The sequence below is a fragment of the Photinus pyralis genome, unplaced genomic scaffold, assembly GCF_008802855.1.
Source record: "Photinus pyralis isolate 1611_PpyrPB1 unplaced genomic scaffold, Ppyr1.3 Ppyr1.4_LG1, whole genome shotgun sequence".
NCBI classification, from domain to species: Eukaryota; Metazoa; Arthropoda; class Insecta; order Coleoptera; family Lampyridae; genus Photinus; species Photinus pyralis.
Window position 1 is genome coordinate 49346264 of NW_022170249.1, and position 62540 is coordinate 49408803.

The following is a 62540-nucleotide window of genomic DNA, read 5'->3' on the forward strand; positions in this document are numbered from 1 at the left end:
ATTTTATGAGGGTAGTGCTTTGCACAATCTACGTTTGCTGAACACCTTAATGAGTGCCTTGTACAAATAATAATTTCCCTTAGAGATATGGCGGCATTATTGTATAACAAAACGGAAAGGAATTAAACAAGAGAGTTTAAAGTGGGGTGCATTTGCCAGTAAGAAAATTGCTGTGTGAACCGAAAAAGTTTATTGAATTAAATCGCAGTTTCTACGCAAATTTCTGAATGTTAAAAAATAAAAAAAGGGGGAAAAAATTCTAAATAGGATATGTAAAGTAAGAACAAGCGACCTATTGATCAGAGAGTTACGACCTAGTTACAAACGGGGAAACGGCATTTGGGTCTCTTCCACGAAAAGGATCAAGGCAGAAGCCGGCTAGGTCCTAATTTAGGGCGTCACCTTACATGGTCCAATATATCACCCTATGGATATTCATTACTGTCATTTCCTCACTCTCAAGTTAACTTACCGAGATTTACATGCATGGATTTTGTGCGATCAATCACTTTCGTGCGTTCTACTTCTGGATGTCTCATATTTAAAATGATGGAGAGTAAACATAAATTTTCTTGATTGCCAGGACACACCATTAAGAAAGTATATTATCGCCTTTAACACTGTTAGAGTTTTTTAGGTAACTGAAGTAACATTCGCTGCAGTTTAGATTGCTGTTGCATAAGGCTGAGACGTTATCTGGCAGTGTTAGTTCGTGTTAATTGATTTTCAGTTCTTTATTAATAATTATTAATAATTTTTATTTGAGGAGATTTCTTTTTTATCATTTTACTACATTATATATTACCTTAGCGTATTATGGTTCATATTTTTATTTGTTACTCAGTTGTAAACGTTGATTAACAAGACAAAACGCAAACGGGTAAACGTCATGTTTAAACGCTACTGACTTGTAAAACTGACAGCAGACCTGTAAAACTGACAGCAGACCTGTAAAAATTTTACAAGTTAGTAATCTAGTCATTTCATTGGCCAGAATTAATGCGAAGTCTCTGTTACATGGATCACATGATATTTTAGACATTTCTTCGAGATCAATTTAAGGACTAATTATTTACGTTTACTATTGTTTACAAATGAGTAACAAATAAAATATTGTACATTATACGCCAGGTAATAGTTAATCTTTTCTGTTTCCAATTTTGCATTGAAAAGCGTAAAACGAACCGGGTTGATTATTGATTTGTAAATCTGTATTGCCTTTCAAGCTTATTTGCTCAAAAATGGGGGTTTGCTTTATGGAATATTAAAAAAAAACCAAAAACATCAACTGAGAGTTCTCATTTTCCAGTCCTCTTACCGACTTTGGATAGGCAATGGATTGTGCGTCAAATGTGAAAAATTATAACAGTAACAGTAGGTATACAGATTGAAATTGCTCTGATGCGTATTAATATATGCCGCTGATAATCTCACCACGTCAGGATCTGAAAGTTGCCGATACATTTCCAAAGCTTTTCTTACTGTTATACGAAGTTCATTTATAACGATAGAAACTTGAACCTACTTTCACACGAAACTTTAGACGGGAGATTGTTTTTGATGACTTATGAAAAACCGAACCGTTCCCATTATTTCGTACGTATTCCACTGAGAGTTAGTTTCTATTGGCTCTTGAGTTTTCATTTTGCTTTTATCTCTGTTATAGATTGTAGAGTATCTTTCAACGATTTCTGTTTCTAAATTTGTTATGGATTAATGTGGTTGGTTTTATGTCTTAGTAAAAAGATGCATATTACATTTCGTACATAGTCGCTCATTTATAGCAACGTCAACTCGGTTTTTTATGGATTTAGTTATCTCGTATTCACTCACTATTTGTCACATATTGCATAAGACTGATGGTTACGGAGATATGCACTAAAAAAACTCATTTTCTATATAACTATCACAAAGGGCCCTATATGTATAAGTTCTGAGTTCATCAATATGAATTCGAAAAATCAAAAAAATCTGTCTTTCTCTATTCCCTTAATTTGAGTATAGAAGAATTCGGGATGAAGGATCAAGAATAAAAGTAATAATTGAAATTCTCTGTTACTATTTAGGTTTCAAGTTGCCCTTTCGGTGGTATGTAGGGATTCCAATGAAATACTAGTTGTGCCGATATGCGATCCCCTAATTGCTTTAATTACGTTAAAATGTATGGAAAATCAAGGCAAATGGACATTATATTAACTATCGTTAAAGTTTCAGGGTGTGTAACATTGAAATCGATAATACTATTAGTGCAATGAACGAGTCAATAATAATGCAATGAAAACGTGCCGAACATTGTTGATTACGACATTTGCAAGAAACGAAAGGCACCTTCGAGCGCAAACGAGCAAAGTGAGTTGAATTTTGATGTGAGGCAGTGGTTGTGACAGACGAGATTGATTAGAGCAGTCAATCACGAAGGGATCCGAAACATGTTCTGAGGTAGCATTTCAGAATATTTCATGCAAGGAATTGATGGGAATGTGTTCAACGACTATTGTCAGTAACACTGATTCAGATCGTTTTGGTCACAATTTCATTCATAATTAATCAAAGCATGTGACTAAGATGTAGAATAGCAACGTTTCTACAATGTAGTATTTTACTGCTACTGACAAGAGGTAGCTCTCTTCGCCCGTAAATGAATTTAAAACCAGTAATCAATTACCAGAATAACCGTTCATATTCTTTTTCTAGATTGATTGTTTGATTAATGCGCGCGTGTGATGCAAGGGTGTGTGGAGAGATTTCAGAGGTATTACAAGGAAATGTATACCTACACGATTTATGGCTGGTTTAAAGAGTGACGTAAAAAAAATAGAAAAGTTTACGGGAGAAAAGAAAATGCGTTTTCTTAAAGAATTTGGAAACATTAATTAAAAATAACAGGCGTGTTTACGGAGTACGAGAAATTTGATTAGGGGTTTAATGAAAGGGGATGCACACGGTAGATGACAAAAAGATTCGAAACGTTTGAAGAAAATTTTAGGACACAATAATCGAAAGAAATGGTACAAAATAAAATCAGGAATCAACAGGAATCTCGGTAATAGGAAATTACTATAATATTTAATACGAAGACGTTACACCTGAAAACGGCAGTTAGAACTCATTAAAACAAACAACTTTTCTTAGTTCCAATTTTTGATTTTGTGCCCTGGTTCGAAGTCATTTGCGTTCTTTTTTTTTAGAAAAATCATCATAGCTCCCTTATTTTTTTAAATAATATATCCATCGATCGAAGATTTCGAAAAAACATTGTTTGATAACCTCCCCATCGATTTTTGAACGCAAAACATTTATAACAACCCTACAGCATCTATTATAACATTTGTCCTAAACATTTGTTTTTTTTCAATTTCCATTTCCAAAATGGACCCCCTTCGCAGGATAGATTGAAAAAAATATGTAGAACAAATATTGTAGTGATTTTATAAATGTTTTATTTTCAACAATCGGTTATAAAAAATTGTTTTTTTGAAATTTTTGGTCAATTATAGACATGTTTTAGAGAGGCGAAAGATATAGTTTTGAAAATCTTTGTCTTCTTTTCAATAGTCCTTAAAATAAGTTATAAAGATTTTTCGAAAAACATGAAAACGCCAATAACTTCGAACCGGGGCACCAAATCAAAAATCGGAACTAAGAGAAGTTGTTTGTTTTAATGAGTTCTAACTGCCGTTTTCGAGTGTAACGACTTAGTATTAACACCCTCTAGAAAGAAATTACGACAAAAATTACTCTTGAAAGCGATTCCACGTCCACATTGGAACATTAGAATAAATAGGTACCGATCATAATAATAATAGTTGACTGAAAACCTGAAAACGATTTCTCATGCAAAAACGATGTAATAAATGGGCTACATAATCAAAATTGTACTTGTAGTTTACAAACATATCTAGATCGAACCGTTAAATAATAATCCGAATTAAGTCATAATCTTCACTTCACTTTCCTTTAGCTTGTTAGCTTCCCTTAAAATACTCGAGCCTTATCATCAGAGTGCTGTCCAATTTGCGAAAAAAATATGTCTTGCCTCCGGACGTTACCAGGGAAATTTCATTTCGAACTAATTGCAGGTATTTACATTAATTATGTAGACTTTTGTATTTTAGCTTTACAAAAAAAACGGTCTCTTAATTGGAAAAGGGAGCTTTAATTTCTTTTAAAACTGGAGATAATAGTAACTATGATAAATACGCTCAAACGAAGTACCCCGAAATATCTTTCTCTGCGAGATAACGTTGAACTGCACGCATACCGGGAAATAGAACCGAGTTTAGCCGGAAGCTTTAAAATTTTATCGTTTACCAACCCTTTAAGCGTACACATAAATATTTAACCAGAAGATTTGATATGAGATTAAGCAGTTTATCGGTAAGTATCTAGGTGATGTCCACCCTACTTTGGTGACTTCATTAAAAATTAATTGCCAAAAATGAAATTTGAGAAAAGAAGTGAGTTATTTAACCCCAGGCGCAGCTTTAATTCTGCCAGAAAATTAAAAACAGGAGGACGCACTTATTTTTAAAATGTAGAAAAACCGGAGGTGTAATTTTCAATTTTAACGCGAACATTGAGCTAAAATATTTCAAGGCAATTTGTTGTTATTACTGTATACCAAAGAGAGGAAAGCTATGAGTTTAATTTAAATATAATTTGAAGATGCCAATAATAAAATGAGCGTTCTGTGTTATAATTATCAACGAGTCATATACACTCTTAGATATACAGATAAGGATAAGATCTAAGCCACATCTCCACGTTCAATAGTAATTCCAAGTCGCTGAAAACGATAGGTAGTTGATTTTTTCTCCCCCGTCACCAGTGATATGCGTTCTCAAATCGCTCTGATTAAATGCAATGCTTCCTTACCCCAAACTCCACTAATTTCATCAGCGATTACATTGAAAATTTTCCCTTCAGAAACTCGAACTTGGCACGTTTTTTCGACTCCGCAATAGACCCGACGATTTTCCACGAGACCAAGCTAGAGACCAAGTCTTTCCAAGTAGTAACTCTCAAAAGTTAAAAACGTGGTCACTCGCATTTTCACCGCACAGGATCAGTAACAACTTGGAAAGGAAGTGACCAATCCAAATAAACTGTTCTCTGTGCTGTACTACATCGCATAAGAAAGAAACCACAACTGGAGGACTAGTAGTGGTACAGACGGACAGACAGACAAAGTGCGGACAATAGCGTTCCATTTTCTTTTTGACCATGATATTTGCAAATATGAGAAGAGCCTTAAATTTTTCCCCTGTGATAGAAGAAATAAGGTCCTTGGATTTGTGGACGTAAGCTGTCCAAGCCACCTACAGATCCAGGAGGAAATGAGTCCACGGCTCCGATTAATTCTTTGATCTCAAAATAAATCACAGCTTGTGGGGTTAGCGTTAGGTCATCAGATTTACCTTTACCCTCGTCTTCAGCTGCGACTTCAGCTTTAAAATAGTCGAGGATAATTTAATTTGTCGAATTTGTCGTGAGTTATCATTGTGCTTAGGTCACAATAATGCATAAGATGCATTTTTATATTTTAAAAATTAGCCCAGTCAAACTTGAATCTGCTGCAAAAAAAATTAATAGTATTGACATTTGGCAAAAATGATCTTTGGACCTTCCTCTTGAACATATTCAAAAACACCATATGTGATGGGTTCACAACTTATCGCCATTTTGAATTTTAGGTGCCTTTTTCAGTTTTTCTTCCACATCTCGAAAACTATCAACTTGATCGTAATTACTTCGATTTACGGAATGAAAGCTCATGAAACTTCTTACAAGAAACAAAAAAACATTAACGATTTAGGAGATATAGATGGATCTCGGGATGGATGTACTTATGTACTGGTTCAATTCCATGAAATTTGTTGTGCACATACGTGATGAGTTAGGGAACAAAATTGTCGTGCAGTTTTTTAAAAAGATTGGTCCTTCGGGTCAAAAAGTGTCCCCGCCTACTAGTGAATCATCTAATGTCACATGTAGTACGTAGTTGAAAATGTCACATTTGAAACTGTAAAAAATAAAGCAGGTTTATTTTGAGAAAATCGACTTTTTACGGTTTGAAGATATTAAAATTTACCATTAGTTTTAAAACACCCTGTAGAAGAACAATATTGCTGATTTTCGAAGACTTTTTGGAATTCAAGTCAACGGTAGTCATAGCTACAGAGCTCAAAAGAAATACAGTCAAACGTCAAAAATTTTGAAAACTTAAATAATTTGAAGTCCTTTGATGCTGGGTATAGAGAAATGCGGTAACACACGATGTAGATTTTCATGTAGAGTCCAAAAATGCTATAAAATATAGGGTGTTCTATTTAAAATATGGAAGTTGCTATCCACATCCGGTAAACCGAAAGTGAAACGATCGTGATAATATTTTCTTTCGATAGATCATGAATCAATGAATGTATCAATGAGGACTGAAAACTTTTAGGTACCCGTTTGCGCGGAGTAGCCTGTATAGTGTAGTACATTCTCCATCCAAACTAATCTTATTTTCACCATCATTTTATTTTAACGTTTCCAAATCCTTTTGCTTAATGAGATTGGACCTAAAACGTACTCAGGCGTACCTACTCTTGTATATTCGACCACCTACAAGTTTTCGTTTGGTGTGGTTTATCATTAGTACCTTAGTGTAAAGAATCTTTACACTATGTTAGTACTTAAGAGAAAGTACAAAAGAGCATCAACTACTGATTTCGTTAGACATCCACTATTTAATGTACTGTGTACAATGTCAACAACATAAATCAAAACGTAATCCTTAAATGATCACATTATTGTTCGTATCTAATCGAATCAAATTCTCGAATGGATTCCACCAATGTGATATTTCAAAATTGGCAAGATAACGTGTCAAAACCCGTACGCAAATGTATTTTGCAGAATATTGGCTACACTGAACTTAATGTAATTCATGACGGTTTGAAGGTATAATAAACATACGCATTGTTGAATATCCAACTGAAAGATAGGCCCTTATCTCTATACGTACTTCAAATTGCATTTATAAACCACAATCGGTTACTGCGGCTTTGAATGTTAATTGCCATTGTATTTCACTCTCCTCACTCAAGTTTCTCGTTCAGAGGATGATATTTTTTAAATGCTCAATTACGCATTCTATTTAAACGATTTATTTTTATGTTTACCTCTCTCTGTAACTCTTTCTTTGGAATGCGATTCTGCCTCAATTCCTACCGAAAGCAAGTTTGCGAAATTGGGTAAAGCAAACGGAGGCGAAGGTTTTATTTACATTACTAGATTGATTTTTGGTGTGACAAAAGTCTGAAAATCCTTTCGCCATTGTTGAAGTGTCTCAAAATATCGTGTGTATCTTTGCAAATATATCCATTTTATGACGTGCAGAATCTAATTAATTTCAAATAATTTTTAAAGTAGAAGAAGAGAATCGCAGGCCAGGTTATGTTGGTGGAGCTCTCCATTTTCTTTTCAAGAGTGTAAACTACTAACATTCTTACACAACACAAATTTTGAAATAATATACGTTAATAACTTTAAGATTTTGTACAAAAAGGTTGCGCAGAAATAGTTGAAAAATACTTCTGATGAGTATATGGGATTATTACTGCTCAAACAGACATTAAATTATAAAATTGGGATTGACATTGTCACCTTTCGTCCTTCACTTACTTTTAATTCCTCCGGAGAGAAAAGTGACCCTTTAGAGTCCCCCAAATGACAAAACACATAAATTTAGGGCAAAAAATACTGCTGTTCTGCTTTACAAAGAGTGTACATACCGACTTTCATTTAATTCTGGGGCCCCATTGTTGTTCGCGCACAAACCTTCGAAGGAGTACACTGAGAACATGAGAAATTTCACGGTTTTGCGAGTGCTGCATAGTCTTTCGAAGCTGCAAAATTGGATATCCTAACAGCATATTAATCAATCAGAACTAGCCGTTAGTTTGCGATTTTAGCGGTTTCTAGTGGCCTTAGAGCTACATTCATTTTATTCTGCTAATCCAATTCCAAAAATTTCAAAAATGTATTATGGTCTGCAGGCAGGAGAGCGTTGTACTCGATTCTAGAAATATTTCAAAAATTATATTTTTCGTGAGAGAAAGACCACCCCCAATAACCCCCTGCCGGAATACTCTCTCGCCAAAAACGTACTCAAAGAAAAATTAACGAACACCAGAGGATTGATTTTAAGAAACGCGTGCGTAGTCTGTGTTAAACTGTTGAGTTACAGTTAGTTTGACTATATCCCACTATCACAATTCGTAGTTTATAGGAAAAAGAAAAGGCATTTTCCGCACCTTTTATATTTGATCATGCGGTAAATTCTCCACGGGATACTCGGGTTAGTAATTGACGTTGAAAAACTCGACCCCGTTAACAATACAGTCGCCGTCCGTCGTCCGTAGGAATAAAGTACGTTATTAAAGATACCCGCATTTAAACCATCATCAAGAATGGCAATAAGAGATTTACACTTACTTGAAACTGACGAAAATGCTATTTTTCTTCAACAAACGGATCTCCCTAATACAAATATTGCACTGTAAAGAGTTCGTATTCAATCGGCGCACTCACAACACTCGCCTGGATCATCGCTCAAACACAACAGATTTATATAATAATAAAATTGTAATTTTGGACTTGGGAATTTGGTGACGCGATACAATCTTTCGCTTTCTCTTTCTACTAGTAAAAGGAGGCACATGTTAATACAAGAAAGAATAAATAATGCGCAAGCTAACAATGCAATAGTAAAATCAGTCATTTTCGTTATACTGAAAGATTTTTCATGGCACATTAGATACTTAAAGGTGTCAACAAGTGGTAGATACCCTAACACATTTATAAAATATTGAATAATATCTCTGTTTATGGTTTCCAAAATACCCAAAACAATAACAAGGTATTTAGAAAGAATCTAAGCACCGTTACCAATTTATTGGATGTGTTCAAGTCCCTTTTCTGTTCGTTTTAGGGAAACGGATTTATCAAGGGGTTCAAATTTTGTGCACCACAAACGTTAAGTTATGGTTATTAAATATTCCCAAATAATAGAGAGGTTGAACAATAAACTACCGGATACATCCCCTGCGAGGGGTGTATTTTTAAATTCCGCAATCGAAATGTTAGATCTAGTAATAACCTGCTCTTAAACGGGTCTCGCAACCTGGTGCTTTTAGTACGATTAAGTACCATGGATCATAGTTTCCTGAAAGTCCCACCAACAAGAAACTTATTTTCAATCTGAGAATTAATACCTGATCAGAGCGTGAAACCACAGATTAAAATACTCCAGATATATCACGCCATGTAAAAATATGCTGCGCGAAATTTGGATTTCACCGCCAAGTGTGTTAAATCCAAATTAACTTTCTAGTACAGTTTCAAACCCAAACATTAAAATTAAAAGTTCATTCTTAGTTAGAAAGATTTCTGCAACGTTCCTATAGCAGAAGAGAGAAAAAAAATCTTTTATTTATATAACATAGGTAATACCATTAAATTCAATGGTAATACCTAAAGGTATAGTGTTACACCGTCTGCGATAAAATGTTTATCATTTATTCTTTGTAGTGAATGAACTCCACTTTATAGTACGACAATCTCACAAACAAGTTGTAGCTTTGTTTATTCATTTGCAAAGGTTGTAACTAGTAGAAAATTGTTAAACATAGCGGCTGGTTATTCCTAATGTCAGTTAATATCTGATATCTATATAGGATGAAATAATACCTATTATTTACTATAGGTACCTAATTGTTATTTAATATGGGTTTAATGTTTGAAAAATAAGTACGGTAAATGCTTGTTATTTCAAAAAATCCATACTGGCGTACGATCGTTTTAATATACTTTCAGACAGCTGGCTATCGCGCGATGGGCGATGAAATGCTGTGCGATGCGATAAATTCAAACCTCCGTTTATTTTATGCGATGCGATGCTACTTTGGGCGATGGTTTGAAATTCAAGCAAGTTTGATTGATCACCAGTCATCGCAAGCGAAGTATGGCTTTATTAACGAGCCCTAGCGAGTTTATAATTTTGCGGTGTCTGTCCGTCCTAGGGAATGCAATCCCGCAGCAAAATCTCCATCCCGGTATTTGCGGGATTGTTAGAAGTTAATCCCGCGGGATCCCGGTATTTGCGGGATTCCGCAAAATTTTAAATAAATTGGCAAATAAGCAATTCTGTGCGGTCTGTATTAAAACAAATCGCTAATTATCACAATATTTAACAAAAAATTACCTTCTGCCTAACTTAGAGCTCACCTGTAAAGCACAAAAGGTGAACTAAAGTGCCTCAAAAATCATAGTAGGTACATTTTTAACGAAAAAAGTTTAACAATTATTTAAAAAATAACTTCTCCGTTATGAGTTTCATTAACAAAGTAAACAAGAGTCGTCCCTTGGTCGACAAATTCCTCAGTCTCGCAAATCCCGCGGGATCCCGGTATTGCATTCCCTAGTTCGTCCGTTAGCACGATATCTCGATAACGAATGGACCGATGACAGTAAAATTTAGTACAGGGATTCTTTTATCAAATTTGTAGATCGGAGTTCGTGAATTGGCAATGTAGCCCAAAAAATAAGGAAGCCCCTTTTGACATCTCTGTGAGTTATGAACCGAATTGCATGAAATTCAATATGCATATAGATTTAGCTATATAAAACGCAATTCCAAAAATTGAGCCTAATCGATCAATATTCACAATGCCCTTTTCGCATCTCGACCATTTATAAACTGAATTGCAAACTTTTTATTTATGAAGGTATTTAAATGAAATTTGATACATGGGCACTTGGAATAAAAGCAAATTTAACGCCAGTTTCAAAATTTGGCTTTGCGCATGCGCAGTGCCAACTTTCATATTTATGGAAGCAATTAAATGAAATGTCATACAATTACACTTTAAATAAAAGCAAAACTAACATCAGGATTAAAATTTGGTTTTGCACATGCTACAGCCATACCCAGGAGCTCGTTTTCTATATTTGTTTATTTGATTCTCAATATAATTAAATGTGTCCAAAGTCATTTGAAAATACTTATTTTACAACAACCGATATCAATTTCACAAAAAGGTGATAAAATTCACAAAATACCGTTCCTTTCATATTGATGTATTTACCAATTTACGATTTTATCCGGTTAATTTGGATTCTACCACTGCGCCTTTAATGAGCCTTTCTTTGGAAGATTTTGTGAAGTCTTCCAATCGGAAATGTTTTTCACAGATTTTTTATTTTTTAATGAATTCGGTGACAGTGGAATCAGATGTGTAGCCCCTGTAAAGACGTGCTTTTTTATCTATAAGGAAGATTTATTTGATGATTGTATATAATTGGGCCACCGTGAAGTTGGTCACCAAAAATGGGCGATTCGAAAATGTATAAGGTACCTACCTGTTCAACTTGATGAGAGCTGAGAGCCCCAAACAAATTCTGCATAAATCCCCAAAGATAAATGAATTACCTTCTTCAGAATTCAGTGTAGCAAAACTTGTTTGGATGATTCAAGGTATCTCTCCCGTTTCTGGAAAATCCGGTTCCAGAAAATCACAGCCGGTCAACTTCATCATAGTATACCGAAATGATTTCGGAAAACCTCCGGCGATTAATATACCCTTCTTCTAAATTGAATGTAGGTATCACAAACCAGCAAAGCTCAAAATTAGATTGTTTGCATCGAAATCGATGACATTTAAGAACAATGTCGGCAAGCTTTTATATGTGCAACATTTAAAAGTAGGAAATAAGTCACGCAGTAATAAGAAAGTGAAACCTGAAAACCTCAACCTCAACAAACATTAACAAATGACAAAGTTATCTTCGGTTCTGCAAACGAAATTGATACACACATTACACATAGCGAATTTTTGATGCCGTTTACTTAAACTGCGTATAGTATTTTCGATAATATAACATTCGATTCTCGTATATCTCACCACGTAGAGTAGTTGCGACACAACAATTCGTTTGAATTAAGGATTAGATACCATTCGTTCATTTTCGAACCACAAATTTTTCACGGCGAACTTCATAGCAGCATTAATTGGTAATACATAGTTCATACTATCAATGAAACAAGAAGGACTAACCAGCATTATTAACCCAAACGCGGCACAGGTTTTCATCCTTAAAAGGAAATCCATACATTTTTAGATTGGGTTCCACTCGTTTTGAAACACCACATTGAAAGTATTGACAAACATTTCCTGCTTTGGCCATTTTTATAGTTAACAAGTATCTAGGTATTTAAAACAATAATTGTAATAATAGACTATTTAAAACACAAAAATACGTCTTTATGAAAAGAAAAGGTGTATATGAACTGTTCAAGTGTTAAGCTTAAACACCGTGTCTTTTTTTATATCCCTTAACGGTTAAGTAATGCGATTCCCTTTAAACCTTTATTCAAAGTTCATATTCGGCATCCCACAATAAATGGTTACACAATGCAAAAACGGAGGAGCTCCGTCTCAGCGAAAATGGCCCACCTCATGAAAATGTATTTTTGAATAAATGGTGACAATGGTGTCATTCCGTTGTAATCCGTATCCGTAAAAAAATAACGAGAAAATTTATTTGCAAATGTCCTAACTTTCGTAATTATAATATGCACCTGAGATGGGATATCCTGACCTACAGATAAAGTGTTTTGACTTAAGGAAATATGATATTCTTTTCTTTAAATCATTTAAATTACGCATGCCTTCTCATATTTATTTAACAGTATTACAGTACAGTTTCCAACCATTCGTTTACGATGAAAAAAGTGCATTTACGAGCTAAGCATTTGAACATTTTACGGCAGTAGCGCTAGCAGACTGATGTTTTTTCAGCGCAAACATTTCGTATATCTCATGAGCCTTCTGGAGTATTTTAATCTGTGGTGAAACTTTTGAAATTATAGCCAATATTGAAGTCATAAATGTTTAACAGCGTGGGAGTTTATTATTGTATATCTGAACAATTTGCAGATAAAAGAGCATTATTACATGCGGGGTGTCAATTTTAAAACTTGCAGTCGTCCATATTTTCCAAACTAAAGAAGATATTGAAAATCGCGCAAAACCGTTGGAACCCGAATGAACAAAGCATAGCATAGCATAGTATAGTTTTTATAGAGAAAATATACAGGATGTGTCAAAAAGTAGAGTTTGATACCAAAGTTTTTTTAAATGGAACAGTATTTTTCATAATCCATTTTCAAATTCTCTGTCAAATTCTATGCATAATAAAATAAACAACAAAAATAAAAACACCTTATTTTTAAATGAATTTGTTCCATATTTTAGCCGCTCACTCAGCTCACTGTATATGACATCGAGGGTTCCAGGAATATATGGGAGAATAAGAAACGTCAGAAATGGTTTACTGATACTCCTTCCAATCGTTAAATAGTACAGTTGGTCTTAATCAACGACATTCATTATTCTCTATAGAACAATTTTAACTTTCAAACGTAGGTACATTTCAGTTCATTTGCATTTTCACATATATTTGTGTAACGTGTTGAAATTTATTTCAAGGTGTATGAGCCAAAACGTCAACTTGTTAAAGTTATTATAAAAACTGTCTAAAAATAATTCAGTCTTTCAGTTTACAGTAAATATGGAATACTTGAAAGCATATAGCTTATACATATTGCATTGCCCTATGTTGTCTGTACTATAAAGTCAACAGGAGACGAACTATAGTAGAAGTTGGAGTACAATGCGCGTCCAATCGAAAGTTGATGTATCTAGCAGTCGCCGAAAGTTCATTCGTAACAAACCGAAAACAACATCAATACAGTCCCAAGTAACTGTGAGATATCTTAATTTATTTTCAACTATAGTTTAATTCTTATAATATAGGTATCTGAATTTTTATGCGGCTTCAATTGACTCACAAATTATGTACTGACATGAACCTTATGAATGAAACAGTGAACGCCGAAGACTTCTTCATTTTGAGCTTTATGTTCGATGTCTCTTCTACGGGTAAATTAAAATCCAATACACACTGACCCCGGATCGTCTACAAATTTCAGGAGTTCTTTGTAAATGCCAACCTAACTGTTTGATTAGGGGACACATCAAATATATCGCAGCTACGTAAGCAAGTTTTGATGCAATGTAGTTCTGGGAACGAAAAGATCAAATTAAGCATTTCTATTTCGTTATGAGCTTCAACTATACGAAAGACGAGTTGTAATTACTGTAAGACTTCATAATTACTGGAAGATGTGCTTTACAACTCCACTCGCTGCGACGTTGATTGCCCGTTGTGTGTTGTGCCGGTTATTTCGCAGATGCTATCGATTATACTCCCACTATTCAAACTAAGAGAGTGTAGGTTTCGAAGAACCTCTAGCTACCACATGCCTCTAGCGTATTCTCAATGAGTTGCAAATCAACATGACTGTGGTATTCAATTTAAAATAATCTACTCTCCTATTGAAACTTAATATGGGGTAGGTGGACGAAAAGAAGTTTCCATCTAAGCTTCCCATTCAGATCTAATTATAGCGTCATGCAGTTTTCAAACCTAGCAGAGAAAAATTTCTTGCCATTACTCAGTAGGAATATAGTGCAACCCTTTTACCGACGTTTATTATGCAGAAAAATTATACTCTGTGCACTGTATACTTTCTAAAGCACATACGTCGCCAATTGTCAGCATTATCCACAGAAGCATCCTCGTTATATTTGGCAGATTGGATCAATACTATCGTCGAGCACCTTTTCTCGTTGAGTTGAATAAGCATACGTGACTTTTGAAGTTATATTTTATGTAATGACTAATATTATGTCTGTCGTCGGAAAGATTAGCTTCCTAACTTATGAAGTGTGTAGCGTTAGTGATTTTCGAGAAAGGAAAACAACGATCAAACGTTGAAAAACCCCTATTTTTCGTTTTATATTCAGTTTTACACACTCTTTAATCACCAATTCTGTAATGCATGTCAAACTAAAAAGATCGTGAGATAAAGGTATCACAGGTTTTATCTATCAGAAATTCAATTCACCTAGTTAGGAAAATAAGGGCCATTTATCAAGGGTAAAAATCAAAATGAAATGCTGAGTGAAAACCACATTGGTCTGAAACTATGATCGGCTGACTTATTTTCAATCTCCAACTACCAAACAATAAACAATTTTGTAGCAGTAAGCTAATTTTTGGAACTTTTGGGGACGTGGCTCCAACGGCAAGGAATATAAAATAAGTACTCCTATAAATACAGAACAAATACTCTGACAACAATCCTGTAGGAATATTTAAATGGTTAAAATTCTGTAGGCAATCTAGGCTAATTTTTCACAATTTTGTACAACGTGATTTAAGAATTTCAATCTTGACTAAAAAATAATTGTTGCATTATATTGACGCAATTTTGAACCTCTGATACAGTTTCACCTGCCCTGTTGAGCAAATGATTGGTATAATTATATCGTCTGCATACAATGAGAATATATATTATTGGGATTAGAGAAACAAATTAAAAAAATTGGGTCAGACCTATTGTAGAGAGCAACTACGAGATAACCTCGATAATCGATATAATATCACGATCTTGTCGTTATGACCAAGAATTACATTTAATTTTATGTGTTTTCAAATTTTTAAAGACTTGGATGCGTTCTTTTCCTGTTCAAATTTTCAGATACAAGAATTCTTGGAGCTCCGAATGGACGGTGCGCTCGGACTGTTTATACTATTTTTTGTACAATCGGATCGATAACTATTGTTGGAATATTTTTCTGTAAACAACGTCACTTCGACATGAAATAACAAAAAAAAATGGCGGAGCATCCTGTACATCAGAATATTTCAATTCATTAAGTAAATCTGGGGGATTATTTACGAAATGAACACAAAGTTGGTTGGTTTTATTTGAAGTTGTGTTTCAATCTTCGTTTTTTCTTTTAGAATTGTTTGTAGTTGCGTAGTTTTCGTTTTAATTTGTTTCCCTTTTACATTGTTCAATTTACATAAGGTGTTAGAAGTAAGACACATCTGGTTAACATTGCGTTATTTAAAAAAAGGTTACATCTGGTAGTTTGCGATAGAGTGTTTATCAGATATACTTTAATTAATTTTAAAGAATTGCATATCTGGCGTTGTTTAACGCAAACAGCAGGTGTTTCGAAGAATTGCGCCTTTCATTGTGGGGAAGTGGAAATGTTAGGCGTGTCCCCGTTCGTAGCTAGCGTTTACTTATATCTAATTGTGCAATGGCGGTTGATTTGAACATTCACGAGACTTGTCGCTTGTTTAATGGTGGATAGTGGTGATCCTTTAATTACTGGTATGCGTAAAACGAGGGCTGCTCGTTTATCGACGGTTGAAGCGCTATAAGTAGGCTATACTATAATTACAGATTAAGTTAATAATCTTTTCGACTTTTCGGTTCGGGCGTGAAATATTTCCACATTTCTAAATATTGGACATTTAAAATTAATTTTATGTTTCGCTAAAATATAACCGCGCACTAACTGCTTAAGATTAGTTTTCTAACTTTTGACATTTCTTCTCCTGGCTTTTTTAAAAATAAAACGTTGCCCACACGAAGAAAGAAAGTCTTTCTAATAATGAATACAAATATTGCCTTGTTATTTGAAAAAAAGTTGTATAACGTCACGGCACTAACGTCTTAGATATTAAAAAAAGTTTTTGACTGTTTTACCATCCTTATAATCTCTAATGTACATTTCGCAAAATGGTAACGAAATCAATAGTATGTACCGTTTTGGCGACACAATTTTTTTATTTTTTAACTTTGATTAATTTTTTTCTCAGTTTTTTTTGTTCATAAAACCTGGCGCAATTTTTATAGGTGTACACAGCAAAATAAAGGTCTTTCGAATACTGAATAAACATTTTCGGTTTCAACAATTTGAAAAAAAAAAGGTTCGATGCCTTGTGTTGTGGGCAAAATTTTTTTCATAATCCGACTCGTTATTTTTCGTTCAGGGTGCCTAATATAGGTATCCAAAGTTTGAACAAAATCCGTCGAGCGGGTTACGTCGGAAAATTGCCACCGTACGCACAACGCACCACGCACATACATACAGAGGGAAACAAATTGTTATTCTTTACGAGAATGCTTAAAATTGAACTAAAACGTCGGCGTTTGATGAAATTTTAACATGTCCAAAAAACGGTGATCGCAATAGCCACCTAGCTCGCGTTAGGAAGCTAACAAAGGTCCGGAACTACTAGACTACATCGCAGAGACAAGATCGGTAACGTCAAAAACGAAACAACTTACTATTCGACACCAAATACAACATATAGTTTCGAATTGGAAACCAACGTGGTCAGCGATCAATATTGCCAATATTGGTATAGTGTCTGACTAGGAGATAAAACACATAAATACATAACTCATTAAATAAAAACTATTTTATTTTTTGTCCAACCACAAATGTGCAGGAACATCCCCACTGAAATTACAAAACTAACTAAAGAGACTGCAAGTGCAAATGCTTTTCGAATATTTAACTGCAAGGCTTTTAGATATCGCAAATGAAATTAGTTTCATTGTATAACGTCAACGATGATAGGTATTTATTCGAGCACTCCACAGAGACTGAATAGATCTAGGCCAGAGATGTGCCAAGTTACCACTTTTGCATTTATACTTCAAATCCTATATTCTCTACATTGAGTGTGTACTCTCCTTTTCATTGCTGTCAATTGCACTTTTGATCTTTGAATATAGAGTAGGTACGTTACTATGTTTGTTTTAAGATCAACACTTCTTACACTCCGACTACTACAAGCAATTCTGATGTGCAGTGCAGCTTAAATTTGTGTGCTTATGTTCTGATTTATTTGACTAAAATAATGTATGGAAACGTGCCGTATACGATTGTATTACAGTTTGCTTTTTAAACAGTGGAGTATATGTCGCCTATATTATAAAATAAATGATAATACGCTGTATCCGTATAATCTGCCGGTAGCTATAGATGTAACCACTTTATTAATATTACGATAAATACTCTTTGGTAAGCTACACGTGAGCTTTCGCTTTATTGAGCTTTATTGACCACATGAATCAATATTAAAAATAATAATAATAAAATTGTGGAGGAAATCATAAATATGCGCATTCAGTTTTAAGTGTGTTTATGATGCTCCAGCTCCCCTCACTCGATTTGTCGAAAAAGGTTCAAATCTGGTAGGAAGAAGTTAATGGAATAAAAATAGATTCGCGAAAGATGTTGAGGAAATATTTAACGAGATCTATAGTCCAGTCAAAATAGGAAAATCAGAGGAACTAAAAATACTAGTTCCAATTTTTTCAGAAATGTGTAGGGAGAGGTTCCCTGAACAAGAAAAAATAAAGTCCCACCAAATTCCGGTGCCGCTAGGGGAAGGAGGGGGCTTTAAACGACCCATTTTTCAGTTTTTCACTTTTAACTCGAAAATGGGGCAATACAGTGAAAAAGTTCTTCTTAAAACGGTTCAGTTTTTCGTAAAGATGTATATAACCAAACTTGTAGCAATTTTAATAAGCTTTCATTTTGTACTGAAGAACTTTTTTACTGTAACGCACCATTTTCGAGTTAAAAGCGAAAAACTGAAAAATGGGTCGTTTAAAGCCCCCTCCTGATCGAAAAAGTACGAATTGTTAATAAGAAAAAGTGTTCTCCAGAGAAATTTTGGTGCAGTCGATTTTTGGTAAAAAAGGAAGGTTATACACTGCCTTTCTTTGAGCCCCGAAAAAAAAATTGTCTCAGATCGACCCGGAAAAAAATTTTCTTATAGAATGTGGCCTGTAGAATCCATAATTTCAAACAGTTCCTAGATTGGGCTACTAGTTGTAAAGTTACAGCCCTTGGAATTTTCTTTCGAAATTGGTTTCTAGTCTATAACTTTTGATTGAGAAGTCTGATCGAAAAAGTACGAATTGTTTTGGATTCTACGCACCAAAATTAATAAGAAAAAGTATTTTCCCGAGAAATTTTGGTGTAGTCGATTTTTGGTAAAAAAGGAAGGTTATACACTGCCTTTTTTTGAGCCCCGAAAAAAAAATTGTCTCAGATCGACCCGGAAAAAAATTTGCTTATAGAATGTGGCCTGTAGAATCCATAATTTCAAACAGTTCCAAGATTGGGCTACTAGTTCAAAAGTTACAGCCCTTTGAATTTTTCTTCGAAATTGGTTTCTAGTCTATAACTTTTGATTGAGAAGTCTGATCGAAAAAGTACGAATTGTTTTGGATTCTACGCACCAAAATTAATAAGAAAAGTGTTTTCCCGAGAAATTTTGGTGCAGTCGATTTTTGGTAAAAAAGGAAGGTTATACACTGCCTTTTTTTGAGCCCGAAAAAAAAATTGTCTCAGATCGACCCGGAAAAAAATTTTCTTATAGAATGTGGCCTGTAGAATCCATAATTTCAAACAGTTCCAAGATTGGGCTACTAGTTCGAAAGTTACAGCCCTTTGAATTTTCTTTCGAAATTGGTTTCTAGTCTATAACTTTTGATTGAGAAGTCTGATCGAAAAAGTACGAATTGTTTTGGATTCTACGAACCAAAATTAATAAGAAAAAGTGTTTTCCCGAGAAATTTTGGTGCAGTCGATTTTTGGTAAAAAAGGAAGGTTATACACTGCCTTTTTTTGAGGCCCGAAAAAAAAATTGTCTCAGATCGACCCGGAAAAAAAATGTTCTTATAGAATGTGGCCTGTAGAATCCATAATTTCAAACAGTTCCAAGATTGGGCTACTAGTCCAGTCAAAATAGGAAAATCAGGGGAACTAAAAATAGTAGTTCCAATGTTTTCAGAAATGTGTAGGGAGAAGTTTCCTGAACAAGAAAAAATAAAGTAGCAATTTTAATAAGCTTTCATTTTGTACTGAATAACTTCTTCACTGTAACGCACCATTTTCGAGTTAAAAGCGAAAAACTGAAAAATGGGTCGTTTAAAGCCCCCTCCTTCCCCTAGCGGCACCGGAATTTGGAGGGACTTTATTTTTTCTTGTTCAGGGAACCTCTCCCACACATTTCTGAAAAGATTGGAACTAGTATTTTTAGTTCCTCTGATTGCCCATTTTTGGTCTAAATTGACTGGGCTACTACGTAGGTCCAACCAAACCTGCATAGATGCATACGGTGCTCATGACTTACTTTATTCCACCACTTGTGGCAGCAAAAACGATAAATCCTCTTAGAATATACACAAACCCCTAGAAATTCACTCAGCAACCGTCCAAAGGGATGAAACCCGCCCTTAAAATGTAAAAAAAAATCATTTACCACCACACAAGGAAAGAAAATTAATTTATAAGCTTACTAGTAATATAGAATAGTTTTTAATAAAATGGCATTCAATTAGAGCCCGTTTAAGGCGATAAATCTGCCTTTATCAATCAAGTCAGTGTAACTTTATGTTGCAATTCTTTTATGACTTGTTTATTGAACTATACTGTGAAATGCACTGTAATTTAATTCATGCAATATTTTTTAAACAATCTTATTTCTCTAAGAAAAAAACAACAAATCAAAAAAGTAGACATAAGACTGACTGTTATTTAAAATCTAAACATTGTAAAGTTTTGGAATAAAAACTAAAACGGTGTTCCATACGTGCCAATCATTTACGTCGATTCAATAATTCCATTAGAATAAATAAGTCAAGTATATAATTCTGTTTATTACTGTCCATTATTACCCACTATTGACGTGACCATACAATAATATTGTAACGTTTCTGCAGTTGAAAACAAGTCTGTAATAAAAGCTGAAGCTATAGATAAAGCTCTTGAGATAGAAAGTTTATATTTTAGGATTGCACTAATAACGTTTTATTGATTTTACCAATATTACTTGAGGCAGAATGATACGCTTCCGTACTCTATTTTAAAATAAACCTTTCACTTCGAGTTGTACAAATGTACATCTTGAAAATGAGTTGAAATGTTTCTGTATCATGTGCCATTTGCTCATTGTGTAATTGAAATTCGTGGGACCGCTGTTGAATGAATGGGCGAATAGGGAATTGTAGAATTGATTTTGTTACATTCACGTTTCCCATATATAATAGATATTCAGAAAGTGTTAATTAACCGTACATAGTATATGTACCTATAGCCATAGCAAATTATTATTTTAGTAGTAGTAGGTAGTTGGCAATTTTTTTTGCATTGTATCAAATATAAAATAAGCGACTTGATTACTTACTAATAATGAATTTTTAGTATTTTACCTGCAATCGCTTTTTAAATATTATTATTGAATCATATTTCCAGTAATGAATAGCTAGAATGTATGTAAAATATTAATTAATTTTTACCGCGAATAATTTGAATTTAAAAGTTAGGTGACTGGACTCGTGGGTTACTGTAATTTTTATAATAACCAACGAAGACGGAAGTTCAAAAGTTTGCGATTATTTACCTGTTTTTCCACAAAAAAAGAGTGATTCAGAAGAAGTCGTCTCAAATTTAATCCCCCAAAAATCCCGCGAGACAACATTCAGCTGTTTCGAAGAATGGAGGTCTAAACAAAAAGTAAATCGCATTAATGAGAAAGTGCTGTTGGCGTACTTCCTTGAAACATCAAAAATTGTGAAGTCCTCAACGTTGTGGAGTGTAGGTATAATTAATGTTAGGAGCCATGATTTCAATTAACAAAAACCTTGATTTGAGTAAATACACAAATCTGATCGCATTTTTGAAACGACGAAGTGAAGGAAAGACATCCAAAACCTTCAGTAAGTAAAATATTGAAAAATTCCTTGCAACAGCAAATGACGATGATTACTTAATGCAAAAAGTAAGAGTTTTTTTGTCACATAAGTCTGGTTACTATTTATTCTTGTTTTCGGGAAATTTTAAGAATAGGAATACAGCTTTTCGGAGGCAAGAATTACTCAACTTAAAGGTAAATGATTTAGAATATTAACTATTATACGACAAAATGATTCAGAATTTTATAGGGAATAATTGATGTTCGACTAATTTTCCTCGTTAGGGTTTCAGTTTTTGAGAAAAATTGAAACCACTAGTGCGAGGTCGCATTAGGAGGTGGTTTTTTGAAGCAAAAAGAGGTGAAGCACCACCTGTGAAGATATAAAGCCTAGAATCAAAATGTAAGTAATAATCTTGACAATAAATTGACGCTTGCAAATGCCAAATTTTTCTTACAAATCGAATTATCTCTAACACCACTACTATTCGGATATTAACCATATAATAATAAAAGTCCTACAATTACACGTAATTTTTTACGTAAAAAAGGCATTCAAATACAAGGGGTTCCATTTAAAAAATTCATTGACGTAACAGACACAAACGTATTTTTTTTATCGAAGTTGAGAGCTTAGCGGAATTTTTCTAACCTAAGCATTTCTTTTGTTTAAGTTCTCCTTTGGTGCTTTGATAAGTTCAAATCTCGAAGCACTTCTAATAATTCGACAGTTCTTGAATCGACGAATCCTTACGAGAAGCTTAAAGCAGATTGTAAACTGTAACACGTACTACTATGCTCATATATCATACTTGAACGTAGCTTACCTAGAATTTTAATCTCGCTCAATCTTTGTAAGTGAATTTAAATCACCGCCAATAGATACAACTTTCAATCATGCATGTAAAGCTCTCTAGGAGGAGATTTATTGTAATATGTTATGAAACTGTCTAATGCTGGAAGAAGCTTATTTGAATTATTAAAAATCGATGAAACTAAAACTAAGTACCTTCTTTTAAGCCTTAGTAGCGTCATTAACTGAAGATTACACTGTTTGCTTCTTTGGCAGTGCACCACATTTTAAATGTAATCGAAAGTTTATATTTGTGTAACAGTGTTTGAACAGTATAAAACGGACTCGCACTTTTATCGCTATTAAATTAATTTTAGTCGTTTTGAAGTTTATTACAAAAAAGTTCAGAGGCGCACGTAAATTTCCGCCGTAAATGGGAAATATGTAAAACGCGATTGCACTGAAAACAAACTGCGTATATAAATCATAGCAGTACGAGTGATGAATTAAAAATAGTCCAGAGATTATGTGTCAAATGTGAAAATTATTAACAAGATGACAGATGGTCAATTTATATTTACATTTTGCTTCAATTTAAATTCCAGCAATTTGGATCTCTTTTTTAAGCTATAAAATTTCATTTCAAATCCGATATGGTCTAGGTAACTTTTCTAACTTATATTCAAGTCGTTAAAGATAAGCCCATTTTTTGTGTGTTGTGAATGACAAGGAGATTAATTAAGAAAAAGTAAATTTTAAGCAGATAGTCAAAAATAAGATTTGTTCTTTTTAGCATACTTTTCTGTGGTTATTTTCTTATTTGTTTCTATGCCAGTCCCGAACTTTTCGCAAACCTTCTTCACAAAGCTTAAAAACACTTTTCGTCAACACATCACGGAACCTACACTAAAAAGTCAAAAATAAAATTCGTGTTGAAAAGTGATCTTAATAATTTTAATTTTTTATTTAACTAAACTTGAAGTACATCCAAATCCACTTGCCCTAAATTTGTTAGATACTAGTGAGGACACGCACAGGTTAAAAAGACAAAAAACTCTCGACTTGCTCTCGAGATTTAAGTAAACTAAATAAATAATTAGTAATAACCATAGCCTTAGTATATGTAGAGTAATTAACCAAGTTCTTGTCATTGGACAGAACTTTCGTGTCCACTGCAACGCATACACATTGCAACATATTTGCTTATAGTAATGTAAATTATACTGATTGCAAATAGAAATATAAAATCAAAAAGAAAAAAAAAATATTTTAAGCACACGATGGCAACCATACACGATATTCACTTTGTGCGGTCGTTCACAAAGATGTGTATGTACAAGGTAGACTACTGTTATTGTTACTAAATGTTTGCTTCATTTATGGTGATATTATGATTACATAGTCTTGAAGTTAAATTGATAAATTTTGATCATTCGTTTAAATTTGTGGAAGTTATTGAATTGTTTACTGTGTGTATGTGACTAGTTGTCTTAAAGAGGCGGTCACAGGGGTGGTACAACAATAACAATAAATAAATAAATAAATAAATCAATCAATCAATCAATCAATCAATCAATCAATCAATCAATAAATAAATAAATAACTAAATAAATAAATAAATCAATCAATCAATCAAGGTGGAAATTAGTACGTGTTTCAAACTGATGTAAAGGACAAGATGGTTGCGGTCGAGCATGTGAAATTGTAACTAATGACGGTGCCGTGTTGCGCCGACCAGTCCAACTGGAATTTACTCCTCTGGAGTCTAAAAATTGAATTTTCCGGGCCGGAGGAAGTTATGAATAAAAATTATAAGGAAAGTTAAGTATGTAGTAAGCTTTATTCAAGGTTGACACTTTGACAGTTTGCATAAACTGTTGGAGCATCTGGCTAATGAGCCTTCACTTACAGTATGTTGAATTTTTGTAATGTCAGCCTGTCAAAACCTGGCTTCCGGTGACGTTCTAGTACCTTAAATGGCACTCCCCTACCTCAGAAATCTACGCCATAAATCGGAAAAGTAGAAATACTTTCGGCCTATAACAATGAAAAATCATACTTTTGCACTTCCGGTCACATTTTGACTTTGGCATTGTGTTCCTTGACCACAAAAATCTACCCCAAGATATAATAAACTTGAATTTAAGTGCATTCTAAAAAAGTTCGGACAATTCAAATATTTGGCGCTATTTTGGCCGACTTTAGACGGAGAATACACTAGGGTGGTCCAAAAACCGCCATATTAGACGCCATCTTGAATGGCTCCCTTCCGATCCATTTTCAGACATGGCAACAGGCAGAATCGGATTCAGCGAAGTCGAAATAAGGCAAGACCACTACTCAATTGTTACACGAAATGGTTCTAGCATTTGAATTTTCTCAAATGTGGCCTTGACTATGCTCGAAAACCTGAACTGTAGTAGTTTGGCCCCTTTTACCGAAAAACACATGCAATTCTCTCCTACATTCACAGGATTAAAGTCAATTGGAAAGATCCATTAAGCAGATTGGCGTTTCGATTCAGGTTCAGAGGTATTTTTTCACTAAGACACAAACTTTAAAAGAGATTTTATTACAACATTCTGTTTTAAGCTTTCATGGTAGTGGAGATCACATTGAAGTGTAAAAAAAACAGGCATCTTTGGGGTATGTTTATACAACGTAATCGATTTTCTGTAATTGCAGTTTCCGAAATTATTTGTTAAATAATACATACAATCGATACCGAGGTATATCCTTCTGCTTAAAACACGCACACATTATACATATTGTATTTAGCTGTGTATTGATTAACAATTGTAATTTAGAATAGAAGAAAAATAAAACGAGCTAGGTGGATCTGTTGGAAACAAACTTAGTGCAGTAATCAGATTTTGATGCGGATCAAAACTTACTTCGATATTAATATGCTCTAGTAGAAGCTCTCACTAGGTTGTGTACAAAAAAACCGCCATTGCAACTTTTTTTGTAATTAGACGCATTTGTTGACTGTGGATTTTAAAAGTCTATATAGATTAACTGAAAATCCTATAATCAGTTTAAAGCTTACATTGCTTTTAGTACCAAAGTTCGATCGCGTAGGGGATAAAAAGATCAAAATATAAGCGCACAATATATTGCCCTCGCAACTGTGGCCGACACGGAACTGAGATCTTATCGTCGCTGTATATGTGCACAAAAATGTTAAGTTCATTGCTAACAAAATATGCCCGAACGAGCATAAGATAAAGAATACGTAGCCATGAGGATAATATGTCGATTACTATACAATTTCGCATGACCACAAAATCCATCGATATGCAAATTGCAGTGATCAGGAATTGAGTTGACAACGTGCCGAATAGGATTTCTGTAATTATGGAAATAATTAAGAGCGTATATCAAAATGTAAATGGAATAATTGGAACCGGCGTTATCCAGTTTTTCGTGATTAACGCGCTTTTGTATGACTTGCGGTCTTGCAAGCACTTCATAAATCATGGCGACAAATTTCAATACAGTCGGGAATTATTTCACATAAGGGTGAGTTCCCAAGTCCCAAAAAGATGAATCGATGTTCAATTTATAAGTTCTTAGTTGACGCAATGCACCCTTTTGACGTTTGAGAGGTATTAAGTAACAGGACTGGAGGTTGGTAGGCCACAAATTGAAAATAATAATTCTGGAAACTCAACACTCCAACGCCCTTAATACTTGCAAAAACTGCCTTGACCCTCCTATAACCTCCAACACTTACTACTACACATCCTAATATCTTCAGTGCGAAATGGGTAATAAAACAGAGATACCTTGTGAAAAAGATGAAGACCATTGTCAGTTTGATAATATTCAGTTTTCATTGCAATACGTTCTAATTTTTTTTATAATTTTATGTTTAGCGGCAGCTTTCTTTTAATACAAAACAAATGTCAAAAAGTACAAAAATCCGCTTGTGTAGGCACGACATCTTTGAAACATTTTGTCTAATCAAGTAAACGTAACTAAAAGGCATTAGCAAATACAAAATTATCTTAGCATTGAGTCGCACAGAATTGTAAAACGCGAACAATATGAATTCTGAACTTGGTATTATGATGTGTTTCATTCGAATCAATGAAATTATAAATAATGCATGAGATCGTCTTTCCATCGTGAATTATATTTCATTCCATACAACAAAGGAAAATGAACTCTTTGTAAACAAGTTTCTCAAATAGTATTGTCATTCAACTAAAGCACATAACCCTCGCATTAATGAAAGAAAAAGCTTCAAAAGCATTCGTTTATTCTTTTCAAAGCTTCCACATAAACTTAACATTATTTAAGCGAAATATAGAGGAAACTATCCTCTTTTTTTAACAAAATATGAGTAGCATCGACTCTGATAATAATCATCCCTATCAGTAACCACACTATTTGGGGTGATTAATGTCTTATGAAATTGATGGAAATCCTACTTGCCACTCTTTTGGATTTTAGGCACAGACGTCGAAAAATCACGCAAAGACAACGTTTCAAAGAACCCCAGACCATTCCCAACATATACATAATAATATAATTATGATATAACATAAAGCCCTAATTGAGAAATAAACAAAATTCTATTCCTATACAAATTTGAAACCGAAAGAAGTTTTAGGGGTAGGTTTCAATAACATGCAACACTCAGTCTATATGGACGACATCAAAACCGTCATCGAAGAACTGATTTTGCAAATAAATGCAAATTAAGCAAAATTTTGCAACGAAATTTTGCAACGAACTCAGCGTTGGCGGGCAAAACACGGCTAAAAAAGCGACTCGAGAAAACTACTTATAATAAGGATAATAAACTGCGTAACTACCTTAAGAATCTGCTCTCCTCAGCCAACCCCACGAATTTTAAATTATGTTTGGCCATCGTTTAGGATCTTTATTGTTTGCCATTGAAAGCACTACAGATTTTCGCCAACATTCAACATATCCAAAGTTACATTGTTTAGTATAGTTCGATGTGCTTAGGGAGTTAGGTGGTGTAAACAGTTCATTGATTGTAGTTAAATTTAGAAAAAAGTTTTGTGGTTTAAAAAATACGTAAGCGAACTTTACATGTAAAAATAGACACACGCTGAAATTGGACCATGTAAGGTTATGATCTTGTACGCGCCCCTAAATGATTTAAGTAAAACTCATTATTGGCAAATACCTATTGATGTCGTGTTATGTTCAGTAGGCACCCGGTATAAATATTTACGTGCAGTCTATAACGTACCTCTAAATTCTTTAATTTATCGGTGAATGCCACAAAAGGTTTACAACAATGCAAATAACAATACGCGTGCTTGAAAGCTGTATCACGCTTATAAGCGGCATATTGATTGCATGTAAAATTATCCGTTCGACTAGACTGTTTTATGTTCACGATATTCCTTTCCTGCTCCTCGAACGTTGTTTGCTTTCAATAAAAATGTCAGGAAGGGGCTTGTGATATCATTTAAGACGTCCTGAAAAACCATTCATCGTAGCACACAAAAAAGACATGCTCCAATTTATTAGTATGCCATAATAGCGCCGATTGCCTGCCTGCCTACCTTTGGCAACCAAGGCAACTTAAACGATTGTAGGAAGATTCGCCCCCGTAAATTCGCCACCCAAAAAAAACTCGCGTGCACTCCCCCGGAATATTTGTCCCGGAAGGATCGCTTATGTAGAATTCGCTCCCGCCCCAATTCCCCTTCCCCAAAAACTCGCTCTAAGGAAAGTGCACCCTTAACGAATTGATCTTAAGAAATCGCTCGTCTTTGTAATAACTGCTATATCAAATGGTTCCGATCAGTCTCATAATTCCCATAATGATATATATGCGCACATCAAAAAGCAATCAGTAATGAATAAAGTTTCACCTAAGGTCATTTAACATATATGGTAGATATAGTGGGTTGATAGTATACAGAATTTCTGCATAAAGGTCTCCCTACTTTGAAATTTATGGGGATGAGTGGACTATATGTTGGTTGAACGATATTGAATTTTAGGTGCAATAACAAAATTTTCTCCTTTAAAGTCGCCCTCAGAATATTAGCTCCTAAGAAAAAGAATCGCTAATAAAAACGTATACGCAAGTTAAATAACGGTGCAATGCAATACAGGCCATACAAGAGCTGGCGTGGGTGGCATCGATGGTAGTGATATTATTTTTCGAAAGTGTAAGACGATATAGTGAAATTCCTGGAAGCGAAGATACTCCCAGCAGATTCCCCGTGGGCCAAAAATTCCGAACGTGAGTTTTCTTGGAACCAAATTCCGCGAACAAATGTTCTGGAGGTGAATTTTTTGGCGGCGAATATTCCGGTGGCGACTCTTTCGACAGAGAACCTTTTTGAGGCAGGATTTAACACGCACGCCCTAAATCTGATTGTTGTTTTGAGTATCTAATCTATTAGGGGTACTTCAATAAAGTACGCAGCAAAAAAAAATACTACCAACAAATATAGAGCTTAAAAATGTTAAGTATATCACATGTCACATGGATGTAATAGTCTTTTTTAATGTCTACATCTGTATTGTCCTATTCACGTTCTGTTTATCCACAACATGGTCTCTACCTCTCATCCCTTTATCACTCTGCTTACTCCAACATTTTCACCTCCCTTTCCGGTTTTCTTGTCTTTCGTACAAAACATCAAATTCTTTTTGAAAATCTTCCTAGCACTTCTTAACAAACCGAGTTTTTAACTTATGGAACTCACTTCCCAACCGAGTCGTAGTAGCACAAAGTGTCAATCAATTTAAGAAATTACTTGATTCCAATTAAATACGATGATTTTATAATATAGCAAAATTTGCATAAAAGGAATCTAATTCCTCTGCAAATTGTCTAGATTTAATAATAATAATAATAATAATAATAATAAATTTGGTGGAAATGGACTGAAAGCCACTTAGGAAAGCAGAAGTTGAATGAGACAGAAACAAAAAAAAGTAGCAAATTTGTATCAACAAAAATAGCACAGAATTTTCACAAAATCGAGGTGAAATGCGTGAAATGGAGTCCAATTATAAAAAGGCGAATAGCAAACCGTAATGTAAACATATTTGCTCTATCAATGCATTTATGCAACCCAAACTGGGTTCGCTGGATTGTAGGTGGAAGTACAATTTCAGTAATTAAGTCATATATAGAGTGCGTTTGAGATAAGAGGGTCGCCTCAGTCTTTTATTTGGCGAGATACGAAAAATTTATTAAATATAATTTTATATGTGACATTACGATCTATCTGATCGCGTATTCCAACTTCCGATATGACTTCCGGTTTAGCCGAAAACTTTTGTTTTTCAAATACAATCCCTACAATGAATCACGAAGTTCTAATTTTTTTGTATACCGATTTTTCAAATATCGTAAAAAACATAGGCATCGCATTTGAAAAGCAAAAATTGCTCGATTTCCGGTCACACCGGAAGTGATACCGAAAGTTCGAATATGCGATCAGATAGATCGTAATGACACATAAAAGTTATATAATAAAAGAGATATTGAGGTGGCCCTCTTATCTTGAACGCACTGTATACTGCAGTTATCATAGGTTGAAGGTACTAGTAAAAAATAAATTTTGTTTTGCCCTAAAGTGCTTTTCCTTCATATCTTGGTAGATTACATAAAACTGCTCCCTCGTAATGTCAACTAAAGTTCAAATCGTCAACAACACAGATCCTTAGAGGATTACTCGCAGAGAACGAAGTAGGTAATGTTTGTGTTTCAATATTTGGATTACTTGTTTTTGTGCAACACAATTAATTTTAATGTCGTTCCTAATGCAAAAATACATTTTCCCTTCAAATTAGAACAGAAATAAGGAGAATAATGCAAGAATTAAAACTGACCTGCATTTTTATTGGTTTGTATAGTGTCGCAAAAATCGCAAAAAGTATGCTAATTTCACCCACTCTAAGTTTTCCATTGACAAGCGTGTAGTACCTAATAGTGAACAGATTGCGTCCGGAAATTTGCGATGATTAGCATCAGTGGACAAATAAATTATTAACTTTAATCGATAGTAAACTGTTAATGCTCTATTTATGATGCTATTTCAATTATGAGCTCATCTAAAATCATGCGGGTTATGAATATGTGGCTGTTAATCAGATCCGCCAATTAGGCTTTAATACAAATTTGTAGATACCAGTTAATCCAATTTCTACATATTTTTACCCCTAATATTAATCCCCGAACGGGCGAATTAAGTTTAATTCACGAGGCAACGTACTGTATATTTAGTTATACAGTACGTTGTCTCGTAAAAAGTAATTATCGAATCCTGGTAATAGCAATAGTAGCTTAGGGGTCTTGTCTATAATTTACTTATTTATTTGCCCAACAGATAATAATCCAATTACAGGACAAAATGCACAAATGTGCCTAAGCATAACAATAACAACCCCAATACATAAAAATAAAAAACAAAATACATTAATAAAGGTAAACATCTATGCAGGATTTATAGCAGGTTTAAAAGGCGATGTTGAAAAAATAGAAAGCTTTACCAGGAGGTGAATTTTAATAGGGATTTAAGCAAGGGGATGCTCACTTTTGCTACATGAAAAGCGGCCTAAACCTTGGCAAATTTCAAAACAGGGTTAAGGCATTCTTGTTGGATAGAGTCATCTACTGTGAGCGTGAATTTGTTACGGCTATGTATTCGTTTTCTTTGTAATTACTTGTGTGTCTGTGTGTGTTATATTATTCTTATTATTGACGTGTAAATAATTGTTATTGCAATTTTTCTTACCAATAAACTTATGATTGTGAACTTTTAAACCATATACACCCTGCAATTTTCGTGGAGCAGTATGGTCTTATCGGCAAAATTTTAAAGTCTTTTCTATCGAATGGCAACTTTAAGAATTTTAATAGTTTCCTTGCGAAAATCCGATAAAGTAAGTGCTTTCACTGTTTATATTGGTGGGTATGTATCCTTTATACTTACACTCACTGCATCGATTCTTGTTTCATTTTGGAGGATACCAGTAATACACCCAGGTTTCATCACCAGTGAGAATTTTTGAAAAAATACTTAAATAATTGTTTGAAATTATCCAAATTTCTGTTTACTGTTATGCTATAAGGAACCTGGCACTGGATACTTTTTTTCACTCCTAAATCTTCGTGAAATTATTGCATCTGTTATCTGCACTTCTGTTGCATTAACTGAAATTTTAATTGTTCCATCTTTGAACGCCTTCTTTTCAATTCTTTTTCTTATTTAGATTTTGGATTATCTTGGTTGGATTTTTTATCACAACGGAATTGTTTTTACTAGAATTTTACTTGATAATATGATGGGACATTCTCGCCATATAAGACAATCATTCTTTCGCAGAATTTTGTGCATGTAATTTAGTCAAGATCCTTTTATATTCAAGTTTCACATCTCCCCTTTTTCAATATTTAAGCTGCAATCAATATTACAACATTATATAAAATGCCCCCTCGTATCTACGAATCGGATTAATGGACGCACAAATGTGAAATAGCAAATTCGAACTGCAATAGGGCGGATCTTAAAAATAATCTATTAATATCAAAGAACTAAGAATTTTGAAAGTACCAGATGTTCTCAAGGTACTGTAAAAAGTAATCATAGAGACATTTTCAGTTTTTCGGTGATTTTTTGATCAAAATAAAACAGAAAAAGAAAGTTCATTATAAATGATTCTTTTAATGGCTTAAAAATTAAATGGCGTTCTTGTCTTTTACATGAAATGAAATAAAACCACCTTTCCATACCACCACTAAAACGTGAGTAGTAAGAGAAGTACGTATTGTTCTACACTTCACGTATCGCCCACGGTAATTAGAAATTATAGGGTAGAGGTTTTTGGTCATGTGGAAAAAAATCACTACAATTTTGTGAAACTACATGGAAATAAAAGAACGTAATTGTACCTTTGATTTAATTAATTTATATCCGCTCGCAATTCGTTTTTTAATTAGTATTCATTTGAGTAATGTATATCCTTTAATTCTGCACATTCCTAATATTTACTGTACCATGTTGTATTTTGAAAGGGCATAGGAACTGTCGGGATACTGTATAATTTTGAATTTGATTACACATATTGGTTCCCTTTTACCTTTATTTAAAAAATTAGACAAAGATGCTTCAGAGTGAAATGATTCTACAACAGTAAACACTGTGTTGAAGCATACCTATAACATCAATTGTTCTAATCCACGGCATTGTCATAATTTGTTTTCTACGTTCAACAAACTCTAGTTTTTGACAGGATAATTCGAAAATTTAATGAAGTCAATAACCTGAATTGTAGAAGAGAGTAAATTGTCTATAATCTAAAATAAGGATCAATCATTATTGACTCTATTCGTATAGCCGCAAGACCTACATTTATAATCCACAATCAATAGTGAATTGTTTTGAAATTGTGTTCTATTCCTATTTTTGGTAACTTTGTGCGTAATTCGCATATGTATTTGAGTTTCCAAATCAGGATATTCTTATTGACGAAGGAGTTTCCTGAACTTACCGAAAAAAACAGCGTTCTTACCCTTTGTGTCCACCCACTAAGTAATCGATAGTTAACCAAGAATTGTGGTTATGAAATCTTAATGTAGGATTGTAAATAGTGTTACGTTTATACTCAAAAGGCACATATTATTTCAATTTTGAGACGTATTTAAATCATTCTAAATCATCAAGTTTCGTGCGTGCATCCGATCAATGCCTTCAGATTCAGGGGCATGTAATTATTTTGAAGTGCAAAATCTAAATTTCTAGCACTTAGGCATGAGCTTATACATTTTCAAAGGTGGTAGCTGTTACATAACCAATAATCACAACCCCGACTTCATTAAAATATTCGGTCAGCTAAAATTGTATATTAAATCCCCGCAGACTATAGAAATCTCAATTGGTATAATTTGTATTGCACGTCGATGTGCACGCAATGCTATAAATCACTGGAAACATTTTAGGTATTACATAACGTGTAACCGGGAGATGTTGTAGGGATGATCCCAAGGGTATCTGAGAGGCGAATATCTTGCCGAAACTTACTGATTGTGGAAGTGTTGCACATATCCACCGGGTCCTGATACCCGGCGATGGAGACTCTTGACAGACATAGGTCCGGGCTGACTAGCATCGCCCCGCGGTCACCGCTGGCTCACACCCGAACATTACGCGGGGGTTCCTCCTGCGACCCCGGTGCGCCGCTAACTGCCACCCGTTGGGTATCCATCTATGACCCTGCGCATGCCCACCTACGCAATCATGTGTTAACAATTTTATATTAATTATTACCTATATTTGAGATAAGTTCTTTAATAAACTTCCCCACATTTCCGATTCCATTCAATATAATTACCCCAAAAAAATCACTCTTAGACGTCTTTTTGTGTACTCTCCATCCCTTATTAAAGATATCCGATATTATCGCTATAAAGATAAGGTTGGTCACGTGCTTCAATGTGATATTGATACCGCAATTATAGGAGCCTAAATTTTACGGTATCAATTGCGTTCTACGACGTATTTTGAATTCGTGACCGACGCCGACAAAGGGAAGTAGGCGACACAATCGCGTAAGGGAGAATTAGTTACATTGCCGAATAGACATAATGGGATAGTATTTAAATAGTAATTAATTTGGTAAACTGCCATTGGTGTCAAGTGCACAGTTTAACATCGATTGAATGAGAGTTTTAGTTACCTACCCTAACAGATTGGGACGTACTCACATCTGCGCTTACAATAAAATTATTGGTGGGATTTCGAAGTCAGACATTTCCAAATGTTGTAAAATTCGACTGAAACAGTGAAACGCTGCTTCCTTAAGGGGAAAATTGATGTTAAATTAAAAATTACAATACGTACAAATTTACTGTGCAGCCAAGCATTACGTAAAACAAAACGTATTTAAAACAATTAGATCAAAACACTTAAAACATTGTTGTTAAGTTGATACCGCAAGTCTTGAATTATTTTTTCGCCCAGAATACAATGAACTAGAAATTTATGATAATAGTACGACAACATGTTACACGAAATTTTATAAAGGTCTATGTTTTTATAAACTTTAATTTCGAAACCAATCACCGATTGTAATTTTTGCTAAAAAAAACTGTGAGTGTTTAATAATCAGCTACCGATTACGAAAAGAGTAATGTACTTTACGGTTAAAACAGGGAAAATGACTTTATACATATTGTTGTGTAAGCAACATCATGTAGTTAAAGTTAAGCCGGTGGGTTATTGCAAATAGAAATATAAAATAAAAAAAAAAAAATTTACTAAGTAAACACAAAGTTAGTTCGATTCATTTGAATGTGTATCTCGGTGTTTGTTTTTTTTCTTTTACATTTGTTTATAATGGCGTAGTCTTCGTTTTAATTTTATCCCTGTTAAATTGTTTAATTTAGGCACATCTGACTGATTTTGTGTGATTTATAAAAGGTTACATCTGGTCGTTTGCGATAAGAAGTTTTATTGTTGGGCGAAATTTAACTACCGCGCGTGTTCCTTCGCTGATGTAGATGTCATAGAGGATTGCACATTCCATGTTGGAGAAGTGAGGATGTTTGGCGCGTTCCGTCCTTATTGGCGATTTATTTGAAAGTTCTTCAAGAGGGAGTTTATTTTATGGTGGAACTGGTGTTGCGTTAAATACTGGAAACAACGCAAAAACGAGGCTGTTGCTAGTTTCGCGACGTTTGTATGCGTGTATTGTTTGTTTACATTAAATTCTTGGACCGTTGGCCACGTTTGTGTAGACGCAGTTCGTCATTTTTATAATTAATTCGTGCAGAAGCAAGTTAACCAAAGTGGTGTAAGAAAATTACGGAAAAAGTTTCGTCGAGTTGAAAAAGGAAGCAGCCTTATTAAAAATTGGAAGTTTCTACCGTCCGAACAGTCACCGAAAATTGTCATCTTGTTCATTAAACCATTTTGTTCGTAATCTAATTCTGTGTTATAAGGCAAAGTGAACTTCAGAAGCTATCAGCATTTGTGTGTAAGTTAAGTGCGCCTAGTATCGCAAACCTTTTACGACCAGATTATTTGGATTATTTTAAAAAAACTTTATATAATTTTAGGATTTTAATTGTCGCTGCCTACGTGCGGGTTTAGATCCAAACAAGCGTTGTAAGCTTTTCTTTGTTTCAGGGATTTTGTTTTAATTCTTTCATTTGTTTCGGAATAAATTTTTGTCATATGGAATCAATTAACAGTGTGTTTATTCGTATCCATCTTGCAACCCGGATAGAGTTTTCATGTCAGATTTTTCTTTTGGTACCCAAGAATTATATCAGATGTTAATGCATTGTTAATTCTTTGGAATTTTCGGAAGTTGATCGAGGCTACCTCAAATTATTAAATTAAAGTCAAAAAAGGGATTTTTCATTGTGACAGGAGCTTCTTAATTAAAAGGTTGTTCTGTGTATTTAGCTAGCTGGGCAGGTGTGTTCTGGGTGGCGTAATGATCGCATACCATTGTACACTGCAATATGACTTATGAAACAGAACTGGGCAACCCTTTATGATACAATCACAGATTTTATACGATTTATACCAACTTTCTGACTGTTTGGAAAACCTTCTCGTTGGAGTAAACACTGAATATAATCTACTCGTACATCTTTAAAAAATATGAACCTTTCATAAAACCGACCCAATACATTTTAGATGCTTCACAAGTACTGTGCAAGCAAAGTGAAGAGGTTGATCTCTACATTCAAACACAAATCACGGTATGTATGTTCCAATAGCCGTTACATTAAAAACGATACGTTTGTTTTTCCCTAATACTGCTTCACTTGAAGCAATCTAGGTTTACACAGTGCAGTTGGGACATTAATTTCGTTATTATTTCAGATTTTGCACTGACGACGAAATAGTCTAACTAAATTAATAGCAAAAAATATCAACAAAGTTAGACAATCAAGTTGTAAATCATCATATGCATGAGGAAATCGCATTTTTGGTAATACAGATCAGTTAAAGTTTGAAATTATTGATCTCACGAGTAAGTAATCTAACTCAAAATAAGACTAGAGCCTGCACATAATACACTATAACAGAAAGCTTTTTTTTATAAAAACATTTTACTATTAGAGAAAAAACATTTACTTTAAATCTAAAAAATGAAAATTTGACGAAAATTTTGAAATAGTCGGTAGTTACCTACCTCGAAATAAATATATTTAAAAACACATTCCTGTAAATGGTTGTATTATTATGCAGCTTCTGAAATGCTTTGCATCGTGCTCAACTCGCGATTTACCATTGACGTTCTTATGAATTCTGAGTTCTGACCACATGACTTGGAAATGTTATTTAAATATTATAAACACAATCGAAATATTAACATTTCCAGTTGTTTCAGTAGGAAGTAGGAACCTCGGTAGGAACCTTAAAGCTTTTGGATACAACGTAAGTGAAAATCACTAATCATATTTGTCATTATTCACACTGTAGCAGAAAAGAATGATGGAACCAATCGTCGTATTAATGTAATTGACCGAGTAATCGTTTCGAGTAAATTGCGTTTATGGTACTTGACGCTTTCAAGCAACGCACATTTTTTTGTGTGGCCCACATTTACTTCATTACGGCTTTCATAAATTATCCATTAATAGGTAACGTTGATATTTAAAAACTCTGCAAATATGGTATATCTACGGAAAGGGCTAATTATTTATGACTTATTTTATGCGGAAAATTTCGTATAAACATAGGTCCGCACACGCTTCGTTACCGATCTCCATGGTCTTATAATTTCACCGTACACTTTACATATTAAACCTTTAATTACATATAACTCTCGCAAGGAAAGATTGCCGGTCACAACACACCTTGTGTCGATTTACAATCTTTGTTTTTATTAAGATGCGAGCGACTTCTGGAATAGGATCGTGCTAATGTTGAACAAAAAGTCTTTTCGTTCAACATTGACACAATACTATCCCGGAAGTCGCTAGCACCTTACGAAAAACAGATATTGTAGATCAGGATCAAGTGTTCTGTAACCGGAAATCTTTCCTGGCGAGAGTTATATATCAAATAATAACATATTATTTTTATATTTTAATAAATGTATACTGACTTTGAAATTACCAAACGGCAGCCTTTGTAATATAGTTACGAAGTTGGTGAAATTTTCATACCTGGCGTACGTAATTAACTTTAAAGCCCCCCTCGTCGGGTTTAGCAAGACTCCATCTCATGGATACTTGAGATATAAGCGAAGAGTATATAAGGTACGTACGTTATATACTCTTTGGTGTAAGCATAAGCACAGATGTAATTTACATGTGTGGTATAAGTAATATTTAACTCAATTGTATAAGTATGTCTGTAGATGCACGTAGGATCTATTGTTTAGATGTTTACGTTATCTCATCAACGCATGAATCGGTTTGGTCGAACGCCAACATATTTTAGGATAGGAGGCCTATTGATATTGGTTGCGATTGAATAATTGGGAAAATAGGGCAAGGAATCATCTTCCAAAGACAGTGTGTTTTTGGAAACAGGTAATTAAACACCTAATATTTTCCAATATTTCGCATGGCTTTGAGAAAAATGTTATTTTAAGGAGTGTGTAACGCTATTCTGGGAATAAATGTGTTAGTGTTCACTATTTGCACTTTCATAAAGATCTAAATTTTTGAGGAAAAGGATTTTGATGCAAATGCTTGTTTTTCTTGCATTGAAAAATCAAATTGGCAATGAATATCTCGCTTCTTTAGGGTCATACAACAGGGTGTTTTTTTTAAGATAGGCCATAGAAAGTACACCTAGCATAACGCAATGTAAAAGCGTTGAGTTATTTAAAATGGGCCATAGGGAAATTTAGCTACATTTCGCAAATTGTTCTCAAATCTTCGACTTGCGCTTAGTTATTTCACTGGCAGTTCTCGATCTCAATCCTTCAAACTGCATCAACGAATCCATTGCAAGAAATTCAAACTGAGCTCGGCCAGTAGTAGCGTATTAATCATGTAATGTCACCGCTTTGGAACTTTTGATATCGTCAGGGCTGGACTCGTGCATGTTCTAGTGTTAGCCGCGGGCATTAGACCTAATGTGACTTTCGCGACTCAAGATGTCTGAAAAAAAGCGGTCTGTAATGAAAAAGGTTGGCTTCCAGCCCTTTGTTCAAATGGGAAACACATATTTTACTTTACACAGTTGCAAAGTACGTGAAATTCTTTACAAGACTGATATTTAACACATATTTTTAGCTTCCTCATGTGCTAGGTAGCTATTGCGATAGCCGTTTTTTGAACATTTCAAAATTTCATCAAATGTCGACGTTTTAGACCATTTTAAGCAACTTTTAAAGAATAAAATTTTTTTTTTCTCTCTAAAAGATCAACAATTTTATTATAAATGAACGGATCTATAACAGAATATTGTGAGAGCGATCTAAAACTTTGATCACCTATAACCTCTACTAAGTCTAGGGTAGGGTTCTTAATAGATCAAGGGGTAACCTATACACAAGTTTGTAATTTGTCCTGAGGTTACACATCCAAAATATTTAATTAAAATAGTACCTACTTATACTTTGGGTAGGATGCAATTCCAGTCTGTTGCAAGATGAACGCGTTATTAGAGATTCGCGATTAAAGAATGAGAACGTTATAATTTAGAATTATTACAAAGAATGGTTAAAGTGGTCTGTATAATGTAAAAATTCCTTTGAAGACACAAAAACTAAGGAAGCAGTAGGCACTGAGAAGAGTTAGTAACGATAATGGATTGGGAAGGCTCTTATTTGGATCACACATTGAAGATAAATCAATTCTTATCAAAAAGTAGTTACCTAAGTATAACTGATTTTAAATGAAAAAAAGAGGCTCGAAGAGCCCATAAGTCTGTTGGTGACTGGATTAAAATACAAAATGTAGAAATATTCTTCACAAAGTATGAGCATAGAATGTGAATGTTGTTTTATTGTTCCGTTTTAATAGATAATTAAGTTTTGGTCGTGAGACTCACTTTAAACCTGCTCGCGCTCTTGACTGAAAACGAAGTTTCTTGGATAAGTCAATCATCTTGGCGTTATCATCAATAAATGAAAGTGAAAGCACTCACTCGGATTAAAATGTTAGAAAAAGCTCAAGTAGGTACCTACCTACCAACAATTCACATCCTAAAGAATAACGAATCACCTTCGTTAAACAATAAGCACCAGTGGCGACAAAATTGTATCGTTTTGTATATCGAAAGGAAAAATTGATAGCGTATGCGTCATTGCAGTCGAGCCTTTATTCTATTCCATATATTTTTAAATAAACTATATAAATCACAACGTCTCGTAAATAAACCCATTTTACAAGCAAAACAGTCATTGTATGGAAAAAGTTCTAACTTGGCACAATAAAGTGCATTATAATAAACAACTTGATACACAAATCACATTATATATAACTACCTAATACATTACGTCTGCTTTCTAATTTATCAACAGGCTATAAATTAAAAAACAATATAAGAAATTATCATTTTCTCAATATTTATATATAAGGCAAATATAAAAATAAACTAAATTGGATTAAAAAATAAGTTTTTTTAAAAATGTAAGAAAACAGACTTTATCTGTCCATTCTTTTTTTTATGTAAGTAATATCTGAAACCGTAGTATGATTTTTCGTCATTTACTTTGTCAATTTTGGCACATGTAAATGTACAAAGGCCTCATAATTCCATGGTTTTATAATAGGTAGGTACTTTATAGTACAACGCAGATGGGAAAAGGACAGCAAGCAAATCTTCTGTAAACCGGTTGAGGTGGTACCAAATGGAGATCCTCTTCTTCATCGCCGGATATACTCATTTCCTCTATACTAAACGTGTCTGTCAGTTCTTGGTGGGCTCTTGACTCCTTACGTGATAATGGAAAAAAATTTACTATGTCTTCCTCGCTGAAATAGTAGCATATTATTTAGAGCAAATTAACTTTTATTATGTGAATGTCGTGCGTAACGCTCTGACATTTAGTTGGATCAATATTTATTGATAGTTTCCTGACATTTAAGTTCTCACCTATCGTCGGTATCCCACTGGACGAGAGGTTGATGATCTCTGGCACCTGGAATGGGAAGTCTTTGTATCGGTATAAGTCCTGGGGTTGTGTGGTACTCTTGGTGCAATCTTCTGGCGTGCTCAATTCTAGATTCCAGTTTGCGCTGTAGGGTTCTAGTTGACGATGGTGGTACCGTTCGAGATGGGGATCTACTACTATCAGCGCTCGAACTATCGCTGGTCTAAAAATGTTTCTCTCGTTCAAAATTAATTCAGCTAAAAGCTGAAGCAAGGAAAAGTGTTTACAAACAGCAACATGCATAAGTTATTTAAACATTTTGAAGACGCCAGACATACGTAGCTGTTTCTGAACACATATTGCACTAAACATACCGCTAAAAGTCTTTCATTATTTTGAATCGGTTTTGGTACAGAATCCCCATTGTGGTCACCCGAATCTATTCCGCTGTCTTCCATTATTTACTTAAAAATTAAAAGGGTTTAACTTGTTTATGTTCCCGCACGTTTGCCACCGTTTTCATGCTTTTAAAGATGCCCGTATTTGACACGATTTAATTATTGTAAACATTATTAGTTATAAAATACATAATATTGATAAAAAGAAACCTTTATTGTGTCACTAAAGCCGAATGACTACAAACTCGAGAGATATCACAAAGCAGCACTGCGGCCATATGCATTCTGGCTGAAAGATCAATAATGTGGTTCCAACGCTAATACCCTAATAAAATTCAAATTTTGAAGACATAATCATTTATCTACGAAATATCAATATCATATTTATATATTCTGCTGCAATAATCCCTAATTTATACAAAAACAGTAGGTGGATCGACGTAAAAAACTCGGTTGCTGTAGCAACAACAAAAGCTTGACTTTTGAAGTAAGAAAATGATTAACTGAATTTTGCGCATTTGTACATTGTAATTAATCCAGCTTGGTTTTTGTTAAACAATTTGCTTAAATTATGCCACCGGCAACAAATCCCAAAAAATCGACAGCTCCTAAAACTGCCGTACGTATTGCTCGATGTAGAAATTTAAAGTTTATGTACCAACTGTCGCAATTAATTTGATAATCATGTCAATCTGCATTCTAATTTTGTTACATTCTGTACCAGTTTTCAAGTATCGATTAGGTCAAAAGTTAAAAGTTAAATTATAGTGTCAGAATTGCTAATTTTGTAGAATGGGGGTTTAGAGTAGTGACTGCTGTACCGTGGGGAGGTAGTTAGATGCATTCACAAGTATTTCCAGCAAGGAAATTAAAAAATTTTCAAGCTTGTGTTAGTGCATTAACAGTATGTGTTTAAGGGGATATTTGCTATTGCTTCTACTAATTATAAATTATACTTTGCAGAAGAAAAAGGTATCAAAAGCAGCAGAAGATGACGAATTTGAGCAGTGGCAGAAATCCCGTCAGCTCACAAAACCCAAAGACCAACTGGAGCTTACGGATGCTGTAAGAAAACTTTAGATTGTTAAAATGTTTAAAATGTGCTTTAGGAGCTTAAAGAAATTATTCCAAGAGTACTACAATCGGTTAACGTCCAACAACCAGATAATTTGGTGCAATATTCTTTTAATTTGGGGGAATTTGTTCCAGCACCGTCTGCTGGAAATGCGGTACTGGTTTTTAGTCAAAAAGGGACTTTTTTGCATAAAGAATCCGATGATGCGCGAAAGCAACTTATTGCACAAGGAATTGATCGTAAGTACCTACACTAAGTGGTAAGACGCCTTAGTACATCATCTTGTACTTAGCCTTGGAACTTGGTACGGCGCCGTCTATTGCCCTCATGCTATCGCCATCTCAAGCACCTATAATAGAGGTTGCCCCGAAAGAAAATGAAAGTGAAGCTGAAGACGAAGAAGAACCCGAAAAGAGCGATGAGGAAGGAGAAGGAGGCGGAGAAGTTGCGCAAGCTGCGACGGAAGTAGAGGAAGAACAAAAAGCGGAGGCTGGTCCAGTTCCTGGTAAAAAAATCATAAACCAGTTTAATTTCTGTGAACGAGCGGCGTTGACCTACACCAATCCACGAATGGTAAACTTGAAAGTTCTCTTGTTAGTCCAACTAAATCTGTTCCGTAGAATCGAGAGACTCAAACTATACCGCCTCCAAAAGGGTCGTATTCTTCTAACGTACTTCAATGGATCATTTACGATGCATATCAGCACGACTACGAAGAGCAGCAGCTCGAAAAGGAGAGAGAACGAGAGAGACGCGAACAAGGAAAAATGACAGTGTCTAAGCCGGGAATGAAAAAAGTGGCCGGAAAGGTGCAAATTAGCGAAGCGGTTCAAGGGAGAGTATTCGAATGTTGGAAAACCTTGGAGCGAATGCTGAATCTAAATACTTTTGATTATATTGCGAAAGGTATTTGTTTTAGACACGCTTGTAAATCTTGCACTTTAAATATGTCTCGAACTATTAATGGAAAAAGCGATTTATTGAGATTATAGGTACTGGGAAGATCCTGCAGATGAATTCCGAGAAGAAGAAGGAACTTTACTGCCGCTATGGAAGTTCTCTTACGAAAAAACCAAAAAGAATACCGTTACTGATATGGTATGGAATCCTCATTATTATGACCTGTTTGCTGTATGTTTGGGATTCTGTAAGTACCGCATGCTGTGGAAAAAATTGCAGTAGTAGTTCCGCCGCATTAATGGCGGCTACTAGAATTATCTTGTTCCATATTAGTGGATTTCATGAAACCCATCAAAGGAGGGGCAATTTGTCTATTTACAATAAAAAATCCTTCATTCCCTGACTACATTTGCATTACGGAGGCTGCAGTAATGTGTATCGACATACATAAGAAATATCCGTATATGCTGGTTGTCGGATTGTACGATGGCAACGTTATGGTTTACAACATCCAAGCGACCTGTAAAGTGCCTGCTTTTCAAAGTAATTCAGTTACACAGAAACACTCGAACATAGTCTGGGAGGTAAGTTTAGCCGTTTTTTAAGTGGTAACCCAACATTTATTTCCTCAGGTAAAATGGGCCCCGGATTTACCTGATGGTGAAATGAATTTCTACTCGGTTTCCTCAGACGGCAAAGTAATTCATTGGATTTTGATGCAAAACGAATTTGCTGTTACTACAATTATCAACCTTTACCTTGAGAAGGAACCAGTGCGTGGACCAGATGGAACTCTGGTTAAGCGAAAAGGTAGAAAAGTCTGTGCCCACCGGCGAAGCTCACTAATTACTTCCAGCGTGCGCATCATGCGTGGCTTTTCATCCAGAAAATCCCCTAATTTACTTAGTGGGAACAGAGGAGGGGTTAATCTACAAATGCAGTACTGCTTACAGTACTTCTTATCTATTTACTTATAATGCACATCACATGCCAGTCTATAGAGTAGACTACAATAAGTTAAATTCCGATATTTTCGCTTCATGCAGTGGAGATTGGAGAATAAAGATCTGGGAAGACAACAGACAGTACGTTTCTACCAACGCGCAAGGGTATTTAATTCATTGCTTTTCAGAGAACCACTGTTTGTTTTCGATTTGGGGGCGTGCGTAGGAGACGTTAAATGGGCACCTTATTCCAGCACAGTTTTCGGCGCGGTAACCTCAAGAGGAAGTGCGTATGTTTTTGATTTAAACGTCAATAAATATAAACCAATTTGCGTACAAGCAATAGTATCGAAGAAAAAGTACAAATTGACAAGAATCGCGTTTAACAACAAACTACCGGTTATTATTTGTGGAGACGATAAGTAAGCCAATTATGCACAACTTTCAAATACAATATAAACGTTTAGGGGGTGCGTAACAGCGCTTAAATTGTCACCAAATCTTCGAGTCCCATGTAAACCACCGAAGAAACAACAACACTTGGATCAACACACTCTGCAAATTATGAAGCTGGATAGACTATTATCTTTAGTACGGGAACCTACAGTACTGACTGCACCACCAGATCCCGCTGGAAGCACAGACTCGTGAAGTGACTGATACTAGGATAAGGGTCAATCATGGGAGTTGTATTTGGGATATCCACTCTGCAAATCAAAATGCATGACGCCTACAATGTGTATTCATAGACCGGCTAAATCACCTGTATTAAAAAGAGAAATAGAGTTTTTACATTTAGGGGCAGAAATGCCATCTTCGTTTCATAATTCTTTGCCATTTAAGGGGCCAGAGCCACAGATATGCACTTAAATAGCCCAGCAAAAATGTATTGTGCGCTTTGCTACGAGAATTAATTTTTTGTTTTGTTTTTATTAAAAAAACGCCAGACAAAGTAAGTTCTCACTCACGTAGCACCTCTCGGATCATAACTGGTGCTTCTGCCAGTTCTCCCTCTCCTCCCAACTTACATTACCACAAACTTGGTAAAGGCAAACCATCTAACGCGTTGTACTCAATTATTTGCCCTTTTGTGTGGGGGCAATGAAAAAACCGATTTGGACAATTCAAGAGGCACAGGGGGGAGGTGGCGAACGGAAGTGATAGCTCAGTCTAACATGTGTATCCTTTTCACGTTTTCACATCCACGTTTCGCGCAATTTCAACGAAAAATTGCATCTAGTGCTACACTAACGAGTTTAATTATTTGTAAGGTGTCCACTAGCCACTAGGAATGCTAGTGTAAGGTAGTCTTTCTCACTACTAATTTGCGCGACTGTTTTAATAATTTAAATAGGTATAATATTAATATTCCCAATATTAGTAATAATATTGATATTCTTACAAACCACGTTTAAAAACATAACTAACTGCAGGTTTAGTAATTAAATCCTAGTTCGTTGGACAGTAACATAAGATAAATTTAAAAGGTGAATTTCGAAAAACTAGTTTTGATTAATCTTATTTTACTACGAGTACACTTACCCTTATTAATCGTGAGTTCGTGAAATTTGTTATTGTCTGGCACTCTTTTACTTTTTGTTATCATGCCCAGGGGCGGACTGGCACGGGGGGGGGAGGGCGGGTGGCGATTGCCACCTGGCCTGTAGATCATAATGGCCCGTTGGAAATTTATAAGTATGTGCTGTATTTAGTTTCTTGCACTATTAATAAATTATTAACACGTTTCTCTAATTGGGGTTGATGTTAGGTTGTTAAAAAATTCTGATTTAATTGAAGTGTTTTACAATGAATTTATCATTTTTTGTCGTTGCATGAAAGTGCTGAAATACAATGATAGGCGACGCACCTCGTGTGGATTGTATATTTTGTTACTTTTAATTATCAGCTGCAATTTAAAAAAAAACTGTATGGTAATTGATTTTCGAGAAAGGAGTACTTTAAAATGTTTTTGTGGTGCACCTCAGAGCTACCCCCCCGGCACCTTCATTACTACACTAATACTTTAATGGCTTAATGGCCCTTAAGTACCCAGTCCGCCCCTGTGTATAACCTTCCTTTTTTACCAAAATTCGACTACACCAAAATTTCTCGGGAAAACACTTTTTCTTATTAATTTTGGTGCGTAGAATCCAAAACAATTCGTACTTTTTCGATCAGGCTTCTCAATCAAAAGTTATAGACTAGAAACCATAATTTCGAAAAAAAATTCAAAGGGCTGTAACTTTTGAACTAGTAGCCCAACTTGGAACTGTTTGAAATTATGGATTCTACAGGCCACATTCTATAAGAAAATTTTTTTTTCCGGGTCGATCTGAGACAATTTTTGTTTCGGGGCTCAAAAACAGGCAGTGAATAACCTTCCTTTTTTACCAAAAATCGACTACACCAAAATTTCTCGGGAAAACACTTTTTCTTATTAATTTGTGTGCGTAGAATCCAAATCAATTCGTACTTTTTCGATCAGACTTCTCAATCAAAAGTTATAGACTAGAAACCAATTTCGAAAAAAAAATTCAAAGGGCTGTAACTTTTGAACTAGTAGCCCAATCTTGAAACTGTTTGAAATTATGGATTCTACAGGCCACATTCTATAAGAAATTTTTTTTTCCGGGTCGATCTGAAACAATTTTTTTTTCGGGGCTCAAAAAAAGGGAGTATTAACCTTCCTTTTTTACCAAAAATCGACTACACTAAAATTTCTCGGGAAAACACTTTTTCTTATTAATTTGGGTGCGTAGAATCCAAATCAATTCGTACTTTTTCGATCAGACTTCTCAATCAAAAGTTTTAGACTAAAAACCAATTTGGAAAAAAAATTCAAAGGGCTGTAACTTTTGAACTAGTAGCCCAATCTTGGAACTGTTTGAAATTATGGATTCTACAGGCCACATTCTATAAGAAAAATTTTTTCCGGGTCGATCTGAGACAATTTTTTTTTCGGGCCTCAAAAAAAGGCAGTGTATAACCTTCCTTTTTTACCAAAAATCGACTGCACCAAAATTTCTCGGGAAAACACTTTTTCTTATTAATTTTGGTGCGTAGAATCCAAAACAATTCGTACTTTTTCGATCAGACTTCTCAATCAAAAGTTATAGACTAGAAACCAATTTCGAAAGAAAATTCAAAGGGCTGTAACTTTTGAACTAGTAGCCCAATCTTGGAACTGTTTGAAATTATGGATTCTACAGGCCACATTCTATAAGAAAAAATTTTTTCCGGGTCGATCTGAGACAATTTTTTTTTCGGGGCTCAAAAAAAGGCAGTGTATAACCTTCCTTTTTTACCAAAAATCGACTGCACCAAAATTTCTCGGGAAAACACTTTTTCTTATTAATTTTGGTGCGTAGAATCCAAAACAATTCGTACTTTTTCGATCAGACTTCTCAATCAAAAGTTATAGACTAGAAACCAATTTCGAAAGAAAATTCAAAGGGCTGTAACTTTTGAACTAGTAGCCCAATCTTGGAACTGTTTGAAATTATGGATTCTACAGGCCACATTCTATAAGAGAATTTTTTTCCGGGTCGATCTGAGACAATTTTTTTTTGCGGGCCTCAAAAGAAGGCCACCTTCCTTTTTTACCAAAAATCGACTACACCAAAATATCTCGGGAAAACACTTTTCCTTACCAATTTTGGTGTGTAGAATCCAAAACAATTCGTACTTTTTCGATTAGACTTCTCAATCAAAAGTTGTAGACTAGAGCTCGAGGAAAAACACTTCCGGACGAGAATCGCGAGATTAGAAAAACGCTATTTGGAGAAAATCTTATTTATTGCATACGCCACGGATTTTCTCATATGCTATAAGAATAAAAACGTCTACTTACCTTTACATGTTAGGGTTGAGGTGAATTCCTGGGTTGAGGTGAATTTTTCATCTGTGGCAGAGATGGGAATTACCTTAGACCAGTTTCGAACATTCTGCCGGCTACTCCGAATTAGGTTTTCCTGCAGTTTTCCTAATTCGTAAGGTAAATAACGGAGTAGTATAGAACAACTTAAGACCTTCTGCAGAGGCACCTCTAAAAAGCATTATGCGGGTCACTCTGTAATTGGGCGCAAGTCTGTTGAGGGCCCAGAACAAGAGAGGGATAATAAATAAATAAATAAATACATCCCCCATTCCCAATCGTGTATTTATTGGTACATGGTCGGCAAGTTATGGGGTTTTGTAATTGCCTACCACAATCATGCCAAATTCGCACTACATGCTACAGTGTGCATAAACTAAGTTGAAAAACTCGGTGCAAAATAAATTTGGCATTTTTTAAATTATTATTCCGGTTTGAAAACTGTAATTTTCTGGGGAGAGAGAGGTATATTTCTCCTGTTCTATATTTGTATGCCCCACATTCGCGAAACGTGAGCAGAATGTATCGTTTCAAAACAACAACAAAACAACAATGAAAATAATACCTACCTACGTTATTCTTTATAGACTGAAGTGATTGGAATAATAAAGCTCCTTTCTCGTGCTATTCTGTGAGTTTGCACGCCACCGTAAACTACAAAATGTTAGGTGTTAACATCAATTTGCGATGCCAATTGCATACCAACGAGCGCTTATTGATCTTAGCATTATTGGCCATTCTACTTCAGAAAAGCTTTCCCAAAGCTGATTTAACAGTAAAATGTAATAAAGCTCTCTCCTATATATATAGGAAATAAATTGGTACAGAAATCCATCACAAGTGAGCGACGCCCCCACTCATGCATACTTATTAAAATTCCAACTGTAGCTACGCCACTAGCATTAATTTCCGTATAATTTTTACAGTTTTCCCGTAATCGCGTATCTATGCACAACAATCGTCGGATGCTATCCCGATGCTTGACGTCAAACGTGTCGCCTTGGTTACCGACGTTTCTCTAGCTTAATGGCTCTTCCGGAATCATCGCGTCAAATTCTAAATGCATCTACGTAGGTGTGCATAAGGTTTCACATCCAAAAATGATACCTTCTACAAAGTCCTCTACAACTAACATTTCCGTAATGATATAGATGCCTCCCTTGTAACGTTCGTATCAACCCTGATTTATGAAGCGAAGCTGAACTCGTTTTAGTAAACATTTTAGGAATGCATTTTAAGATACACATACGATATTTTTCATTAGATACCTACAATTGAAAATTTGTATATGGCACAAGCCTCTTTGCGGTACATAATTTATCATTTCAACAAAGCCTTTCATTTCATCTAAAATGCTCTACCGAAACAAGCATATAGAATTTTGAATATTTATCGCATTATGTTCTCATACAATATTGTAAAATGAACGCAACTCAAACTTGTTATCTGCAACAATTTCCATTAAAATGCGTGTATCTTTTTCCAATCCCACAATATTCATGTTTATGGAGTTATGAAAATGTGTGGCTACAACATCGGCGCTAGTCCGGTATGTTCCGGAGCATGAAAAATTCACTGAATAAATTCTTCTTGAGAATTTTTATTATGAAACAATTTTGAATATTAGACCTAATAGTGTTTTGCTAAGATAGGAAGTTTAAAATCTTATCCAATCATTTTTTTATCTTAAACGTGGCCAAATAAATGGACTCGCGGAAAAAATTTCATAAAAAGGATCTGGAAGTAACACTGGTTGACTGTAATTATTAAATTATCATGCCCCTGTTTCGGACCACAACATCTTGGTGTTTCTGAGCTTTCATTGGAAAAAATTTAGTTTTCAAAGTTTTACGTGGCAACATTCTTTAACTAACTTTAACGATGCCATTAAATCAGATATTTTGAACAAGGAAACGGGACATCAATTCCCTCTTTACAAGGCAATTGAGAATTTATAATTTAAATATGTGACTCAGTTAGAACACTTTCCTTAATTAATACACATAGAACTGCAAAATGGAAAAATGTACTGACTTCTCCTAACCGAGTCCCTACACGATTTTATTTACAATGGAAACATTTTGCGTTTACAATATCAAATATAAACAAAAAATTAGATCGAATCATTCAAGAATATCTTTATTTTTACGGCTGAAATGTTCACTAAACAAAATCCTCAAAGGACCTGATTCATATTCAATATAAAAGTACAGATAGATGTACACATCTACACTACCCTCCAGTCGTCCAATATTGGAAATAATTTGCCCTCTAATTAGGTTTCGAGGAAATGGAAATTGTGTTCTTGGAATCGAAATTTGTTAATATTGTGAAAATTCTCACGGATTAAAATTGAAGTAATTTCTCGAACTAGTTTATTTTCATTACCGATAACAGTTTTTCGCTGCTCAACCCGCAACAGTTCTTCTTTGAATTAGAAAGATTACCGAATTTTACAAATGAGTTTACTTTTTCGGACGGATCGACTGATTTTTGGTCGATTTATAATAACATGTTGCGCACTAACTTTCTTCTTGCTTACGCACAAAATTCATGTAAACCCTAATTTTTTTGCAATCCATGAAAAATCTTCTACTTCACGGCGCCTGTTCGTATAACAACGATTCGCGTTTTCGAATTGAATTTTTTTTCAAACTACCCGCATTAAAATCGATCCCGCGAGCCAGAAAAACGTAGCTTCCTGCTGGCTAGTCGAAGACACCCCTCTACTTTCTTTTTCCCTGTGCATCACTACTTACGGCATAAGTTATAATACTTCACATATAGACTCGCACCTATTGCTAAAAATCTAATATGTATTGTTGTTGTAAACTACGTCGCGTAAACTTTATTTTGGTGTCAGCACCTTTAATAAGGTTGTATGTTAGATATTTCAATTTTTACTCTTCGGCTTTTTACGAATAAACACAAAGTATGACCGGTTCGTTTGAATTTATATTTCAGTATTTGTTTGTTTCCTTTTAGAAATTGGTTAAATGCGCAATGTTCTCGTTTTATTTTTATCGCTTTTCTTAATTATTCAATTTATATACGGTGTTAGAAGTAAGATGCATCTGGTCGTTTGAAATAAGAACTTTTATTGTTAGGCAAAATTTAATTAATGCACATGTGGTTCTGATGAAAGAAGGAGATTATTTTATGGTGGAAGTGGTGGATCCCTAATATTCCTGGGATTTTTTTAGATCGAATATACCCAGTCGCGTTATGCCATTTAGAAAAAAGAAAATGTGTAATTTACCTAGTATATTCGGTAAATATACGGTTATCAAGCAAACTTTTATTACCAAACTAAATTCTTATATGTCTTTTTTTTGCCTTGTTACTAAAATTAGGAGAGATTTTCCGCCACAAAAAAGTAATATCGTCATTATCCTCTTATAAACGACTCTGATTTGAGAATGAGCCCCTCATATGAGATTGTTCTATTGCTAACTTGAGCTTCAATCAAATTTAAAATTGTAATGATCTTCTTTCTTAAAGATTCCAACTTTTAATTTTAGATAAATGAAAAAATAGTACCTCATATACAACGGCCCTTTTGCAGGTGACAGTATTGATTCAGAAGGGGATTAGATACAATCCTCATTCAGTGACAATGAATTAGGAAAGATAGGAGACGACTCGTGCACATTGGAATCTTGCCGACGGTAACAAGAAACTTCGTTGAATTTTCAAATTATGCAAAATTAATCGGAACGCTGTTTTTTCTGGTGTATCCTTGTATTTGAAAAAGTACGAGCAACCCACAATATGTGGGTTAACGAGTATAACAAAAAAGTTGGAAACATTGGGTTAGTTCTCATTCCCTTAAGTTAAATAATTCTTATCATCCCCTCATAATTGCGAGTCTCTTTACAACTGACGCACACGCAAATACAAAATGAAGGTAATTCGGAACTTCACTTCTTTGACTTCACTTAAAACTTGATTTCTACGACACTGACTTCGTTGTAATTCCAATTATAGTGTGATAATGGAAAAACTTGCTTAAACTAAAGGCTTCTCTTCAGCTACAAACAAAAGATATACCTACGCAACAGTCCGACTAAACTTTTTCGCTTCCTGGATTTAAACATTCACTTTCAGGACGTTCATTTTCTTCTACAGAAACTTTCCAACTAGCAAGCGAACTGTCTTTATTTTAAGAAGGTAGTGGTAGAAAGTACAGGGAAGCTTTGACCTTCACTGTGATTGGTTAAAACAGAGAAAATCTACTCGAAAACGAATCGACCGAATCTAAAAAATCAGACGTCAAAATAAAGGACTTCGAAAGACGTTTAAAACACGCTTTTACTCGATACCACTTGTCGTTTAACATTTTTAAGGGAATGACTCTGGGGGCCAGAGGGTGAAAGGAGGTGAAGTAGTTTTCGGTTAAAAACTTGTCCCCCTTGGCAAATATTTTGACGTGTCTCGGCGTTTTCTCCTTCAATCAGTGGTTTTCGATAAATCCATGGTGGGAAGTTTTCAAATGAACACCCTATATACTACGAACTATACATATAATCAATAACTCTTGGTTAGTGTAATGGTATTTTGGCGGTTGTGATTTTTTTGTATTTTATACTCTAGTTTTTTACACATCGAATCCGTTTTTGTTTTATTGTGGCTACAACTTAAAGCTTGTGGCTTTTTTGGAATATAATCTGTTTACAGAGCATGTTTCCATGTATAGGAAAATAGGTATTTAATTTGTGGGAACAATAGATTTTCTCCATTTTCATAGTTTCCATAAGTCTGCAAATAATAAGAAAGTCCTTGAGATTTGCAACCTTTAAGAACTTGCTAGCATCCCATGACAACTTTAAACTATCTTTAAGAATCATTAAAAGGAATCATCCAATCATTCAAAACCCTCAAAAGCTGTTAGTCCTTCCTTAACAAGGTTTAAGATTCTTTAAAGGTAAATTCAAGAGCCTTTAAAGGTTTCCAAGGGTATCAAAGGATCTTTCCTGTCCCTCTTGATGGTTCTTGAGGTTTGTTGGAGACTCTTGGGGGGGCTTTTACTAAGAAGCATTCAAAAGCCATTAAGAAACATTTTCTGAGATCTTCATGAGACTATAGTATTTAAGAGTAAATGCCTTTATTCGTCCTTGAGAGCTTTTATGTCTAAAACTTTTTAATAGCTTTTATGAGCCATCCAGAACCTGGTGACACAATAGCTGTAACAGCAATTCTTCTCGAAAAGCTTTCAATTAAACGATCTACGCACATTTTCGCTTCCAAAGAATTCGAAATTACTAGCTTCGTATTAAAATATATTCCTTGTCTACCAAACCTCATATTCTGCGCACCTTCCTTGCTAATTAAAAAGGCAAATATGCACAAAGTAATTACAGCAACCTCGTTCATTTCACGCCTCCGGAAATTGTTGAAACATAAAAACAATTACGTTTGCGCGAAAGAAAATTTCAAAAGGACGACTTGTTACCGGCTCTGCGAAATATTTATGAAACAAAACGCCCAAAGGCCATCATTAGCTCCAAGAAAACTGATTAGTCCAACTCGTCTCCCCACTCGCTAAAATTGGATTAATTGCAACGTATTTCGTCGATATATAAATGTTTGTTTACAGCACAAAGCATCTTAATGCCGTACTCGAAACCGAAATTCGCTAATGGGCGAATCGCACGGAAAATATTGCGCGAAATAATTATAGCCCCATTAAAAGCGCCGGCTAGGTCGATAATGGGTTTGAATATCCGTGGCGCCAAAGCGCCCACGTCATAATTTCTGTCCAACGCTCGTGCCTACCCTTCCAACATGTCAATTTACGTAACCTGTATGTTCTTTTTCACTATGTTCAGTCATAATATAGTTCGTATTGTGAAATAATTGGGTTGAGTGGTTATAATCAGTCATAAATTCAATTTATAAGTCGACAAAGGTTAGTTCAATGCAAGCATCAAATCAAATAAAGCCATATAGGTAAATATGTATTTAATACGCCGGTAATGATCAGAAATTATTAATCATTGTTATGCTTCTATGTGCCCCGGGGTATAAATATGGTATCGATTAGTATGAAAATGTTATCCCTAATTTTCATTAGTCACATATTGGTTGTTGCGTAGATAGACAGTTTGCATTTAAATTTTTTCGAAATTTCGTTGTGAAGAAGAAATTTTGGGGTTCCTAAAAGTAGAACAATTTGGGCACTGCATACCTACCATATAAATTTCACAGGGTTTTGGGGGTTGAGTTGTTTTTCCAAGTACCTAAATGATATGTTGGTTGAAATTCAAAGAGCACATATGTCAACTGCAGTGAAAATGTGGTGCGCTTTTTGCGTCGTTTAATTTGAATGGAGTATTGTTCTCTTAATGGGTTTCGGAAGTTTCTCGATTTATATCTTGTTTCGTCTTCTTAATTAGTGCTATTGGGGTATTGTTGCTAGCCTACCATTAGGTCATTCTCTTGATCAGGAGGAGATTTAGAGATTAGTTAGGAAAGTTTCGAGAGGTGGTCCCAATTCTACCTTCTGTGCTTTCATGAATATTACGATTCCAATAGTAGGGGAGCTAACACGAAATCCACTGAACGAGAATGATCAAAATTTTAACCGATGGTGTTCCATTTTGCCCTATCAGAGTATGCTAAAATCGATCGTCTGCCGCCTCAGGTCATACGACTTAACGCGCTGCGGGTAGGTACTTCTTGCGGTACCAATTCTGAAAGGTTGTTTTTCGAAAAAATAAGTTATACACCAAATGAAAACGTTGATAATAGCTCTTAAAAAAATATTTTAAAAAATCGCGCGCATTTGATAACTCCGTAAAAAAACAATTCTTAGTCGGTTTTTCACGAACTTTGTACGGATATAATTAGGTTACGGTTGGACGAATGAAGCTGATTTTTTTTACAGACTGATGATAGGTACTACTAATGACTTAACGGTGTTTCGTTTTTAAATTTTTTCTCTAATTACAAGATTATCTTATTATCTTAACATTATAAGATATCTTATAATTAGAGAAAAAATTTAAAAAAGGAACACTCTCATAGTCATTGGCTGTACCTATCATTAGTCTGTAAAAAAAATCAGCTTCATTCTTCCAACGGCAACCTAGTTATATCCGTAGAAAGTTCGTGAAAAACCGACTAAGAATTGTTTTTTTACGGAGTTATCAAATGTGCACGATTTTTTTAAATATTTTTTTAAGAGCTATTATCAACGTTTTCATTTGGTGTATAACTTATTTTCTCGAAAAACAACCTTTCAGAATTGGTACCACAAGAAGTACCCGCAGCGCGTTAAGTCGTATGACCTGAGGCGGCAGACGATCGATTTTAGCATACTCTGATAGGGCAAAATGGAACTCCATCGGTTAAAATTTTGATCATTCTCGTTCAGTGGATTTCGTGCTAGCTCGAAATTGGTTATTACACGTGATATTAAAAAGGGGTAGTACCTAATAGAAATAATAGTGAGAATTAGTTTTGGGGGAGATTTTGGGATTCATTCGGATTTTTAGACTGTCAAGGTTCGATTTTTAGACAATCGTCACGACCAGTATGTGTGTTTGGTCCGTAAAATATAACAACGCGAAATTCCAAAATTAATCAAACCCCCAATTCAAGAATAGTCGATTAGCAAATAATTATGGAATCATAAAACAACTTTCAACAATTAAATTGATATTTCGGGCAAAAATTCGCACGTATAGGGTAAAACATATCAGGAAACTTTTACTTTGGAATAAAGTTAATGTTGGCGCCAAGAAATGAGCTCAGTTCTCGCATCCAAAACGTGAAATCAATCGAAAGAAAACCTCCCCAGCCCCAGGGCTCGGTGAAGGGGCAAAATACTTAGTTATCAGCTAAAACGCTAAAGAGTTACGAACCTTGTCCACTATGAGGATTGCTCCTTGATATTAAATCTCCTTCATGACCCATTTCACAACAAATTGGCCGCTTGCTATTAACAGGTGAAAAGATAACAAAGGCCGAGACAAAGGCGTCGGCACCCACAGTCGATGGTGAGCTTAATCCAAGGTTACGAAACTTGTACGTCAAATAGACTCATATATAATGCAAAACGTATCCGGAACTTAAGGTGGGAATAAAACTGGTCCTTATGGTCAATTGCATAGCCCAAATTAAGTATCACTTAAAGTTAAGCATAACGTCGGCCTAATAAGCAAACCTCATAACTCCAATTGAACAAACTTTACAGGAGAGAAGAAAAACTATTTACTTATTGTGGAGTTAGGAGATTTGCTAATGTGACTTAGCTTATGGGTGGAGTTATGAGGTTGTCTGTATTCATGTTTTAGTAGATTTTTAATTTTGTAGGAGTTACGAGTAGTGCACAGCATATTTAACGTAGAGCTACAAGATGGCACTTAAACCTCATTTTCGCCGAAAAGTGGAGTTATGAGGTTTGCTCATTAGGCCGACGATAACTTAAATGACATAGCAACGATTGTCTTAATAATGGTTGCCATAAATTTTAAGTTAGACTTAACTTTAACTTAATTTTGATGGTGCAACTGGACATAAAGTCCCTAAACTGAAACTAAAATTTGAACCCTAAAAGAAATCCAAGGTAACTTCTCTTCTTTGATAACATAACTCTTATTAGAAGAGGGCTATTCGTAGATAAAGCAACAATTGTCGATGGAAATTGCAGTACAACAAATTACAGCCGACCTAAAAAAGATAGTACACTCTAAATACAAGAAATGCGAATGGCGGTACTTACGACAAAAAAGGAAAAACGCAAATGTATCTCACTAGGAGTATAGGTAAATCCCGTCAAAACTAATTACTTCCAAATCCCCAGAGATCATACGGAAGATGGCAATTAAAATTCCATGCATTCCATCTTACGCTTTTAGCTGTTTTATTAACAATATGTGGAACGATTTATCAAATCGTTATAAAAGTTATAGGGATCTTTCAACAAGTAATAAATTGTAAACAGTAATAAAGCTTTGTAATGGAGTAAATAAATCGTTACAGAGAGTATTGTGATAAAAACATTAAACTGATGACAGAAGGATTAGTCACGGAAATGAAAGCGGATGTGACTCATTCTTCTTGTGAAATATGATTCCTTTTGAGGTTTATTGTTTGCTGTATAAGCAAATTGTATCATAGAGTAACGTTGTTTACTCTATCATGTATTTAGTCTTAGACTTACCTTCGATGCCGAAGTAATAAATAGTGACATCTGCACTCAACAATAATTTTTTAATCAAACGTTTTAACAGCAAGGGTGTAATCATCAGCGAAGAACAGTTGTTCGCAGGGTGCTCTAAAACTCGAGTTGAATGAAGAGTTATTTTCCCCCAAAAAGGTCATATTTGAACATCTAACCCAAACGTGTCTAATGCAATGTTGCGGTTCTATTTAAAAAATTGTACAGAGTAAACGACAGGACTATCTCCGTGTAAGTGTTATATTAATTTATATTTTGTGTAGACTATGAGGGCGAAATAATTACAGAAAATACGGGCGGTACGTACATTAAGAGTTTATTTTCAGCTTTCTACCGTATCATTATTAAGTCCATTTTTAAAAAAAGAAACACGAAATATTGTTGGATAAAATGAGGGAATGAAATGAGTTAATATGAAATTTTCTGTTGAAAGAATGTTTATATCACCACTAATTAGGTACTAACGCAAACGGAGATCTTACTTTAGCAGTGAAAAACGCTAAAGCCTCGGGGTAGGTAAACACAGAGCTTAAATATCAGAAAATTAATTGAATGAAAACAAAGCTTCATTTCCACTAAGGTCTTATGTAAAGTTCTCTTTGTGTTCGTGTAATCGGATTTGTTTATCAGCTAACACGTTTTATGTGTAATTAGAAATTTTAACGTTTGACTATTATTGGGTGCAGTGCAGTAATTCACACTTTCCTTTCATAGGAGGTAGCCTATACAAGAAAATTTTGTGATAGAGTAGATTCAACACTACGAGTAATCTTTTATTAAGGAGACATCGCTAGTATTACTCAATCACAAGGGAGATTATTCCTGAATAGTCTGTGCATTAGTCATGCCGCTTAATTCCTTAACGTCGTCTTAAATATGCAACTCTAAAATTAGGTCATGATAGTGTCGAATTCTTGTAACCTGTCATCCGGCCCATTAAGAGCACAAATGATGCTCTAGTCACTGTAACAGATCGCTTGCAATTCGAAAGTTTGGAATTCCTATTTCATTTCCGTATTGTTGTATATATTGTGTAAACTACGCCATGCGGACGTTTTTTTTGTCATTGGCACCTATAATAACGATGGGTCACCCTGTATGACGAATTTCAATTATCTTCGTCGTTAATTTTAGTCATAGTATTTGAATTAGGAGTAAATCTTGGTTTGTACCAGAACTATTTATTTAATGATGTTAATGTTATAATCACTTTGTATTTTATTTATTTGTAAATTTTAAATTACGGGTTGTTATTGTAAAAGTTATCTCTGGTCGTTGCGATAAGAAGTTCCGTTATCGCTGCCATAGCTAATTATTTTCAAGATGTGGACGTGCTATCGCCGAGTTTAAGTCGAATTAACGAAGTTAGTCGGAGTGATATTTATCCAGCGTTTCTATATAAGGTATTCAAGTATCAGTTAGATGGAGTTTCTCCACTATCAAAGCACCAATTTTGGCATCTGTAAATAAATCGAGATTCAAGTGCAATAATTAAAGTAAAGTGAAGTTCCAGAAGCAATCCCCTAGTGTTTTGTGTTAATGCGTCTGTTTGTTGAAAATCGTAGCACGACTGGAGATTCACACTTTAAAGTAATTAAAATTTCTTTTAATTAATTTGTTCTATCGATACTTGCTGCGTGGTATTTGTTTTCTGGACCTGAGTGCTTATTTTCCTTTCAGCTTATTTGGTTGTTTTATGTCGAATAGTTAGTTTTGTGGTTAATCGACCCCAAGGAGATAAGAGTTTTCATATTTAATTTCGTACATGAAATTACATCGCGCGGTTGAATTTCTCAAATTAATATAATACTAATATAACTAATATAATATTATAACTAATATAATACTGGTTGACTCCGACAGACGTTGTCCTGTCTTAGCTAGAATATTTAATTCGACTTGGAATAAATAATTAAAAAAATGATTTTAAAAACATTTTGCTTATTGTAATGCTTTTTGATACACAACATTGTTAGTTTTGTTTTCTGGCGCGTAAATAAAATTGAAAGTTTTCCGACACGGGATCAGGCGACATACAGTTGGTCATGTGTAAAACATGGATGTTCAAAATGGATCTCACAAACACTGCGACTGCCCTTACTATTTAAATATCGACATTGCCAAATGCAAGTCGAAATAGAAATTGTAAACGTTTAAAGTTTTAACGTTCGCAATCAAACCGATGCGTGGAATCAAAGGGTCTTCACACTTCTTATTCGAAATTATAACTTCGATGAAGTTCATTAATTTCTTCACCGCATGCCGGGTGCCATTACTGACGTGACCAGAAGAAATAGGGGTTCATTTTTATATATAAAGATATGTCAATATCGTGATTTTTAGTGGGCGCGGACGCTGGAAGCGCCCTAAAATTTTTTAATTATACCTTAAAAGGTTTTCTTAGTACCTGAACTTAATTGAGCTTAGTGGATATTTATTTATTTATTATCCCTCTCTTGTTCTGGGCCCTCAACCCCAATTACAGAGTGACCCGCATAATGCTTTTTAGAGGTGCGTCTGCAGAAGGTGCTTTAGAGACCGTTTGCCTTTGCACATAGCTATACATATGTACTGCTTCATACGAAAGGTGAACGCCAATGAGTATAGCGATAAGCAAGCGATAAAACGAGCGTATGTAGAAAAGCGTGCGCTGTTGCCGCGATTATCCGACTCCCGCCAGCTGCAAGGTTGCGTAGAATCGTTTTGGTACGGGTGAAGACTGGGTGTAGAGGAACGAATTACGGGCCAATTATTAGATCACAGCGGACTTGGTCCCAACAATTGCTTTGATTCCGGTTCGGTTTTTTACTTCGGTAATTACATATAGAAAATTAGAGAGAGGAAACAAATACCTTAATATATTAATACAGGAAACTGACGTTGAAAACCGGTCGCAAATTACAGCGCCACGACGCGACGTTGCGGTAGGGAGTGTCGTGCTTTATTATTGTTATTGTTATGGATAAATTGATAAATTAAGGTATTTCGTAATATCACATATTTAGATGTTAAATATCTTTGGTCAGTGCGTCAGGCACTATGCTAGTAGAGAAGAGTTTCATGAAAAATGAAGAGCGACTTCAAGTAAAGCAGCCTTTGCTGAAACCCTGCCAACTCAAAAATAAAGACCAAAACAAATAAATAATTAAATAAATAAACTTGAGAGGAACAAACAATTTTGGGTAAACTTGAGAGCAATTTGATGGGTATTTGGATATATTTGACAAGATCTTGAAAGGGAATGGAGAATAACCTAAGGATGACCTGAAATTAGAGTGAGAGGAACCTGAAGAAGAGTGGTCACTTGAAAAACGAAATCGGATGAAGCTTTAGGGCAAATGAGGAGAATTTGAAAATGGAACTTGGGGAGAATATAAGAGGAATGTATTCGGAAATTAGAGGCTCCCCTTTAGGTATTTTTGAATTTTCCCTCTCGAAAATTTTAAAACTAAAAGAGGATCAATGAATTTTAGCGGAACTCGGACAGGACCATGAACAAAATTTGATGAGAGTTTGGGAAAAGCTGAAAAAGAATTTCAGAATGGCTTACGAGGAAATTGAGAAAAGCTTAGAGGTAGCGTGGAGCTTAGGGAACGTTGGAAAATTGAAAAAAATTTCAAAGTTCAACTTGAGATGAATTGAGAGGAACAATGAACTTTAGAGAAAATTGTTAGCAGCTCGAGAGGATTGTGATACGAACTTAAAGGACACTGGAAAGGGACTTGATGCGAAGAGTCAAGGAAAACTGGGAGGACGAATCCAAGGAGAAGTGGAACTTGGGGGAGTTTTAGAAGTACTTTAAGAAGTCTAGACGAGTCTAAGAAGAACCGGAAAAGATTGTGATGGAAGGCTGGATAGAAATTTGAGGAGCTTGATGATAAAATTGAGGAGTGACAGTGAAAGTATTTTAAAAAAAATGTGGGGGGAGCTTGAGAAGAATTTATCCGTAACGGCAGGAAAATCTAAAAGCATCTTGAGAAATACTTGAAAGGGAATGTGTTTAAGGGGAACATGAAGAAAGTTTGAGATAACTACTACTAAATATAATATAATAACTACTACAAAAAAAAGTTCTTGGAAAAAATTCTATTACAGTATCGTTCTCTCACTTTGTGGCCACGATACGAAATTGCGATATAAGGTTCCTTACAGGAATGAGTACTATATCAAGCACAAATATTTCCATCAGACCGTCCCCCCGTTTGTCGACGTCCCCCTATAGTATTGACTACTGTACCACGAAATTTCTCCGTGTAACGGTGCTTCTAATGTGAACTTATAGGTAAAGTAGAAATTTTTGGGATTTTAAAGTTTCCAACAGTTTACAGGGTGTCAAAATTAGTTGGGGGGGGGGGGGGTCAATAAATAAATCTCGGCTCCAGAAAGTCGCAGATATTAAGGGGTAATCTTATCTGACGAGTCGGGTTTTGTTGCAAATGTAGCTGACCCAAAAATTACGCAGCTCTAACTTTAGCAGTCCGCATTAAAAAAATACAATTCATCACAATTCCCGTGTGTGGGTTTCTTAGGACAGCGATCCTGATTGACTTTTAAAGAAAAATGGTTGACTTATTTATTAGGGGTTAGTTTGGGGTGTTTTTGAAGGCATTCGGGCCTGGACCACTGGAGCATCCACCGTGTGATTTAAGTAGCTAGTTTTTTGTATTGCATTTCGAGTAACTAAAGAGCTCGTTACATTTCTTTCGCCGGGTAAATAATCCGGGTAAGTAGATCCACTGGGATAATCCAAAGCACAAACACTGTTAGCCCAGGACAGCCATCCACTTCTGCATGCAAAGAATTGTGATACAAAGCTAATGCTTCAAACCCGACCATTCTACAATGATTCCTTGGACAGCTACTTAAAAAAACCTTGCAGCCAACCGACCGACCTACCGAAGAGTCAAACCTAAGCGCTACTTTTTTTCAAAAACGCGCTGAAAATCACTGTTAAAATACATTGAAAATCAGGTTTGAGGGTCGCCTAGGGTCGGAGTGAATGAAAGTTTATGCCAACTTTCAGTGTAAATGAAAGTGTTGGCTTTCATAGAGTTTTGATAATTTCTGAGTTTTAAAGACGGATGATCCATTTGCACCCTAATTGTGTATACACCTTAGTACAATGGTACTATTAACCAGATAGCTGTATTTGCTATTGGTGTGCTTGCCATTACAATCCTTACGGCATTGTGCCTTTTCGCTCCCATTCAATTATTGCAAGTTCTATTGAATGATACCATACATCTAAGGGTAATTCTGATTCTAATTAAGTTGATTGAAGGATAGCAGAACATCTGACATTCGGTGATTATAGGATTTCATTGAATAGTCCCCATTACGAATGCAAATAGATACCCGGATATTTTCATGAAAACCCTCAATCACAATTTTACTTGCCTACACAAATCGACCTGATTTAAATTTAAAAAACGAGCTGGCTTGGCAGTGCACGCGCAACATGAAAGGGGATAATCAATGCGAGTGTTAAATCCGATTGCATAACATTAATTGTTATTGGTTAGATGTGAATAAAGATTAAAATTCATAAGCCTTAACAGAAGAATTATTTCCCTGCAAATATTATTTTACACGTGCTTTGTATGAAAATTTTTCAAATTCACCACGAGGGGGTTGCAATTTATTACTAGCGCAAGGTTT

General features: G+C 34.9%; 2 protein-coding genes across 3 annotated transcripts; one reads left to right on the top strand and one right to left on the bottom strand.

Moving 5' to 3' along the window:
* Positions 1 to 39802: 39802 nt before the first annotated feature.
* Positions 39803 to 41204, bottom strand: LOC116160409. The gene is made up of 3 exons (XM_031473599.1): positions 40882 to 41204; positions 40510 to 40730; positions 39803 to 40388 (listed from the first exon to the last, which is right to left on the bottom strand). The coding sequence occupies exons 1-3, from the start codon at positions 40963 to 40965 to the stop codon at positions 40196 to 40198; spliced, it is 498 nt and encodes a 165-aa protein (XP_031329459.1). The 5' UTR covers positions 40966 to 41204; the 3' UTR covers positions 39803 to 40195.
* A 176-nt stretch (positions 41205 to 41380) lies between these two features.
* Positions 41381 to 44622, top strand: LOC116160410 (dynein intermediate chain 2, ciliary). Of its 2 annotated transcripts, none has more exons than XM_031473601.1 (11): positions 41381 to 41524; positions 41869 to 41970; positions 42015 to 42219; positions 42273 to 42553; positions 42601 to 42886; positions 42966 to 43127; positions 43214 to 43464; positions 43513 to 43690; positions 43737 to 43965; positions 44013 to 44246; positions 44292 to 44622. In XM_031473601.1, exons 1-11 carry the CDS (start codon positions 41477 to 41479, stop codon positions 44473 to 44475), a joined length of 2160 nt encoding a protein of 719 aa, XP_031329461.1. In that variant the 5' UTR covers positions 41381 to 41476; the 3' UTR covers positions 44476 to 44622. The 2 variants fall into 2 exon arrangements, with proteins under 2 accessions (XP_031329461.1, XP_031329460.1); XM_031473600.1 differs by lacking the exon at positions 41381 to 41524 and adding an exon at positions 41656 to 41809.
* The last annotated feature ends 17918 nt before the right edge of the window (positions 44623 to 62540 follow it).

Excerpts from the sequence above, each read along its gene's own strand:
- LOC116160409 (XM_031473599.1), bottom strand. The coding sequence starts at position 40,965 with ATGGAAGACAGCGGAATAGATTCGGGTGACCACAATGGGGATTCTGTA. Across the intron at positions 40,731-40,881 it reads ATAATGAAAGACTTTTAGCG|ACCAGCGATAGTTCGAGCGC; the intron begins GTATGTTTAGTG and ends AAACATTTTTAG. Across the intron at positions 40,389-40,509 it reads CAGTGGGATACCGACGATAG|CGAGGAAGACATAGTAAATT; the intron begins GTGAGAACTTAA and ends CTACTATTTCAG.
- LOC116160410 (XM_031473600.1), top strand. The coding sequence starts at position 41,744 with ATGCATTCACAAGTATTTCCAGCAAGGAAATTAAAAAATTTTCAAGCT. Across the intron at positions 43,465-43,512 it reads ACTCGAACATAGTCTGGGAG|GTAAAATGGGCCCCGGATTT; the intron begins GTAAGTTTAGCC and ends TTATTTCCTCAG. Across the intron at positions 43,966-44,012 it reads ATCTGGGAAGACAACAGACA|AGAACCACTGTTTGTTTTCG; the intron begins GTACGTTTCTAC and ends ATTGCTTTTCAG.